The following is a 72,089-nucleotide window of genomic DNA, read 5'->3' on the forward strand; positions in this document are numbered from 1 at the left end:
TCTCCTCCCCCTTTCCCCCTCAGTCCCCTCCCCCTCTCCCCCTCAGTCCCCTCCCCCTCTCTCACTCGCTCCTCTCCCCCCCAGCCCCCACCCCCTCACTCCCCTCCCCCTCTCCCCCTCAGTCTCCTCCCCCTCGCTCCCCCCCTCCCCCTCTCCCCCTCAGTCTCCTCCCCCTCGCTCCCCCCCTCCCCCTCCCCTCTCTCCTTCCCGCCGCTGTCGCGAGAAGCGGTTGGCCCCGCCCCGCCCCCCGCGCTGTCCCGGATGTTGTGCGGGTGAAGCTGCGGAATGGAGAAGCCGCTGAAAAAAGTCAAACTCAACAACACCGGCCCGAGCGGCAACAGCGGCAACCCCAACTGGGTGAGAGGGAGAGGGAGGGGAGAGAGAGAGGGAGGGGAGAGTGAGGGTGAGGGTGAGGGAGGTGGATGGGGCTGGAGGAGGGGACAGGGGAAGGAGAGGTGGATAGCGGAGGGTAGTGTAGGGGCGGGAATAGAGGGAGGGTCAATGGAGGGGATTAGGGTAGAAGGTGGAGGGGATTAGGGTATAGAGAGGGGGCAAGGGAGGGGACTGGGACCGAGGGAGGGGGAAAGGGAGGAGGTTAGGGTAGAAAGAGAAGGGAAACGGAGGGGGCTTATGCTAGAGGAAGGGAGAATGGAGGGGGTTAGGGTAGAGGGGGGGGGGAAACGGAGAAGTAAGGTAGAGGGAGGGGGAAATGGGGCTTAGGGTGGGGGGAAGAGGAACAAAAGGTGTTAGGGTGGTGGGGGGAACGAAGGGGGTTAGGGTGGTGGGGGAAACGGAGGGGGTTAGTGTAGAGGGAGGGGAGATGGAAGAGTTAGGGTAGAGGGTAGGGGAAACGGAGGGGTTAGTGGAGAGGAAGGAGGAAACGGATGGGGTTAGAATAGAGCAGGGAATGGAGGGGCAATGTGAGAGGAGGGGGAATGGGGGATAGGGTAGAGGGTGGATCAGTGGAGAGGGTTAGGGTAGAGGGAGGAGGGAAATGGAGGAGACTAGGGTAGAGAGGGGGAAACGATGGCGCTAGGATAGAGGGAGGAGGAAACGGAGGGGGTTAGTAGAGGAAGGGGAAACTGGGCGGGAGGGCTGGACGGAGGGCGCGAGGGCGGCGGGAGGGCTGGACGGAGGGCGCGAGGGCGGCGGGAGGGCTGGACGGAGGGCGCGAGGGCGGCGGGAGGGCTGGACGGAGGGCGCGAGGGCGGCGGGAGGGCTGGACGGAGGGCGCGAGGGCGGCGGGAGGGCTGGACGGAGGGCGCGAGGGCGGCGGGAGGGCTGGACGGAGGGCGCGAGGGCGGCGGGAGGGCTGGACGGAGAGGAATGGAAGGGGGAATGATGGAGGGGGAGGCCAAAGGGGGGAGGATGGAAGGGAATTGGGGGGTAAGGTTAGAGAGAGAACAAAGTGGCTTGAGGGAATGGAAGACGTAGGGTAATGCAGGCTGCCTGTCCTTAGGGCCAATTGTCCTTGAATTTCTCAAAATCAGTCTTCTGACTCCTGTCCATTTGTTCGATTGGGTTGATTTTATTATCAGAGATATGTGTGTTTTCTATCCTGTTAATTTGACATGGTCAGCCTTTCCCTTGAAGACACTGATTGCGCAGTATCCTGCTAATTTTATATTACCTGTCATAAAATCAAAGATATCTATTGCAAGTAAACATAGGTCACCATTTCTTGGTGCAGGACCCATACTCAATGCCTGGATTTAAAATCTTTTAGTTCTGAAGTTAGCCACATTTCCCATCCGGTCATGGCAGTGTCCTTTCTTTGCTTAGCTATTTTTCATCAAGCCGTAGCTGACTGGCTACAAGGAGGTGCTGGAACAGAGGGGTCTTGGTGTATATATACATAAGTAATTGAAAATGGCAGTACAGATTGAGAGAACAGTTAAAGCAAATAGTATCCTAGATTTTATTTACAGGGGCATTGATTTAATTTATTATTGTCACGTATTAACATACAGTGAAAAGTATCGTTTGTTGCATGCTATACAGACAGAGCATACCATTCATAGAGAAGAAAACAAGAGTGTGCAGAAAGTAGTGTTACAGTTGTTGCTAGAGTGTAGAGAAGGAGGTCAAGTTGAACTTGTATAAGGCACAAGTTTGATCTCATATGGAAACTGCATCCAGTTTTGGGCACCATACTTGAGGAAGGATGTGAATGCATTGGAGAAAGCACAAAGGAGATTCACAAAATGATTCCAGGGATATGAGGAGAGATTAGAGAGGTTGGGACTATTTTCTTTGGAGAGGAGAAGATTGAGAGGAGTCTTGATAGAGATATTCAAAATCCTGAGGGGTATGGACAGGATAAACAGTGAGAAACTGTTCCCTCTCGAGTATATCAAGAACTAGGCGGTACGGATTCAGAATAATTGGCAAAAGAGGAAAAGAATTCATCCAGTGGGTGATTGGAGTCTGGAACAAACAGGGTGGTATGGTGGCACAGCGGTTAGCACTGCTGCCTCACAGTTCAATTCCGGTCTCGGCTGACCGTGGAGTTTGCACATTCTCTCTGTGTCAGCGTGGGTTTTCTCCAGGTGCTCTGGTTTCCTTCCCACACTCCAAAGATGTGCAGGCTAGGTTGATTGGCCGTGCTAAATTGTCCCTCAGGTTGATTAGCAGGGTAAATATATAGGATTAAGGAAATAGGACCCGAGTGGGATTGTTATCGGTGTAGGCTCGATTTGCTGAATGACTTCCTTCTGCATTGGAGTGAATCTATGAAACATCCTGAGAGGATGGTGGAGGCAAGTTCAATTGAACTATTCAAAAGGAAATTGGGTGGCTATCTGAAAAGAGAGACGTGCATTAAGAATGTGTATAAGGTTTTGATGGGTGTAGATAGAGTGAATGCAAGCAGGCTTTTTCCACTGAGGCTAGTGGAGAAAAAAACCAGACGGCATGGGTTAAGGGTGAAAAGAGAAAAGTTTAAAGGGAATATTTGGGGGGGGGTGGGCGCGTATTCTTCACGCAGAGAGTGGTGGGAGTGTGGAATGAGCTGCTGGATAAAGTGGTAAATGTGGGGTCACTTTTAACATTTAAGAAAAGCTTGGATGGGCTCGTGGATGAGAGACGTGTGGAGAGATGTGGTCCAAGTGCAGGTCGGTGAGACTAGGCAAAAAACGGTCTGCCACAGACAAGAATTTTCTGTAGTTCTATGGGAGGGGTTTGCTTTGTGTGAGATGTGATGATGGGCGCAGTATTGGGAGAGAGAGTGAGGACTGGCGGTGAGGTTGTAAAGAATGTGGGAGTGAGTTAGAGACCTGGTGGACTGGAGCAAAAAGAACAGATAGGTGAAAAAAGGCAGAGAGGATAGATTGAGAGAAAAGGGACAAGGAAGGATGGTGACAGAGTCAGGGAGCTAAACAAGAATGTGAAACTCAAGCTCGCAGAAGCAGCATTGTGAGGTGGAGACAGATGCCAGGAAAGATAGATGGAGAACAAGTGAATTGAGGAAGAAGGAGCAATTATCCAAAGACAGGGTGAGGGAGAGTGTGAAATGCCAACAGTCAAGAGATAACAGTGCAGGACATAGTGAAAACTAGTAGATCAGGAAGGGAAGGGAATGGGCAGATGTTTGATTGGTGATGTGGAAATGTTAATCATGTGTTTTGAGGATAGAAACCAGGATAGGTTTACAACATGGATTGCTTGGAGTTTTCATCGGTTTCCGCTAAGTTTTATGGACATCCATTTTGAAAGTATTAGAGAAAGAAGGACATGCCTTAGTTTTCTGAGCTGCAGCCAAAGTTTTCCAGCTTACGAATGTTCCTCACCGAGCTGTTAAACATTAATTGACCTCACAGCGAAGATGTGTCCTTTGAGGAATCGGGCAGGCAGGTAACTGAGCATTGCCTGGTTACTTTAGATTCCAGGGCACCTGTGGGGATCTGTTAGCTAAATATTTTTCAGGTATTATTTCTGTTATGTTACCAGGAGTGCTGTTTTTTTAAACTATGGATGAGCAGAATTAACTGCACATTGAGGTTTACCTGCAGTGTTAACTCTCCAGATGTCTGGAAGCAGGTTGGCTGCCTGCTAATTGTGGGGAGAGAGGGGACTTGGGATTTGAAAAATTTGACACACCTTTGTCAAAAATAACATCTTTGGTGTTTACCAAGTACTGTCAGGAGAGTTAAGGTTAGAATATAACACTGCCTGAAAATTAAGAAAGTGCTGTTCTCTGGATTGTTGTAGTGCAGCACGTGTGTCTATTAAAAGTCCAATAATGACCATGAAATTGTTGTTGATTGGCATGAAACCCATCAGGTTTGCTAAGGAAATCTGCATTCTTACCCAGTCTGACCTAGGTTTGACTCCAGGCCCTCAGCAATGTGTTTGACTCGTAAAGTAGTCTCTGAAATGGCCGTGCAAGCCACTTAGTTCAGGGACAATTACTCAACAAATACTGGCCCAACCAGTGATGCCCAGATCCCACAAAGGAATAAAAACAAAATCACATATGAAATCAGATAGTAAAAGTGGCCAAGTAACGTTTTAATGAGCTTCTTAAGGAAGCTGAGGTTTAGGAAGGGAATTCTGGAGCTTAGGGACCAGACAGGTGAAGACATGGCCAGCTGTGGTGGAGTGAGTAAGATGGGGGATGTTCAAGAGACCTGCATTCGAGGTTGGAGATATCTCGGAGTGTTGAGGTGGGAGGATAAGGTTGGAGGAGATTACAAAGAGGGAGTTGAAGGGATTTGAAAACGGGATGAGAATATTAAAATCAAGGCATCACCTGCATGGCAGGTCAGCAGCAAACAGGTGGTAGATTTCTGGAAAACCTCGAGTATAGGCAGTGTAGAATGTGGGATCCTGAGTAGGAATGTTTTAGATTAATCAAACCTAGAGGTTCTAAAAGCATGGGCGTGAGTCTCGGTAGCAAATTAGAGGAGGCTGTGGCTATGTTATGGATGTGGAAAGAGTCCATAGTGTTGGCAGCAGTTTGTGGTTGGAAGCTTATCTCAGGGTCAGAGAAAATGCCAAGGTTGTGAATAAATCTTAATGTAAACCTGAGTCTCAGTGTAAGTAGTGAGATTATAATATGTTAAAAGTGTGTGTAACTTGATGCGATTAAGAGGTGTTTATTTAAATTTCTCCTATGAATCTAATCAATTCAGTGCAGAAGGCCAATAACCTCATGTTCTTCCCAGAGTCTTCCGCCCACTTATGCAAAATGCTCCCTTCTGTTCAACTTGTGGGCCTGGCATATATTTGAATCCAGGATTCTGCAGCTTTTGATTATTCAGAGTGTATACTGATTGTACTGCTTTCCCTCTGTCATGGAGCAGGCAATCAGCATGCATGCAGTCTTATTAAAAGGGGAGATATTGATTCCTGTTCTGTCTAAACAGGAGCATCTGAAAGTCGTATTTGAAATTGTGGTGGCATTGGGTAATGCCTCATTGATTACTGCTAGAGTTGGTTTAATTAGTGGAGCTGTATAAATCAGTGAGTAATCAATGTGCAGAATGATCCACTGCTCTCACCCACCACCGTTGCATTATCATTGTTTTGTTCATGGTGGATCCTTGGATGTTTCACTGCATTAAAGGCACTAAATAAATGCATACTGTTGTCATCCGAGTGATCTAAGCAACATCTCGAACATGCCTGCAGAAAAGAGTAGAACAAAACCTGCTCATTAGAAATGTGCAGCAGGCAAGCTGACATCAGCAAAGAGAAAAGATCACTAAACCTGCCATCAGCATCTCAAACCAAAATCAACATTCGTGTGCTGTGATCCCACCATTTTCTGATTAGTCAGACTTCTAGTATTCAGTGAGCCCCTTTGTGTGTTATCTCTGGCAAAAAACGGTAAACCTGTTTGCTCTTGTGCATTTGCCCTTAATGTGGTGAGTCATCTTCTTGAATCACTGCAGTCCATGTGGTGTAGGTACACCATCAGGAGTGTTTTTATCTGCAGCACTGAATTTGGGCACCAGTGGTGACTCATCACTCATATCCAGTCTTTGAACTGCAATTTCCTCCAGTTGGACACAGGGCTTACTGAATGTAAGTAACAACAGGACTAAGTCATAAACCTAATCAAGCCTGCTCCTTCATTCAATAATATCTGCTGGGCAGAATTTGGCCATGGTGGGAGATATGGCAGCTGAGGCTACATAATTGTGGGAGAAGGCATATGTCACGACTCTCACCAACTTTTACAGATGCACCATAGAAAGCATTCCTTCTGGTTGTATCACAGTTTGGTTCAGCTCCTGCTCTGCCCAAGACCGCAAGGAGCTACAAAAGGTCGTCAGTGTAGCCCAATCCATCATGCAAACCAGCTTCCCATCCATTGACTCTGTCTACACTTCCCGCTACCTCAGCAAAACAGCCAGCATAATTAAGGACCGCATGCACCCCAGGCATTCTCTCTTCCTCTCTCTTCCACCCTCGTCCATAGGGAAAAAGATACAAACGTTTGAGGTCATGTACCAACTGACTCAAGAACAGCTTCTTCCCTGCTGATGTCAGACTTTTGAATGGACTTACCTTGCATTAAGTTGATCTTTCTCTACACCCTAGCTATGACTGTAACACTACATTCTGCACCCTCCCCTTTCCTTCTCTATGAACAGTATGCTTTGTATAGCATGTAAAATACATATTAATACATATGACAATAATAAAAGTTTCCTGGCGGTGAGAAAAGAACCCATGATTAAGTTAGAGGTGAGAACAGGCTAATTGTGGAAAATTACTCACTTATGGCAGGATGTCAGTTAGGCTCAGTATTGAGCAGGTTGAATCTAATTATCCCTGAGCCCAACAGCATTTAGTGCTGGCTCACGGATTAAAAGTGAGTGCCAATTAAGTGCCCAGTTGGCACTTTAGAAAGTGCCTAACAGGCTCATGACTCATTTGGGCTTATCGCCTCATCAAAGCACTAAATGACCGATTCTTAACCTGAGGTGAAGACCTCTCATTCTAGACAGGAGTGTGGCAAAGCAATTTCCTCGGCGTCTACAGAGTTAAATCCTCTCAATCTTATATTTCAATGAGACCACTTCTCATTCTTCTAAACCAAAAAGAATATGGGCCGTTCTGTTCAATTTCTCTTAACCTTCTCTGCTCACGTACCAGTGTAGAGATCCTTATCCAATTGTTTCATTGGTCTATGTTGCTTTGCAATTTTTTGGGTCCTACACACAGCTTGCCTTCCCACCTGTCTTTATATCATCAGAAAACTTGGATATGTTATGTTCAGTCTGCTTATCTCAATAATTACTGAAGGCTTTGCCCTCACCCCACAAACTTTCTTTTGCCGCTAATCTCTGACCCTCTTCAACCAAAAACCTGGTAAGCAATTCTTAGCACAAATATGTAGGACTGTGGTGAGAAATTTAATTGAACCAGTCTCTCTAAGCTATTTGACCTATCATAGTTGTTCTAACCTAATATCCTCTAGTGCAAAGGCTGCCTACCTCATGTTTGTTATAAAGCCTCAACCCATTGTCGCTAAAACCCTCATCCATTGTTTCATCACCTCTGCCTTGCCAATTCTAATGCTGTTCTGACCAGGCCTTCATTCTCTACCCATCAGCTCAACCAGCATTACACTGTCCTGTACCAGGCCCTGCTCGCCCACCACCCTGGTGTCACTGGCCTGCATTGGCAACCTGCCCCTCATCACTTCAAACTTAAGAATAGCCTTGTGTTCAGATCCCTTCATCACCTTTACCCCTCTTCACCATTTTGATAAACTGCCATGATGCTATAGATGTTTTGCGGTTGCACTCTTGAGTTTAATTTGGAAAGGGGTTGTTCAGTAATTGTTCAGGACCACCGCAAGGTAATTAAGACTACTTTAAAAAATATAATCTCATTGATTTTAAGTTTTCGTTGGCAATATTCAGAATCCTGAAGGAGCTAAGTCTGGATCCCTTGTTACAATAATGAGGGTTAAAAAATTACAGTTTCAGACTGTAGCTTTAAATTTAGGGTTATTGAAGGGTCATGTACCTGTCAGGTCTAGAACCTAGGATGGTTGGAATGTTAAGAGATCAAAGTAAGGCTGAGATTGTTTTACTTAGAAAAGTGTGCAAGGCGTTTACGCTTGGAGACAATGGCAGCAGTTTCTGAGGTTATACTGAGTAGACCCTGAATTACCCAACATTGCAGAAAGGTGTTGAAGGCACCTGGTTCTAAACAGTCATTCTGTAAGCCAGTGGTTCCCAACTCTTTAAATGTCACAGCACACCTCAATACTATATGAAAAAAATTGAGGTACACCATTCTTCTCTGAAAAGTTTATTTATTAGTCATAAGTAGACTAACATTAACACTCCAATGAAGTTACTGTGAAAATCTCCGAGTCGCCACACTCTGGCACCTGTTCAAGTACACTGAGGGAGAATTTAGTATGACCGATGCACCTAACTAGCACGTCTTTTCAGACTGTGGGAGGAAACTGAAGCACCCGGAGGAAACCCACGCAGACACTTGGAGAACATGCAAACTCCATACAGACAGTGACCCCAGCCGGGAATTGAACCCTATTCCCTGATGCTGTGAGGCTTACCACTGTGCCACCATGCTGCCCTAACTGCCCTTTAGCAGATGATGATTTTGGGGTGATTCTTAACCCATATGCCCCCAAGCCCATTTCACTTAAGGTTGTCTCCTTGCAACTGTTCCTTTTCTTAATTTGACTGGGCGGCACAATGGTTAGCACTGCTGTCTCACTGCCAGGGACCCGGGTTCAATTCTGGCCTTGGGTAACTTTGTGGAGTTTCTCCCCCCTGTCTGCGTGGGTTTCTTCCGGGTGCTCTGGATCCCCCTCTCAGTCCAAAGGTACGCAGGCCAGATGGATTAACCATACTGTATTGCCCCTTAGTATCTAAAAATGTGCAGGTTAGGTGGATTAACCATGGTAAAAGTGCAAGCCTGACCAATGTAAAATATCTAAACTGCATGTGCTACTGTTCCCAGCCACACGTGCACAGGGGGGCTGAGGTTCGCTGTGTCTCAGAGATTCCAATGACAGAGCTGTAGATGAAGGGTAGTTTTGGTTTAACTACATGAATTTTTAATAATTTTGTATCTTTTATCATGGCACACTTTGGCGGCTTCAAGGCACATCTATATGCCATGGCACGCCAATTGGGAACCACAATTGTAAACAACTATTAATTATAAGATAAGGGAACTTTGAGACTAAGGATAGCTAATTAATAGTTCTACCTGAATACAAGGTTAACAGGTTTCAGGTTGCCTTGAGCAAGGGGTCAAAGCTTTAGGTTACAGGATTCCCTACAAATCAGTTAATAATTCAGACAGAAGGTGGTTTCTGTGTGATCAGTCAAAAAGGCTGCTTGGTTTTGTAAGCTACTACAGTGGATGCAGGAGGGAGTCTGAGACGTTTGTCGTGGTGTGGCCAGGGAGAAGAATCATTGTCAGAGCAAGCTTTATTCATGATGGTGGATTTAGAAAAACTCTGAGAACTGAGAAACATGTGTGGAGAGGGTACTCAAAAGTACTACTTGGCAAAGCAAGAATATGAAACCCATTAGAAGCTGGAAGCAACTGTAAGCTGTTTGGTATCAGGACTATAATTCTATGGAGAATGCAGTGAGCGATGATTGATTATAAAAGGGGAACATTCCTCTCTGTGATTTAAAGTATAAGTTGCTTACAAAAAGAAAACAGTGTTTGGTTGATATTGTTTTTAATCATTTTTTACTTTAAAAGTTTCAAAATGTCAAACAAATCTTGTTGAGTCATTCTTTCAGCTATCAACTGGAAGTTTGAATCTTTTAAATTGGATTTCTACAGGGTTACATAAAGTGACAAGCTTCAGTGCATCTATACTGTTTCCTTCAATTATCCCATGTGGTAGTAAATTCCACATTCTATCGATAAAAGAAGATGGATTGGATTTATTAGTGACTATCTTATGTTAATGGTCCTTTTATGGAATTATAGAGTGGGTACTTGCAAAGCTGAGTGCAATGTTTTTCTGCTGTTTGAATGGTGTTGTTTATGCCCTGGATACTCTGTGTTTTTCAATGCTAAGATTATGTATCTCACAGGGTAAGCAGAGAGCAACCAATGTGACCTTCCAGGCACACCATGTCAGTAGAAACAAGCGTGGGCAAGTTGTAGGAACCAGAGGTGGTTTCCGAGGATGCACTGTCTGGCTTACAGGTAATGTTCACTTGTTCTTCCTTTGAATGTCTCCAGGACCCTGCACTCCAAACTTTGTAGCACTGAACACCTCTGCCCTACTTCACACACACTACAGTGGAAGCTTTAATCCATATCCTTTCCCTTCCAGGCTGATGCTCTCCCTCGTGTGCTGTACACTCCATTCACTCGAACTCACTTAAGATGTCGCCTCCTGTTTGATCTCAGTCTTGCTTGTTTTGTTATCTCTGATGATGCTGGATTATCTTTGTTCCTATTTCTTTCTCATTGCATTTATTTCAAAATCATTGCCCTCACTTACAGATCTTTGTCCTCGATCTGTGACCTCCTTTACCTTATGCCCAGTGTTCCGCTAACTTGGATTTACCTGTTTGCTCGTATAACTCGGGCACCTCGTACAGCTCACTCCCTCCTCAGTTCCACCATTAAGCTCTACCCACATCTGCAACTTCCTCCTTGAATGCCTTCTCCCTGCTTTTATCACCTTTCTTCAAACTTACCTATTTGCCCATACAGTTTCCAGAATTTCTTCACTTGATGTCCAGTTTTGCTTGTCTCTGAAGGCCCTTTCAGGAATCTAAATGGGTTTATTGTTGTCGTATGCCCTATTCATTTTTTCAAGATGAAGCTTCAGGCTTTGGTTATTTTGTTTAATTCAGTCAGGTTCTGGGCTTCACTGACAACGTGGCGTTTACAGCCTCATCCAGTTTTCTTGAGAAGGAGATGATGAGTCATCTTCTGAATCACGAGCTTGATACAGCCAATGCTTTGCTTGGCCATTTTGCCAAGCAATTAAGAGTTAACCTCGTGAACCTAACGTCACATATGTGTCAGACCACAAAGAAAAAAGGTTTCCTTCCCGAATTGTCATCAATTTTTATGGCAGCCTGCTAGATCTTTTACAGATACTACTTTTTATTCTAGATTTTAAAAGCTGGATTCATATTCATAAACTGCTGTGGTGGGATTTGAACTCAACAATCTTTAGATTATTAATTACTATTATTAAGAGTAATATAATCTCTACGGTACTGTACCCATGTTACATGCTATGATATAGCTTTGTTAGAGATTTGATATGTTGAGGTATCGGGTATGTACTCTGCTCAATTTCTGGAGTGTGTCTTAAGCCCATAACTTTGGTACTCAAGCTGACCTGTTTTAACTCTAAATAGGATGTTTACTGAAAATGGTTTCATTTAAGTATGCCCAATTTATTTTGATTTTGTTGTTGTATTTAACAGGCTTGTCTGGAGCTGGTAAGACAACAGTTAGCATGGCACTGGAGGAGTACTTAGTTTGCCACGGCATACCCTGCTACACATTGGATGGTGACAACATCCGACAAGGCCTGAACAAAAACTTGGGTTTTAGTCCAGGAGACCGCGAGGAAAACATTCGGCGTATTGCAGAAGTGGCCAGGCTGTTTGCAGACGCTGGGCTTGTGTGTCTGGCCAGTTTCATTTCTCCATATACAAAGGTACTCAGCTGTTCTCCAGCCATGTGAAATGCGTGGGGATGTTTTGTTAGTGCCATTCAAGTGCAAGTCATTTAACCTTTGAAATTTCATACTGTCTGCATTTCACTCAGTGTTATTCATCACCAACATTGTGGTCAGCACTTATCCCTGACCTTTCTCTACGTACTAAAATTCTTGTGAAGGAATACACTTTTTGCCATGATTTTGAGTTATGGTCACTTATCAACGTTGAACATGGAAGTACCAATGTGAATATTTGGAATTGAAACCCTGTATGTAACAATGCTCTGGCCAGTAGATGGAGCAGTCAGGGGAGTTTCTTGGGTCTTGCACGGTGGCACAGTGGTTAGCACTGCTGCCTCATAGCACCAGGAACCCCGGTTCGATTCCTGGCTTAGGTAACTGTTTGTGTGGAGTTTGCATGTCCTCGCCATGTCTGCATGGGTTTCCTCCGGGTGTACCGGTTTCCTCCCATATTCTGAAAGATGAGCTGGTTAGGTGCATAGACCCAAACAGGTGCCTGAGTGTGGTGACTAGGGTAACTTCATTGCAGTGTTAATGTAAGCTTTACTTGTGACGAATAAATAAAACTTAACTTGTGTCATCCTACAAATATATATAAAAACACTGTTGTTCATCAACCTAACATGGATATTTCACTGGTGATTAAATCAGATTATGTTTTAGGAATTGTTACGTTTTAGAGTAATGTATCACTGCACTGTGTTTGATGTAACTTAATATCCTCCTTGATATCAAGCTATTCATTAAGACTTTGCAAATAGTTTATTGATGTGTAATGAAGTATAATATAGAACACAGACCACAATTAAGGCTTCTTATGATCTCTTAATAGTACATGTGTAAACATGAGATGTAGACAGTAGTGTTGAATTGGAATTAGTTCATGGTGGTAGAGGTGTAACCTGCAATTTGATACAATGACCATTTGAATGTTGTAATGACACCTGAGATTGACTCAATGAGATTAATTTGACATCTGAATACAACCTCTGTATTTCCAATTTTAAGCAGACGTGCTACATAAGCTGCCCTAATTCTGTTCACACTAAATCTTGTTATCCTATCAGCACCTCCCAATACTCTCCTACGCTGACTTCCTGTTTCTCGAATGTCTGGTTCTCTTCAAATCCCACTCTGCCAAATTCTCCAAGCTTTGTATCTTTCAAGTGTTCTCAGCTGCCAACCAGCTCTCTTGCACTCATCACCTTTGGGTTTTCTGGCTCTAGTCTGGCATTCTCTCCCATTCCAAAAGCCAATTTGAGGGCAACCCCAATTCTATAAAATTTCTTATTAAACCCTTTCCACCCTTCTCTCTCCTCCAGGCTTTAAGGCACACCCTCCTGCTTTATTTTCCCTGCCTCATTTCTCCTTGTGAATTGTTATGGGACTTTGTTATTAATGCAAGATGTATTTGTGTAAAATCCAGACTTTTTAAAATCACTAGTGCCTGTGGGTTTACACTGTTGCCTTCAAACTTTGGTCAACTGACACCATGAACAAAAGCACTCAAACACCCGATTATATTATAAATGTACTTTACCAAGTTACTATAACATTATACCTGGTATCAAATTTTGTTACATACAAAGTAACTAACCTTTGACCAACTCTGTTACACACATAAGTATTCAAAAGGTATCAAAACACCACAAAATTTTCAAGTGTATGACTTTAGACTCAGACGCTACCCTTAGTAAGGTGAATTGATCAGATTCACTCTGCTGATGGTTTTGTTCCAATGTCTCCGAGTTCCAGACTTGGGCGTCTTGCTTCCACAGTGATTGGGCTCGGGTTACTGCTGCCGATATCTGTGTCTCTTTTCCTTATAGAGATCCTGTTAGCACTGATCATGATTCACCAGTCATGGGACAGGAACTAATCAATCACTGACTTTTTTTGGCACGAATACAGAGAGTTGTGCCTCTGTCAGGTTGTAATTCTCTCAGGAACACAACACACAATCATTGTCTGTTCAAGGCATAAGAATAGCCACTGTCCAATCAATTCCTATGTTTGTTCCATAGCTGCACATCTTGTTCTTTGCTACTCCCACAAGTGCTTAGCCTAATACAGAGTTAGCCCTTTTCACCGTCAGGCTTTGCTGGAGTCTTCACTAGTTCTTGATGAATACCCATCAATGACAACTACCCTAGAGAAGATAAATGCAGTTTGCGCAAACCGTCATGAGAGAGCTGTGTTCTGCACCTTAGAATATCAGGAAAGGGTCAAACTTTTCTTGATTGGAGCTAAACATCTCTATTTGCTTCGTGACTGGTTCTTGAGCAAGAACTTAGTTGGTTCTGTCAAAGTGCCACTCAGGAAGAGAAACTGAAACCAGAAACAGGGTGAAAAAATCGGTATAATTAATAAAACTCAACAAAATTATCTGAGGCCAGAGTTGCATTACTTTGTACTCTCCCTCTTACTGTTTTTTTTTATTTAAGTTGTAAAACTTTTGTCATGTTATCTCGTTGTTGGGCTGGACATCGCTGATGTTTGTCGTCTATTAAATGTAAGCTTTCACTGTTGGCAGGATCGGAAGAATGGCAGGAGTATTCACGAAGCTGCTGGTCTGCCGTTTTTCGAAATATTTGTTGATGCCCCTCTGCATGTCTGTGAGGAAAGAGATGTGAAGGGACTGTACAAAAAAGCCAGAGCTGGTGAAATAAAAGGTAAGTATTGTGATAGTACAGGGAGCATTTGGGAATATAGGACACACAAGATGGGGGGTAGGATGGTTTTAGCATCTAAACATGTGGAAGACACTTATTATACTTAATTTATTTCTTTCAGCTTTATTTTGGGGAAAAAAATCTTCACGCTAAGCACCTTGATTTTTCTGAATGGACCCACAGTAAATGGTCACCAGTGCAGAATTTCACCATTTCTTTTGTCCCTTCTGAATTTGGAACCTGGGCATTCAATATCTGGCCATTCCCTGGTCAGAACAGAAGACATTTGGCCCATCATGCCACTGCCAGCTCTTTAAAAGAGCTCTCCTAAGTAGTCCCACACCTCTGCTCTTTCCCCCTAACCCTGCAATCTTTTTTTCAATCATGTATCTAATTCCAGTTTGAAAGCTATCATTGAATCTCCTTGCACTTCCCTTTCACGCATTGTCTTCCAGACCGTCATGATTTGCTGTTCAAACAAAATTCTCATCCACTCTAGTTTTTGTACCAATTATATTAAATCTGTCATTCAATTGTTAACCCTCCTGCCAAAGGAAAGGGTTCATCCCTACCTTCTCCACCAAAATCCCTTGTAATTTTGACAGCCTCATTAAATTTCATGTTAACCTACATTAAAATTTGGTGTATGTTTTTAAATTCAAGGGATGAGACAGAAACGGAAGTTTAAGACCCATGCATAACGATCAAGTGACTTGTGACAATCAGCAAAGATTTGTTAGAAGTTAAAATATCAGAGACGAACAAAGGCACATGCCTTGATTAGAAACTTAACCATAGCCAGTTACCTAGTCATTCATCTCAATTGGTAGCTATTGCGTGTGTGCAAATTGTCTGTTGTGTTTGCGACAGGGAGGGCATTTCAAGATGTATTTGGTTATGTGGTGCCTTTAGTCCTCCTGAGGAATGAATGAGTCATCATTTAAATGCAGGTTGTGTTTTTTTATCTGGATGTATTTATATAATCTTAGAATGTACACACCCTTATTTTTGTCACAGAAGTCCCACTTCAGAATCAGATCTCAACTGCAGCCAAATTTTTGAAGTTATTGCACACAGCAAGAGTTTGAGTGTGGTTGCTCATTCCCTCCACAGGACTAAATGAATGGGTGGCTAGCTGTTGGGTTCTGAATTTACAAAATAGCGAACATCTTTGAGGGGCAGGGAAATTGCGAGTTATGCTGAACCTGGTGGCAATCTGCAAATCCTAAACTTTCATGTGCTCCTTAATTTAAAAGAAAGTCAAACAGCTCTCGTTGCTGTACACTTTGCTGTCTCATTTGTAGACCATTTACTTGTGGGATCGTATTAAATAAGTAATGCATTCTCATGGCAAATGTGAAATTTGAATTTGTTAAAGAAAAAACTGGAATTAAAAGTCTAATGATGACCATGCAGCCATTGTCGATTGTTGTAAAAACCTGTTTGGTCACTAATATTCTTTGGGGAAGGAAATCTGCCCAGTCTGCCCAAAATGTGTCTCCAGATCCAAAGCAATGTGATTGACTCTTAAATGCCCTCTGAAATAGCCACCCGGTTCAAGGACAGTTAGGGGCAATAAATGCTGGCCCAGTCAGCGACGCCCACATACTATGAGTGAATAAAAATAATCTCCCTTGTAGATGCAGAGTCTTGTTGGAGTAAAGTTCTGTTGCCACCAGACAGTCAGTGAGTGGTGGTCTTCTGCCACTGTCAGCTGGGCTACTTGTTCACTGGGTTAGTTGAGAAGCAACTCAGCAGAAGCAAATTCTGCATTCATTTGTTCACAACACATACATTCCACTTGGAAAACATTCAGAAATGGGAATGTTGTCTGATTTCCAGTATGGCCAATAGCTGCTATTGGCTGTACTGGAATCAGTTGACTCACCACTAAGAAGTTATCAAACTTTTAGTCAATGAATTCTACATTGGTAGCACTTTTGAACAAATATGCAATTAGGAAGGTGGCAAATATCTTTTGTTAAATTGCACAGTTAGTCACTGGCTAAGGAGCACAATATCTTTATTGTCTTTTAGGGTTCACCGGTATTGATTCAGAGTACGAGAAACCAGAAGCTCCTGAGCTAGTGTTGAAGACTGATGTCTGTTCCGTAAACGAATGTGTCCAGCAAGTGATTGAGTTGCTTCAAGAGAGGGTAAAGGTTCACCCGTGTCCTGAATTGTGTTGGCTTTACATAGCATCGAGTTTATTAGAGTTGCAGGAGATTAGTGGATATGCCAAAAGTCCAACATGGGCAGGCTAACCCTAGAGTAAATTTTCAGGTTTCACAAAAGCAGGCAGCCCTAGGAAACCTGACTGCACTGCAGCAGCCCCGGTGTAAGGCAGAAGCAAAATACTGCGGAAGTTGGAAGCCTGAAATAAAAAGAGAGAATGCTAGGAATACTCGCGAGGTCAGATAGCATCTGAGGGGAGATAAACAGGCTATCATTTCAAGCTGATGATCTTTCTGTTCAGATGAAAGGTCATTGACCTGAAACTTTAGCTCTTTATCTCTTTATATAGGTGCTGCCTGACCTGCTATCTAAGGCATTTTCAGTGAACTGTGTGTGTCACATGGGTTCTTGGAAATTGTGCACGTAAGTGGTAGGTACAGCACAGATCAACTCTATGAAACTGCAAACCTATTAATCTTGCTTCGGTACTGTGTAAAAACGTGAGGATAACCATTATGATTAACTTGCCAAGAGCCACCAACATGGACTCGGAGGGAGCAACTCTTTCGGGAGGAAATGACATCCAAATTAACTTTTTATTTAAAAATATATATATAATTCTTGGGATGTGAATTCACTGGCAAACCTGGCATTTATTGCTCATACTAACCCCAAACAGATGTAATGCAACCCTTTTCCATACTGTTAGCAGTTTTAAAACAATTTAAGAGGTCTCACAACACCAGGTTAAAGTCCAACAGGTTTATTTGGTATTGCGAGCTTTTGGAGCAGCGCTCCTTCATCAGGTGAGTCAATTGATAAAGGAGCAGCACTCTGAAAGCTGATGCTACCAAATAAACCTGTTGGACTTCAACCTGGTGTTGTGAGACTTCTTACTGTGGCCACCCCAGTCTAATGCCGTCTCCACATCATTAAAACAATTTATATCCTTATGCTTTTCATAATCTTGGAACATCCCTGTGTCTTCCATTGCCATTCCATAGATTTCAGCACATAATCTAGGTGGCCATTCCACTGCGATACAGAGGTGTGTTGTAGGCAAGTTGTTTGTCAAGCTTCCTACGTTGCAGCAGTGACTACACTCCCAAAAAAAAATCTGAAGTGCCCGTCAATCCCTTTGGGATGTCCGTGAAAGTGAATAGCGCTATATAAATGCAACCCTTTTTACTTCTGGGTAGGAAGGAAAGACTAATCATGTCAAAACAATCGAGTGACACTATTTACCAGAAATCCCATGCCAGCATCTTTTTCCAAATTGGCAACAAGGCTTAGGCAGGATCAAGAGTAGGCCATTCCGCCCTTTTGTCCAGTTTTACCATTGTATCTCATCCTGGTCCGTCTGTGCCTCAACTCTTAACTTTGGTCTAGATTGCTTGACACATGTGCCCCTTTAATTTTTTTTTCTTTGAGCATGCTGTTTATCTCAGTGGCAGTGCCTTTAAGTCTTTCTGAATACTGGTGGAAGGTAGTTATTTTAAAGGGGACAGCATGTGAGTAACCTATGCCATACCTTCCAGATTGCTGTGCAGCTGACAGGGAACTTACTGAATAACAACCCTGTTGACTTTTCTCTGAAGAAATTTCAATTGACTTGCCTTTTAAAGAGAGAGTTCCATATTTTCAATACCTTTCATGTGGAAAATGTGTTTCCTGATTTTTGCTCATGAAAGAACCGGCCCTAATTGTCAGATTGAGACCTCTTTTTCTGCCTTCCACGTCCCCCCAACAACCAGAGGAAACCATTTCTCTGTACTTTCAATCATAGTCTCAATTAAAATCACCCCTCAACCACCTGAACTCTCAGGAATAACTGGCCTACAGTGGTGTGTGTTTAAAGAGAGAAAGAACAAGCAGGATCTTGCAGCCTTGAGAATAGAGAACTTTTTGTCCACCTTTAGAGAAGCATTTCGGTCATCACTTCTCCAATCTGGCCACAGAGTCTACTTATATATATTGGGAGACAGGAACTTAAAAGCAAATCTTCCAGTCTGCTCGAGTATGATTTATAAAGTGGAGGGTTTTTTTTGTTAAAGGCAAGTGTTAAATTCTCTGCAGTCTGAACTACTATCTGACTGTCATCACTTTCTGGAGGTATTTATTTTGTTAACTAACAGCGCCAGAAAGGGGAAAACTCCTGTGTCTGCACCGACAGGATAACTAAGAGACGTGAGCTTGTGGTTTACCACCCAGCCCCCCAAAAATGAGCATTATTTTTTAATCGACGTTTAGACAGATGTTTTAAATAGAGCTCTTCATGGAGGTCTGCATGTTTGTGATTTTGTTTTATTTCCGTTGAGGTTGACCATGAATTTGGCTATGACTTTTGGAGTAATCATTTTTTGTGCATTCATAAAACAGAATCCATCCAGTACCTTAATTTTAGATTAAAGCACCTCCTTACGCAGACCTACTGTCACGTATTTCATAGATGAGAGATGCCCATATTTGTAATAAAATGGTTTAATTTTATTTTCCTTCTTTCTGACCACTTTGCTTTTACTGAATATGAACACAAGATGGCATTCCAGGATCAAGCATTTTAATTCTCCCCCCTCATCTGTTGTTCAACCACTCATGGCAATGTAAATTAGCTTAAATTTGACCACGTTTGACTGGTGGTCCAATGTTGTCACTAACTGGATTTTTTCTTGAGGGTTTTATCGGTTGTTTCAAACAGGACATTGTCCCAGTTGATGCGTATGCTGAAATAAAGGAACTGTTTGTCCCAGAGAACAAGCTTGATCTTGCCAGAGCCGATGCAGAGACTTTGCCAACCCTGGAAATTAATAAGGTATGACCTTTTTGTTTTCTCTTCTGCAACTGCTTTAAACTGTGGCGCTGCACAGGCTTGGCTCAGCTGATAATACTCACTTCGCAGTCCATGTGGAGTTTGCACATTCTCCCCATGTCTGTGTGGGTTTCCTCTGAGTGCTCCGGTTTTCTCCCACAGTCCGAAGATGTGTGGGTTAGGTGCATTGGCCATGCTAAGTTGCCCCTTAGAGTCAGGGGTGCTAGCTAGGATAAGTGCACGAGCTTATGGGGATAGGGTTTGGGTGAGATTGGGGTCGGTGTAGACTCGATGGGCCAAATGGCCCCCTTCTGCACTGTAGAGTTCTGTGATTGTACCAGTCAAACGGCAGTGGAGTTTGAGCCCCACATCTGTATTCAAGCTCTTAAGATCTAGGTTGATTCCAGTGTTGGAGATGTTATCCTTCAGCTGAGTTGCTAAATCAGGCCCCTGCTTGCCAGGAGCGATGGGTGTTAAAGATCCTAGTTTTGGTCTCTTATTGAGGGAGTCCAGCGAAGGTTCACTGAACTGATTCCTGGAATGGCAGGACTGACCTATGGAGAAAGACTGGACCAACTTGGCTTGTATTCACTCAAATTTAGAAGAATGAGAGAGGATCTCATAGAAACATGAAATCCTGATGAGACAGGACAGGTTAGATGCAGGAAGAACTTTCCCAATGTTGGGGAAATCCAAAACTAGGGGTCATGGTCTAAGAATAAGGGGTAAGCCATTCAGAACTGAGAAGAGGAAGAACTTCTTCACTCAGAGTTCTAAACCTGTGGAATTCTCTACCACAGAAAGCTGTTGGGGCCAGTTCGTTAGATATGCTCAAGAGGGAGCTGGACGTGGCCCTTGCGGCTAAAGAGATCAAGGGTTATGGAGACAAAATGGGAGTGGGATGCTGAAAGTGCATAATCAGCTATGATATTGAATGGTGATGCAAACACAAAGGGCCAAATGGCCAACTCCACCTATTTTCTATGTTTCTATCCCAGGGCAGTATTTGAAAAAAGCAAATTTACTGACCAACGTTCAACCCTTACCGAATGGTAACTCAAAACATCCTCTACTGCACCATATCAGTCTGTCATTTCACATTGAAGGGATTGCCGTTATTCGAATTACATGTAGTTACTAATTAGGTGTGTCCTCATTTACACTGTGCTGGTTCCAGAAGACTGCCTCATATTCCATTTTACTCGGTATCCTTAACTGAATGAAACCAATCTTGATTTTTGCACAACTTTTTCCAAATGTTCAGTTGCCAGCAACATGCTTCCTAAATTTCAGGAAATAATCCTGCGCACGAAGATGTTGCAGGTTAAACTGGATGCAGCAGTGTGATTGATCATTGTGGCAGGTTGCTGAGCGATATTGCACTGTATTGTGGGGTTTTGGACCAAATCCAGGCACTTGGGCACATAACCAAGACACTGCAGCATGAGGGAGTGCTGCATTGTCAGAAGAGCGGCCTCGGGTAAATGTAAGAGATCAGGTGGTGCTATTTGAAGAAGAGCAGGAAGTTCATACTGATCTGACACCTCAATGTGCAAGCTAACTGCTGCATTTCCCTGTTCAGCAATTGCAACTGCACTTCAAAGGTAGGTCATCAACTGTTAAGTGCATTGCGAAAGAAGGAATATAGATGTAGGCCTTTCTTTCTTTGAATCGGAAATGACTTCTCAATTCAAACGCTGTTTTTGAGGTGTTTTCATTGGGGAACTGTCAAGGCTCCTTATGGACTTGAAGCCGGATTTGCGCCATAATCACCAACATGCAGCAAGCCTAGAAGTTGCAGTCTGTGATATTTATTGTTTTATTAGAGACATTAACTTGCTTAAAATAGATTACCAGAGTAATATTGCAATGCAGTGAACATTCTCATGCAAATATCGTGAAAACGAATTCCTAGCTTTTTGTTCATACAATGACGGTAGAATCCAGTAACAAACAGTATTTATAATAGCCCTGAGAAAACTGCTTGCAAAAAGTTCAGGCTCAAATACACTAATGCTGCATTTTATCACCACCTCCACCGCCTTCCTTAATCAAACCCCAAAATCCCAGAAATTTGCTGCCTCCATGAAATTATGCACACTTCTTTATAGCAAACTCACCCATTCCAGTGATGCTGGTTGCAGTTGTAATGCATCTTTTGATGTAAAATAACAAAGACTTTGAATTCTGATTCTGTTAGTTGAGTTGTCCCCTCACACTGCCAGCTGAAATAAACCCAAGGAGAAAGGGGATACATTTTTCAGAATAAGAACAGTTTAAGGACTTGTATGTGTTTACACCACTGCACATGGCTGGATTGATGAGCTTTAAGTATGAGAAAGATGCTGATTACATATAATTTATATTTATTTCAGATAGTTACTGTTCCTTTTGTATACAATTGCTTTTTCAATAAATGCTCAATTCTTTCCCCCCCCATCCCAATCCTCCCTTCCCTGGCACCCCAGAGAAGGTGGCTAATTTTAAGTCCCCTCGGAGAATACGGGTCTGCAACTCATTTAAATTACAGTAAATAACAAGTGTGCTGGAGCCTGTCTCGCTGGCTCCCAGACTGAGCCGCAGTTGCTGCTGCCGTCAGTAGCTGCTCTGTCCCTGTACTTTGCCAATGATCGGAGTGGTGTTTCGAATTAGTAACGGTTAGGAGTGAATTCACTAACAGATGAATTAATGCACAGTATATACATCCCTTAAAAGCATAAGTAAGAAATGTTTATTTCAGTTACAAAGAAATCAGAAAACAACCAAAGATTGAATTGCAGAATTTGCTTTGGTTATCCCTTAAAGTTCATGGGAAAAGAATGAATGTTTCCAAATATGGGAAAAGTTATAAAATTAACTTAACGTTTACCAGACATCTTTCAGGAAACATTGCTGTCCCTGGAAATCCTTCATTTAAGGCCTGTGGCCTTCTAGGCTGGTGCAGCAATGTCAGGTACGGTCATTGTCGCTGGACCTGGAATGTTTGCCACTAGCGAGTGGCAAGGTTTTGAACTGTCTAACACACAAAGGGCAGGAATGGAATGGGTTCATCCAAGTACCATCAATGTTTCCTGCTGTCCTGACCAGTACTTATCTCTTAATCAAAGTCACCGAGCACAGATTACCTGGTTACTTATGCCATGTGAGAAGTTTCTCAACACCAGGCTACTTCTTACTGTGCTTATCCCAGTCCAACACCGGCATCTCCATGTCATAGTTATGGCGTTGCAGCTTGTGGATATTTACAATATGTAAATTGGCTGCCACACTTGTATACTGTGACTCTATTTAATAATAAATTGGTTTTGAAGTGCTTTGGGCATCCTGAGAATGTGAAAAGGCTTGATGTACACTGTACACATGTTTTGCTCTGTTGCAATTCCCAGAGAGACCATTAATGGGTAAAGAGAACTAGTTATTCTCTAGAGGAACTATATCTGAAGATTTCAAGTTTTAGACAAGAACTTTATGGCCCTAAACAAAGCAAACACTTCAAAATTAAACCTATTTTGTAATTAAGTTTTGAACTGTGTTCTACTTTTTACTTCCACCCAAGAATTCCCTTGTACATTACAGAATCTTGAGGGTTCATTCTCTTCTCCTGGGACCAAACCAAGGTGTGCCACAGCTCTCTGGTATTCACATTGATTCTCCTTAGTGTTCCAGCTATTCTGAGGTATAAGATTTCATGGGGATCCTTCCACCAGCATTTGGCTAGGCAATGCTTCAATTTTCCTTTAGGACGTCATGACTGTGGACTTCTTAACTCAAACTTGAAAGCTTACTGCTTTCCTGCTAAGTGGCTGCACTTCAGAAGCCTCCTTGAGTTTCTAATAGCCCTCTGCTCCTGGTTGTACAACTCCTGGCAGTCTCTTATCTCAGCCTTCCGCAAGCGGTAACCAAACTGACTGCCTGTTTCTGAGAGGAAAAACACATAGATAAAGCCCCGAACAAAAGTGTACCTCCCCACTGGTCCATTTCAATAGCAACGTGGCATACTTTGGGATGTTCCAAACTGAAATTTAAACTAATTATCTTCTATCTTTGATACTGCGATCCACATGAATCATATATACCTTTAATGGAGATAACAGCCCTTTGCTGATTCCACCAAGGAACCCACTTGTTTACAAGCAATTTTTAGATTCTTTGGATTGAGAATTACATGAATAATTTTAATTCCTTTTCTGAAATAACTAGATATCCTGCCCCCTACCTCTTGTACCAAGGGCTAAACCACGATGATTATGAAATTAGAGGTTTGTGAGTACCATGATTAAAAATGAAACCTATACCTCTGTTCATCTTTCTAGGTGGATTTGCAGTGGGTGCAGGTTCTGGCTGAGGGCTGGGCTACTCCACTCAATGGCTTCATGAGGGAACGTGAATTCTTGCAGTGCCTTCATTTTGGCTGCTTGTTGGATGGTAAGAACTCAAGTAATCACTGGGTGAGAGTGACAAAGCCTAAACTAAGGTCCAGATGATCATCCTTTTTACATGGGGCAAAAACAATTGTCCTTTTTCCGTGAGGGAAGAAAAGCCAAAGCTCTAACACCATTTTGTCAATCTGAATGTTTGCGCATTTGTATAGCGTACAAGAAACAGTACTTTTCACTGTATGCTAATACATGTGATAATAATAAATCAAATCATATGTAAAGAATTGGGTGTAAGGGCTGCAATGTCACAGACTGCAAGTGGAAATTTACAAGAGTTTGCACTTGGATGTAACATGCTGAACCAAAAATTTCACCTATGAATTGGCAGGTTTAAGGGTTAATAATAGTTAACGCCAATTGAAAATGTCACAACCATATTTCTGCATAGCCCTGTATCGAAAATGTATTTCATTTACAATGTAGCTGGAAGATTCTGACAGTAATGCTTTTGTACGTTGTTGACGGTAGCAAGGGCAAGCTCTTGGCCAGCAGTATCCTGGGCACCCTTTTTTTTCAAACAAGATGGAACTGCAGACAGAATCAAGACATAATTAGAAAATGAAAGGCAAAAAATGCTGGAAATGCAGCACCTGTGGAGAGAGGAATGAAGCTTAACATTTCAGGTCAGATTTCCACCATGTGTAATGTTTTGCTTTTCTGTTCAAGGTAAAGTTGTAATCCATAGAATCCCTACAGTACAGAAGGACACCATTTGGCCCATTGAGTCTGTACTAACCACAATCCCACCCAGTCCCTACTCCCATAACCCCCACGTATTTACCCTGCTAATCCACCTGACACTGGCCAGTCAACCTAACTTGCACATCTTTGGACTGTGGGAGGAAACAGGTGTAGCCGGGGGAAACTCACGCAGACATGCGGAGAAAGTGAAAACTCCACACAACTAAGGCTGGACACGAACACAGGACCCTGGCACTGAGAGGCAGCAGTGCTAACTACTGTTCTCTATAATGTTCAAGTTAAATGAAATAAGAGAATGGAGGGGATAATTGGACCAGTCAGTATAGGTGCAATTACGATCCCCTTTTGAAGGTTCTACTTCTTGTCCTTGTATTTTACACAAATTATCAGCTCCTCTGTTTATGTTTATAATGGGAAACTATCTGTGTGAATTTGTCATCCTTAACGGAACATTCTCACCAGCAGTGGAATACCACAGAGGGTGGCATGGTGTCACAGTGGTTAGCACTGCTGCTTCACAGCGCCAGGGACATGGCTTAGATTCCCAGCTTAGGCCACCATTTACGCAGTGTCTGCACATTCTCCACGTGCTCCGGTTTCGTCCCACTCTCTGAAAGACATGCTGGTTAGGTGCATTGGCTGTGCTAAATTCTCCCTCAGCGTACCGGAACAGGCGTCGGAGTGGGGCGATGGGGAGATTTTCACAGTAATTTAATCGCAGTGTTAATGTAAGCCTATTTGTGACACCAATTAAAATAAAAATAAATAAAATAACCTGCTCTAATATTGGCAGTTTACATTGAGAGTTTAGTTGTGGAGATGTGGAGTCAGAAATTTATAATGGAAAATGGTGACCGAAGATGTGGCATACAGATGTATACCACATTATGAATTGTTGGAGCCTCAGTTAACCTGAATGTTAACCCTTAGCGGGATCACACTTTCTGTCTGGTGCCTGAGTTCTTTGATTTTTCTTTTCCTGTAATGTTGGATGAAGCTTGATGTGTGGCTTTTTTTCCTTCCTTCCAAAGTTTAGGTTACTAGTAATCAAAGTATGGCACTTTGAATAAGAGTTAATATAAGTGTTAATTAAACCACATTGGAGGCAATTCACTATCACTTGTGTGGCGTGTTGGTGGAATATTCATAAGAGTTTTAAAGTAGCTGGGTAACAATTCCACAGTAAAAAGTCTGACAACACCAGGTTTTAGTCCAACCTATTTATTTGATAATATTCTCACTAGCTTTCGAGGGGACAGCGGCTGTCCCCTCGAAAGCTAGTGAGAATATTATCAAATAAATAGGTTGGACTAAAACCTGGTGTTGTCAGACTTTTTACTGTGTTTACGCCAGTCCAACGCCGGCATACCCACATCATAACAATTCCACAGCAGAGGGCTCAGATCTTCCGTCCTCTCACTCTCCAGGATCTGCCAGAATTATGAATATGGTACTTCAGCAACCTGTTTCCATTATTTAAGATGCACCTTGGCTTAGGTGGCCAAAAGTGTCTTGTTACTAATCTCACTTGAGTTGCCAATGAGCTCACTCACACAGAGACCTGATACTGTATAATGTCTCCTATTCAGGGATGGGGAAGGAATTTTTAAATGTAATTTATTTGATGCAGCTTGGTACAGGTATGTGGAGATGGTGGTGCACTCCATGTGGGAAGGCCTCAATGAAGTGTACTAACCACCTGAATTTTTTTATTTGTGTACTCAGCAATTCTGTATCATTTACTATTCATGCTTTTGTTTTACTGTGTTGTGTGCTGCAGGAGGCCTCATTAACCTGTCGGTGCCCATCATCCTGACAGCGACAAATGAAGACAAAGAGCGATTGGATGGCTACACTGCCTTTGCGCTGGTGTACAATGGGCAAAGGGTGGCTATCCTTCGCAATCCAGAATTCTACGAGCACCGGAAAGAGGAGCGTTGCGCACGTCAATGGGGAACAACCTGCAAAGAACATCCTTACATTAAGGTTTTGCTAAAAGCATTTATTCTCCCTCTAAGATCAGTGTGACATTTCGATAACTTTCCCAGTTCAGTACATATAGCACCATGAAACTAAAGGGCAGCACGATGGCACAGTGATTAGCACTGCTGCCTCACAGCGCCAGGAACTTGGGTTTAATTATGACCTCGTGTCACTGTCTGCGTGGAGATTACACACTCTCCTGTGTCTGTGTAGGTTCCCTCCAATGCTTCTGTTTCCTCCCACAGTCCAAAGATGTTCAGGTCAAATTGACTAGCCATGCTAAATGCTCCTTACTGACAGGGGATTATGAGGATAGGGCCTTCGTGGGATTGTTGTTGGTGCAGGCTCAATGGGCTGAATGGCCTCCTTTTGCACTTTAGGAATTCTATGATCCTATAAACAGGAGGCATGTAGGAGCTTTGTCCTATTTAGATCTGGTCAAATAAATTAGTGTCAACTAAAGAAGAGGTGTTTGGGAATGTTTGACTGCAAACATTCCCCACCCATCAGTAATTTCAGTAACGCAGCCTGTTGCTCAACTGAACTGCGTAATTTTAGTATGGAATATAAAGGATACCATTAATTCTCCCCAGTGGTCCTTTATGCTGACCATGTAGAGGAATATAAAGCTACTAGTATGGCACACCTTGTTTAAAATAAACTTTTAATCATCTTTATTTTTCAAATATGTCCAAAGATGTGGGGGTTAAGTTAATTGGCCACGCTAAATTGACCCCAGTGTCAGGGGAATTAGGGTAAATGTGTGGGGTTACGAGAATAGGGCCTGGGTGGGATTGTGGTTGGTACAGACTCGATGGGCTCAATGGTCACCACCTGTACTGTTGGGATTCCATGGAAATATTGAAAAATAATTTAAAAATATAACTAATTAATATGTTATTTTGGACATGTATTCAGTTACCTGCATTTTCTGTATCCTCGCATTAACACTGAAATTTTAATAAGGCGAGGCATCAATCTTTGGTTGGTGTTTTTGGACAGCTGGATCCCTATTTCCTGTAAAAGTGCTGGGAAAACTTCTTATTTAGTATCTGAAGAGAGATATACATAGGGTTTGCCCTTTCTGTCAGAAGTAGAGTTTATTTATTAGTCACGAGTAAAGCTTATGAATGAAGTTACTGTGAAATTCTCCTAGTCGCCACACTCCGGTGCCTATTTGGGTCAATGCACTTAACCAGCACATCTTTCAGAAAGTGGGAGGAAACCCACACAAACACGGGGAGAACATGCAAATTCCACACAGACAGTGACCCAAGCTGGGAATTGAACCTGGATCCCTGGTGCTGTGAAGCAGCAGTGCTACCCACTGTGCTACTGTGCCACCCTGAATTGGAGCATGCTGTGGATATGCCAGCGTTGGACTGGGGTAAACACAGTAAAAAGTCTGACAACACCAGGTTTTAGTCCAACCGATTTATTTGATAGTAAAGCTAGTGACTTTACTATCAAATAAATCGGTTGGACTAAAACCTGGTGTTGTCAGACTTTTTACTTGGAGCATGCCACAGACGAACAGTTCACAGGCAGGTATAGAACCAGGGGCAACGGGGAGGGTGGCGGTGGGGGATTGTGACTCAATGGTGGAAAGAAGACAATTGACAGAAGTAGTGATAAAAGGCAAAAAGGTGATGCTAATGAGAGAAATAAAAGATATATCTGGAGGATGTGTCAGCATCGACCTGAAATATTAATTCTTCTTTTATCTTCACAGCGATAGCCTACACTGTGGAGAGTTTCAAACATTTTGGGTGGGATTTTCTGGCTGCACTCGCCCCAAAACCGGAAAATCCTGCCAGAGGTCAATGGACCTTTTCACGATGCACTCCCTGCCTGCTTCGATTTCTATGGTGGACTGAGTGGGAATATTTCCCCCTTTGTGTTTTAGATGTTTTGAGCATTTTGTTTAAATTTTAGATTCTCAACATTTAGAGTGACAGCTTTTATGTCTGTTATTCTCTGTTGCTTCATTGAAATGTAAAGGTTTTGTTCAATTATGTACTCTTATAAATTAACAGATGGTAATGCAGAGTGGCAACTGGCTGGTGGGTGGAGACCTGCAAGTTCTTGATCGTATCTATTGGAATGATGGCCTCGATCATTATCGTCTTACCCCACGGGAACTAAAGCAAAAATTTAAGGCAATGAATGCCGGTGAGTAACATCAACCATTTACAGTTTTACTGCAGGACTAAAGTCCAAATTCCTTGTGATATTTCACATTTATTTTATGGTCGTGCAATTATTTAGTGTGGATGCTCGGGACTAAATACCAAACCAGTCTTTCTTTCATTCCTGTTGTTAGTGAAGATTGTGAATCCCAAGAAATGAACATGTCCTAATGCTGGCTCTTCAGTTGCAGTAGCTGTGGTCCTCTTGTTAAGTTTTTGGCACAACTTCCTGCATTATTAAGACCTGTGCCAGGTCGCCTTATGGTTTCCTGTTTCTCCTGAACTCGTTGGGTAGCGCTTTCGGCCTGTGGGTTTAAGACCCGTTCCTGAGACTTAGGGCGACACCGCAATGCAGCACTGAGGGAGTGCTGCAGTATCAGAAGAACCGTCTTTCAGATGAGATCCTAGATTGAAGCCCTGCCTTTCCTGGTCGGGAAAAGTCGTTTTTCTGATTATTGTTCATGAATCTATCTACACATACGTTATACTTGTAACAAAGAACAGTACAGCACAAGAACAGGTCCTTTGGCCCTCCGAGCCTGTGCTGATCACGTTGTCCTATCTAGACCAACCACCTGTATCCTTCTATTCCCCATCTGTTCATGTGACTATCCAGATAAGTCTTCAATGTCACTAATGTATCTACCTCAACCACCTCACTTGGCAGTGCATTCCAGGCCCCCACCACTCTGCGTTTAAAAAAAAAACTTCCTCCACACACTTCCAATTAACTTTCCCCCCTTATCTTGAACTTGTGCCCTCTTGTAATTGTCATTTCTGCCCTGGGAAAAAGCTTCCAGCTTCCAACTTCTTATGTCCCTCATAATTTTATAAACTTCTATTAGGTCGCCCCTTAGCCTCCATCTGTCCAGAGAGAACAATCCCAGTTTATTCAATCTCTCATAGCTAATACCAGGCAACGTCCTGGTAAGCCGTCTCTGTACACGCTCCAAAATCTTCACGTCCTTCTAGTAGCGTGCTGACCAGAATTGGAAACAGTATTCCAAATGTGGCCTAACCAATGTTTTAAAACTTGACATAATTTGCCAACTTTTATACTCGATGCCCCATCCGATGAAGGCAAGCATACCATATACTTTCTTCACTACCTTTTCCACCTGTGCTGCCACTTTTAAGAACATAAGAAATAGGAGCAGGAGTTGGCCATCTAGCCTTTCGAGCCTGCCCCGCCATTCAATAAGATCATGGCTGATCTGTCGTAGCTCAGTTCCACTTTCCCGCTTTCTCCCCATAACCCTTAATCCCCTTGCCTACCAAAAACCTATCTACCCGCGTCTTAAATATATTTAGCGAGGTAGCCTCCACCACTTCAACGGGCAGAGAATTCCAGAGATTCACCACCCTTTGAGTGAAGAAGTTCTTCCTCAACTCCGTTCTAAACTGCTCCCCCTTATCTTGAGGCTGTGCCCTCTAGTCCTGCTGTCCTTTCTGAGCGGGAAGAACCTCTCTACCTCTACCCTATCCATCCCTTTCACATTCTTATACGTCTCAATGGGATCCCCCCTCATCCTTCTAAACTCCAACGAGTACAAGCCCAGTCTATTCAGCCTCTCCTCATAGCTCAATCCACTCAACTCCAGTATCAGCCTAGTGAGCCTCCTCTGCACTCCCTCCAACGCCAAAATATCCTTGCGCAAGTGAAGCGACCAAAACTGCACACAGTACTCCAGCTGCGGCCTCACCTGTGCCCTGTACAATTGCAGCAAGACCTCCCTACTTTTATATTCAATCCCCCTCGCTATGAAGGCCAGCATCCCATTTGCCTTCCTGACCACCTGCTGCATCTGTCGGCTGGGTTTTGCGACTCATGCACAAGGACCCCCAGGTCCCTCTGCACCATAGCATGCTGCAGCTTTTCGCCCTGTAAGTAGTAGTCCTTCCTACTATTATTCCTACCAAAGTGGATAACCTCACATTTGCCAACATTTGTATTCCATCTGCCAGGTCCTCGCCCACTCGCTCAGCCTGTCTAGATCCTTCGGCAGACTTTCCACACCCTCCACACAAATTGCTGTTCCACTTCTCTTTGTGTCACCGGCAAATTTTGACACCTTACACTCGGCTCCCTCCTCCAGATCATCTGTATAAATGGTAAATAGCTGAGGCCCCAGCACCAATCCCTGGGGCACTCCACTAGTCACCAACCGCCAATCCGAATAGCACCCATTGACACCCACTCTCTGCCTCCTATTTGACAGCCAATCCCCTATCCACACTAACACCTTACCCCCAACTCCATGCCCTCTAACCTTTTGTAACAACCTTTTGTGCGGCACCTTATCAAACGCCTTCTGAAAATCGAGAAACACCACATCCACTGGTTCCCCTCTATCCACCGCCCTAGACACATCCTCATTAAATTCCAATAAATTTGTCAGACACGACTTCCCCTTAACGAATCCGTGCTGCGTCTGCTCTATCAAACAATTCTTCTCAAGATGCCTCGCTATTTTCTCTTTGATTACGGATTCAAGCATTTTTCCTACAACAGACGTTAAACTAACCGGCCTATAATTCCCTGCCTTTTGCCTGCTACCCTTTCTAAACAGCGGCGTAACATCAGCCGTTTTCCAATCTTCCGGCACTTCCCTGGAATCCAGCGAGGTTTGGAAAATAATCACCGAGGCATCCACTATCACCTCTGCCATTTCCTTCAGAACCCTTGGATGCATTCCACCCGGTCCTGGGGACTTGTCCACCATCAGTCCCTCTAGTCTGTTGAGCCCTGCCTCTCTAGTAACAATGATCTCATTCAGGCCCTCCACTCCTACCATCTTTCCATTGTTAACACCCGGCAAACTATTCGCGTCCTCCTCCGTGAAGACCGAAGCAAAAAAGTTATTCAAGGCCTCAGCCATTTCCTCATCCCCCACCATTAAATCCCCCCTCTCATCCTCTAAGGGTCCAACGTTCACCCTAGCCAGCCTCTTCCTTTTTATATGTTTATAAAAACTCTTACTATCCTTTTTTATATTTAGCGCTAGCCTAGATTCATAGTCTATCTTTCCTTTCTTTATCAACTTCTTCGTCATTCTTTGTTGATATTTAAACCTCTCCCAATCCTTTTCTCGCCCACTACTTTTAGCCACTCTGAACACATCAGCTTTTAATTTAATACTCTCCTTTAGCTCCTTCGTTATCCACGACTGATTATCTCTTCTCCTACGATCCTTCTTTACCATCGGAATAAATTTCTGCTGAGCACCAAGAAAGATGTCCTTAAAGATCCTCCACTGTTCCTCAGCAGACCTACCGACCAATCTGCGCCCCCAGTCTACATTTGCCAATTCCTCTCTCACCCTATCGGACTCCCCTCTGTTCAAACAAAGGACACAGGTCCGGGATCCTACTTTCTCCTCCTCCATCTGCATCAGAAACTCCACCGTACAACGATCACTCTTCCCAAGAGGATCCTTCACAACAAGGCCCCTAATTCTACCTGCCTCATTACATAACACCAGATCTAAGATAGCTCACTCCCCTGTCGGCTCCAACACACACTGTTCAAGGAAACTATCCCGGCAGCGTTCCAAGAACTCTTCCTCAAGCCCACTGCGTCCAACATAGGTCGTCCAATCAATATGTACATTGAAATCCCCCATAATTATCGCTGCTCCACTCCTGGACGCAGCATTTATTTGCGTGTTTATAGCCTGCCCCACCTCCAGGTCATTATTTGGGGGCCTATAGACGACACCCACCAGCATCTTCCCCCCCTTGCTGTTCCTAATCTCCACCCACAACGATTCCAAGTTCTGCTCTTTGGCGCCTATATCTTCCCTTACTACCACCCTGATACTATCCTTAATCACAGTAAAAAAAAACACCAGGTTTTAGTCCAACCGATTTATTTGATAGTAAACTCACAAGCTTTCGAGGGGACTCCCTCTTCGTCAGGAGAATGAAGAGGGAGTCCCCTCAAAAGCTTGTGAGTTTACTATCAAATAAATCGGTTGGACTAAAACCTGGTGTTGTCAGAGTTTTTACTGTGTTTACCCCAGTCCAACGCCGGCACATTCACATCATGACTATCCTTAATCAGCAGAGCTACACCGCCCCGACTTTTTCCTCCCGTCTATCCTTCCTAAACACTTGATACTCCTGTACACTCAGCTCCCAGTTCCTGTCATCTTGCAACCACATCTCTGTAATGGCCACCAGATCATATCCATTTGTGCTGATCTGCGCCACCAGCTCGTTACCTTGTTCCGAATCTTCGTGCATTCAGATAGTGTCTTCATCCCAGCCTTCACCTGGACCCTATTTGAAGGAACGCTACCAACCTTACTCATGCCCCCCTACTCCCTTTATTATTGGGACATCCTTGGCCTCTTCCCGTACCTGTCCCTCTCCTTTACTTTAGACCCTGTAATTTCACCTACCCTCACATGCGCGCGCACACATGCACGCACGCACACGCGCACGCGCACACACACACACACACACACACACACACACCCCACCACCACCACCCAATTAGTTTAAAGCCCTATCCACAGTCCTATTTATACGATTCGCCAGGACTCTGGTCCCAGCACGGTTCAGACCAACACCATCCCACCTGCCCCAATACTGGTGCCAATGCCCCATAAATTCAAACCCATTCCTCCCACACCAATCCCTGAGCCACCCATTCATCTCTTTAATCCTATCTACCCTACGCCCATCTGCACGCGGTTCAGGTAGTAATGCAGAGATAACCACCTTGCCGGCTCTGCTTTTTAATTCCATTCCCAGCTTTTCATACTCCCTCTCCAGATCCTCAGTTCGCATTTTGCCTATGTCGTTGGCACCGACATGCACCACAACGACTGGATTCTCACCCTTCCACTCCAGGTTCCTCTGTAGCCCAGATGTGACATCCTGGACCTGAGCACCAGGCAGACAACACACCCTTCTGTGCTCTTTATCATTGTGACAAAAGACAGTGTCTATACCCTTAACCACACTATCCCCAATTACCACTACATTCCTTTTTACCTTCTCTTTGTCTATGTCCTGTGTCTGCATCACTATACCGTGTGCAGTTTGCTCATCAACCTCACAGCCCTCATTCTTGTCCACACTGGAAGCAAGAACCTCAAACTTGTTATGCAGATTTTAAAGCCCTGTGGACTTGCATGCCCAGATCTCTCTATGTCTATGCTTCTGATGGTTCTGCCATTTGTTTTATAACTCCCACCTGAACTGGATCTGCCAAAATGCATCACCTCGCATTTGTCGGGATGAAATTCTATCTGCCATTTTTCTGACCAATTTTCTAGCTTATCTATATCCTGCTGTATTCTCTGACAATCTTCATCACTATCTGCAACTCCGACAATCTTAGTATTTTCGCAATGTTAGAATTTACATAATATCAGTAACTATACTTCAAAAAGCATTTGATTGGTTGCAGAACACTTTGGTGATGTCCTGAGAATGTGCAAAGTGCCATTAAATGCAAGTTCATCTGTTTGCTCTCTAATCTGAAATTGGGTACAGCTGGTGTTTGTGAATTATGGTACAATTCAGTAAATAAGCTTTTGCAATAAATATTCTGTGTATTCTCCCCAAGCACCTTGAAGCTCAAAACACTGATGCTTTGCAGAATGGCTTGGTTGCTGTAAGGCCTGCCACTTGTATTCTGACTGACTTGAACTTTTACATCTGTAATGGATCAAAAAAGTTGATACCTGGAAAATCTTGACGTGGCCCAAGAAAGTGTTCAGGAGATGGTCAAATGCAAATTATCCATACTGGTCATCAGGTCACTATGAAGGCAGTCAAACAGCCATGACATTACTTTGAGCCAATGGGATTTTCTCTGTCTCTCCTCCACTCCCACCGCTTTTTCTCTATTAACAATGTCATAAGAGGCTAACTGTGTGTTCAGTATACGTTCCCAATCATCATGCTAAATGGTAACACTTGCGCATTGGCATAGGAGGGAGTAATGAATTAAATATAGCCATCCTTAAACAGCTGCTATTGTTGTGACCCATTCTTTGTACTCCACTTAATGCCACCTGGTGTTTCTCACACTGGGGGCTTGCAGTGGGAAACTTATCACCTTATGTATTCAGAAACTTATCAATTACTTGGTTCTTGGCGTTCATAATTTAGCAGCACTTCTCAATACTGTGATAGGAGGGCTAAAGTTATGTACGTATAACTTCAGAAGGGTTGAACTTTCGTATGTATAACCTTCATGTCGCTCAGCACCCTTATTTGGGCATATATCAATATTTCTTCATTATCAGTGGATCAGTATTCTAGAATTCCCTGCCTAACATTGATGGAAAAGCAACAATTCGAGTGGACGATCAACCATCACTACTTTGGGGCAACCAGTGGTCAGCATTATGGTGCTTTGCCAGCGTTATCCTTGATTTGAGAATAAGTAGAGGCTAAATATTCTAAAACGTCCAAGCTGCGCATTCTGTTCTTATTCATTGCACAGTGAGCTGCCAATGTCAAAAGATGTTATGCTCACAGTGGAGATCATTGAGTTCTCCACAAGGTGGAAGCAAAAACTCAGTTACTTCCTAAATGCTGGCCAAAGAATGACAGTGGTTGGAGACAAGAGAATCTCCAAACCATCTACACAGCTGGAGGAAAAATAAGATGGGGGATTAAAAGAAATTGAAAAGGAAAATACTGGCACTATATTTCCCCATAATTCTGTTCTCTTTTATCAGTCTTTGACTTTCTGTCTCCATGGGCCCGTATTTTCTAATTTCCCCCTTTCTCTTGGTGTTCTCCTAGGTGTTGAGTTTTTCAAAATTCCATTTCTTCAGTTCAGCATCACTTGAGCCAGAGTTTGGTGTCATTTATTATGTATTCAATTAGAGGTTATTCCAAAAACGTACACAGTTACAGTTAGCATTATTACAGTATACAAACAGAAATGCTGGAAACACTAACCATTATGAAAGATTAAGTCAGATTAGGCTGGAAATGTCCAGAAGGTCTGGCAGAATCTCCAGAGAGAGACAGGTAACATTTCAGGTCTGTGACCTTTTATCAGAAGTTGATGCTGAGCTGAGATCCTCCACAGATTTCAGATTTTGCACTGCTTCTAGTGTCTCGGGCAGATGAGTGTGCTTGGCAATGAGTTATTTTCTATTGACTTTATTCCTTAGTGCTGCACACCTTCTGGCGCATCAAGTTTTCACCAGCATTATCAGATTAATTCATCTTTATGGCACTGACTTTGTAGGAGCAGATTGCACATTATATTAATTCCATCTGATGTGAGATGACTCCAGAGTTTCCAGGGACCCAACTCTGTCAATGATATTGCACTGAACATTACCTAGCTTGATTCTGCTGGTCTTGCTCCTCTCTTTGGACACTGAGGGCATGTCATGCAAAGATTCCTAATCATGGCTCACGCATAGGGCAAGGTGAGGAGGCAAGCCCTAAGAACTACCTTAGCCAGTATGGAAATTGAATCCAAATCATCATTTTCTTCCATAAAAACTGAACACCTTATGTATAATGGAAGGGGTAAGCAGCTGAATTTTCAGCATTGTTCCAGTCTCACTTTGTTGCGTCCAGCTACTTTGATTTTGTAGCAGCATTGAGCCCTCCCAGGTCTGGGGTAGCATAATAACTGCAGAGTAAAGCCGACACAATATTTTGGGAGAATTCTGGCTGATGAGTGCAAGATGAAAAGCTTTGACAGCATGTCTCCTTTTTCAGCAGTACTCAAGTTCTGTCATGTTCTACCAAAATACAAATTAATGTATAAAGAGCATCTCTTCATGTTGTTGTACATAGAGTCCTGTGTACTGCAATTACTATGTCAGCTTCACTTCAAACTTCTGGCAGGTAACCATAATAGGGATTTTGCATGATTTTTTGCTATTGAGAAAGCTAGGATAAATTCCTAGTATGACTAAGAGGAATGCAAAGTTAAGATGACTCCACATGATTGTTGGAGACAAGTATCTTAATCTAGTTAGATCTAGCAATTGTGTAAACCTTTGAATCCAGTCTTTAAGGAAAACTGACCATTTGGCTTTGTTTGTTTCCTTTTCTGCACGAACTCACATCACTCTGATTGTTCACATTGATTCCATTGTCTCTTCATGGAAATTTAGCATTTACTGCTAAAGGAATTGAATATAAAAGTAGTGATGTGTTGCTGCTCCTGTGCAATGTTTGACACCACACTTAAAACATCGTGTGCTGATTTGGTCCCTTTGAGGGATGTCGTTGCATTGGAGGTGGTTTGGAGGAGATTTACCAGATTGATTCCAGAGATGAGAGGTTTGTTTTATGAAGAGAGATTGGGCAGTTTAGGCCTATACTCCCTGGAGTTTAAAAAAATGAGAGGAGATCTAGTTGGGCCTTACAAGATGATAAAAGGGATTGTCAAAGTAGATGTAGAGAGGATGCTTCCTCTTGTGGGGCAATCTAGAACAAGAGGTCATCGTTTTGGGGTAAGGGGAGGCAGATTTAAAACAGATAAGGAGAAATTACTTCTCTGAAAGGGTCACGAATCTGGAATTCACTACCCCAGAGCGTGATGGATGCCAGGACTTTGAGTAAGTTTAAGGGAGAGGTGGACAGATTTTTAATTAATGGGTTGGAAGGGCTATGGTGAACAAGCAAGTAAGTGGAGTTGAGGTCAACATGAGATCAACCATGATCATACTAAATGGTGGAGCAGGTTCGAGGGACTGAATTGCCTACTCCTGCTCTTAGTTATGATCTGTAGTGCAGGGACACCATACGACATTACTCGGCTGAAATTTCACAGTGACTATGACACAAACATTCTATCAGAATGTTGATGTGACCATATACATCCTGAAAAATTTGGAGCTGTTGTCCAGGTGCCAGCCTTCCTGTCAGAGCATATTGTTCTTGTAACTGAGAATTTGTTCCTGGGCAAATCAGGTTACATAGTTAATGTTGATATGGTCTTGAGTTTAATCAGATCACCTACTTGATGACCATTATCAGGTCTGTAATAATTCTTATTCTGGGCAGCATGGTGGAACAGTGTGTTTAGCACTGCTGCCTCACAGCACCAGGGACCCGGTTCAGTTCTCGGCTTGGGTCGTTGTGCGGAGTTTGCACGTTTCCCTGTGTCTGCGTGAGTTTCCTCCAGGTGCTCTGGTTTCCTTCCATGGTCCTAAAATGTGCTGGTTAGGCTGTGCTAAAGTGCCCCTTCATGTCAGGCTGATTAGCTCAGGTAAATGCATGTGGTTATGAGGATAGGGCCTGGGTGGGATTGTGGAAGTTGCAGACTTGATGGGCCAAATGGCCACCTTTTGCATTGTAGGATTCTATGGAGACTATTATAGGAGTTTTAATACATCAGAAGTGCAATTGATGTCATAAGCTATTTGTTGACATTTCTGATGTATTGTTGTCTTGTAACTTCCCAGAATCATGTTGTTTTTCTTTTCTATGTCCTAGTTTATAGTTTATCATTTGCTTTTTGGTCAGCAGCTGTCATAATGAACAGCAACATATGGCCATTGCTCACAACCAGGTGGAGATGTTGGCTCAATTTGTGATTGGGTCAATAGTGATATCAAGGTTTATATAACTTCCTGTTGCTAAGATTTATGCCATTGACTGACATAGGAGCGTAGAACAAAGAGATCTAGAGGTACTGGTTCATAGCTCCTTGGAAGTGGAGTAACAGGTGGACAGAGTAGTGAAGAAGGCTTTCGGTGCGCTTCGTTTATAAAATAATGAGGGGTATAGTTAAGGTAAATAGTCAATATTTTTTCCCCAAAGGTAGGGGAGTCTAAAACTAGAGGGCATTGGTTTAACGTGAGAGGGGAGAGATACAAAAGGGTCCAGAGGGGCAATTTTTTTACACAAGGGTGGCAAGTGCCTGGAACAAGTTGCCAGAGGAGGCAGTAGAGGCAGGTACAATTTTGCCTTTTAAAAAGCATTTAGACAGTTACATGGGTAAGATTTGGTATTGAGGGATGTGGACCAAACACAGGCAATTTAGAGAGTTACGTGGCTAAGATTTGGTATCGAGGGATATTGGCCAAACTTATGCAATTGGTACCAGCTTAATGGTAAAACTGGGCAGCATGGACAAGTTGGGCTGAAGGGCTCGTTTCCATGCTGTAAACCTCTATGGCTCTAAGAAAATGAAAAAACATTTTCACCAAAATATTAATTAAGTTGTACAGGATGTTACCAGAGGAGATCTATGAAGCAGACAAAATGACTTGATAGTTGCATTTTTAAAGAGAGAACTCAGTTAAAGAATACAAGTGTTAGGAATCATATGAAAGTGAATGTTACCTTTAAAACTTAGTGTACCTTTAAGAGATTTTTTTATTTAAATCTTGTTCTCTGCAGCTCTGTGTTGCTGAGTTGTCTGTGTGAGACCTTTTATTGCTACTTAAATGGGGTTTGTTTATTTTTACTCTGGGATCTTTTATGACCTTGTATTGTTAGAAGGAAGATCATGTGTTTTGGACAGTTTCTTTTCTTTCCTAGTGAATTTAAGGTTTCGTTTTCTGTTTGGCTGGCGGCAGTTTAGTTTTAGAAGAGACATTGAGCTGAAAAGAAGTGTTGCTCTCTCTCCCTGGTTTTTTGGAAATTCCGCTGGTTAGCTGAAAGCAAATCTTCTTGTCTTCCTGGAGTAGAGAATATGCTGTCCGTGGCTCGACCAGAGTCTCTCCCTGGTGTTCTAGAAAGCTGTTCTGACTTCAAGCTTGCCTGTGTGTGCCTTGAGGGTTGCAGCATTCATCCAAAGGACTCAGTCCCAGTATCATGTGAGCATTAGTCTTTGCCATGTTAAACCTGTGGAAAGGGTTTTTTGTCAATGGAAAGTTTTGCTTGATTGGAACACTTTAGATATATTAGTTAAGACTTGTACATTATTGTGGTTGTTTTGTTTTTGTTTGATTGATAAAAATTATTGCCAATTTCCTTTCCATACATGTCAACTATATTCCAAAATAAACTTTATTTGATAAAAGCTCCCCAATGGGACAGTTGAATCATATAAGAACATAAGAACATAAGAACATAAGAAATAGGAGCAGGAGTAGGCCATCTAGCCCTTCGAGCCTGCCCCGCCATTCAATAAGATCATGGCTGATCTGTCGTGGCTCAGTTCCACATTCCCGCCCTCTCCCCATAACCCTTAATCCCCTCTCTTATCAAAAACCCATCAACCCACGTCTTAAAAATATTTAGCGAGGTAGCCTCCACCACTTCAACGGGCAGAGAATTCGAGATTCACCACCCTTTGAGTGAAGAAGTTCTTCCTCAACTCCATTCTAAACCGTGCCCCCTAGTCCTACTGTCCTTTCTGAGCGGGAAGAGTCTCTCCACCTCTATCCTATCCATCCCATTCATCATCTTATATGTCTCAATGAGATCTCCCCTCATTCTTCTAAACTCTAACGAGTACAAGCCTAGTTTATTCAGCCTCTCCTCATAGCTCAACCCCTTCAACTCCGGCATCAGCCTAGTAAACCTCCTCTGCACTCCCTCCAAGGCCAAAATATCCTTGTGTAAGTACGGCGCCCAAAACTGCACACAGTACTCCAGCTGCGGCCTCACCAATGCCCTATACAGCCGCAGCAAGACCTCCCTACTTTCATATTCAATCCCCCTCGCTATGAAGGCCAGCATCCCATTTGCCTTCCTGACCACCTGCTGCACCTGCAGGCTGGGTTTTTGCGACTCATGCACAAGGACCCTGAGGTCCCTCTGCACCGTCGCCTGCTGCAGTTTTTCGCCACATGAGTAATAATCCTTCCTACCATTATTCCTACCAAAGTGGACCACCTCGCACTTGCCAACATTAAATTCCATTTGCCAGTTCCTGGCCCATTCGTCCAGCCTATCTAGATCCTTCTGTAGACTCTCCACACCCTCCGCGCAATTTGCCGTTCCACCAATCTTGGTGTCATCAGCAAATTTCGACACCACACACTTGGTTCCCTCCTCCAGATCATCTATATAAATAGTAAATAGCTGAGGCTCCAGCACCGACCCCTGGGGCACTCCACTAGTCACCATCCGCCAATCCGAATAGCACCCATTGACCCCCACTCTCTGCCTCCTATTTGAGGTGAAACATCTCATGCTTATCCTAGCCAAATTCAAAGTGCAAAACTTATGACCCAGGCGGGCTTCATAAAACACTTTGTTAAAATTCAGGTCAGAAACTCCAAAGTGGGGCTAATGGTGTTCGGAACTTAGGAAAAGGATGAACCCGTTCACCTGCTGATTTCTTGTAAGCCGTTCATTCGATTAAGCTGACTTTTTGGTGCTCTTCATTGTCATCTTCTTACAAACCTTTAGGTCTTAGGTGCTTGATATGATCTTCTTGATGAGTAAACTTGACATGAGAAAGAAACATGTGTAGTGCTGGTTCTCACAAACAATCATACTAGGGCAGAACTCGACCTCTCGATACCAGAAGCAGAATAGGAACTTTAGTTTCCCAGTTGAGTGCTCAGACTCTAAACGGTCTCAATTTCAGGGTTTTGTCTCAAATTGGATAGCATTTTGCACTCGCTCACCAATGGACTACATTAGAGAAGCAAGAAGTTTCATCTGAAGAAAAGGACTGGCTTGGGAACTAAGACCACTGCTTTTTGTCACACTGCAAAGTTATGAAACCTGACGGACAGGGAAAGACCAACTGTCCGATCAAGACTGCCCCACATCATGAGGATCAGACCATGAAAATTCCAAGTAATAGAATCAGGCTAAATCTTCAGAGTAATTGAAAAATTGACTGGAGGATAGAACAAAGTTTTCATCATGTTGGGTGAGGGAAGGGGAGAGCTGAGTGGCACCTCCAGGGTTAAATTTGGAACTGCTATCTTCATTTCATTGACTTGTATTCAGAAATTCAAGTTGGACAAAGGTTTCTGGTGATATCTCAGAAGGTGCAAAATGAGTTGGCCAAAATATGCCAGTAAAACCATTGTGAGCAAAACTTAATACAGACAAGGGGAAGTCACTATAAATAGAAGGGGAAACTTGGCAAAGTGTAAACCCACAAATGATGCAAGAGTAGCAAAGGAAGTTGAAATAAAAGAACTTGCATTATATGACATTCATCATGTCCCTGGGGCATCCTGAAGTGAGTCACAGCCACTGAATTAATATTGAAGTGCTGTCACTGTTTACTAGGCAAGCATGGCATTTATACGCAACAAACTCCCATAAACAGCAACATGCTAAATTACCACCACCCCTTCACTGCGTTGTCACACTTTAATTTTTGCAGTGGGGCAGAAAACTTCATCCTTCCATTGAGGCAGGGTGACACTTAAAAGCGTTAGTGCATTTGCCCAAATAGTGCGGATCAGCAATCACCAAAGCCTATAAAAGGTCGAACAGTATAGCCAGAAAGTGGAAGAAGTCATGTTCAAATCGCAGTGGCTGCACATCAACTGGGACAAATGAGGCTTTCAGATTATGGAAGATCGTCAGGTGTGGTTAGTCTGTAGTGTTACAGACTACAGACACCGCCGCCACCCCCTGCCACGCGCGTGTGCACATACACACAATTGTTTTATGTTTGGAGTACCTTAGAGTCATAGAGCATCCTGTCTGATCCGGCTATCAAGCACCTACCTATCTGTTCTAATCCCATTTTCCAGTACTTGGTCCATAATCTTGTGTGTTATGGTGTTCAAAGTGCTCATCTGAATACTAAAATGTTGTGAGGATTCCTGCTTTACAGGCAGATTCCCACCACCCACTGGGTGAAGAAGTTTTTCCTTAAAATTCCTGCCCATTGCTTTAAGTCAATGAACTCCTAGTTATTGACTCCTCTGCTAAGGAGAAAAGTTTCTTCCTATTTATCCATTTATGTCCTAATTGCCCATGAACTGAGTGGCTTGCCACACCATTTCCTAATTAAGGATGGGCAACAATTGCCGGCCTCGTCAGTATGCCCATATCCCCTGGATGTGCTATAGCAAGGAGCTTTACTGGCTTCTACTGTAGACCATTCTGGTGACTGTTTGCAGGGAGTGGTAATGATGTATATTTTTTTAAATATAAAATAAATCTTTCTGGTGAGGTAAATATGTCCTAATTGTTTTTAATCCTCTAGATGCCGTCTTCGCATTTCAGCTACGCAATCCAGTGCACAACGGGCATGCTCTTTTGATGCAAGACACGTTTCAGCAACTGGTTGAACGTGGCTATAGGCGTCCCGTTCTTCTTCTTCACCCACTGGGAGGTTGGACAAAAGATGATGACGTACCTTTAATATGGAGAATGAAGCAGCATGCTGCCGTGTTGGAAGAGAGGATACTTAAACAAGAGTCCACTGTCGTGGCCATCTTCCCATCTCCCATGATGTATGCTGGACCAACTGAGGTGACTTTTTTTCCTCTCTATCATTACAAATTGGGGGCAGGAAAGGAAATTATCTTTTGAAGCAGTTGTCTGCAGCAGCAAGCCTAAGATCATATGGTATTGTGCTATTTGATGTGTTACGGTTAATATTTTCTTCAAAGCTTTTGGTTAGTCTTGTAATGTAGACTTGCGCTTTCAGCCCAATGGGAGGCCATTGCTTTTATTTGTAGTAATCGTAGAATGTTACAACACAGACTGAGACCCATTGTTGACTCTTTGGGCTTGTCCATCATTGGGTTTGTGTAAAGCTGAACATTTCGCAAACTTGTTTCCTGTATGCTTCAATTCAGCAGTCTTCTAAATTCCAAAGCCCATGCATTTGCATCAAATATTGTATAAATTGTACGTTTTCGCAACTCGGCAGGAATTGAGTAGGTTGAGTTCTTATTTGAAAAATGAATATTTGGGAAGTGTTCTGCGATGTTTAAGATGTATTATATAAGACCAATGCTTCAGTATCTTTTCTCCCCTAAAACATCTCCAGATTAATTTGCATGTAAGAGGCACCAGCAATTAATTTTAAAAGCTTCTAGAAAGAGGGCACATTACATTCCCAAGATTTGACTGACTCACCCTCACTTCAGTGTTGACCTCAGTGTTGCATGAGGGCATGATACTGACCAGATGTGGTGTTCCAATGAAGTTTAGCAATTTACATTTGCCACTGCTTATTGAAAGCTCAATGTAAAACCCTCTGCCAAAATGTGTCGACTTTTTTTGGGAATATGCTGTGCTTCACCTGCCAAGGCAGCCAAGTTTCCAAGACCCCTAGATAACTTTATTTGATACTCTTCTGAGCAATAAACTTAAGATGCACTTAAGTGGTTCCCAGAGGAAAAGGCCACAAAAGAAGCTAAATGGGCAATTTAAACTGCAAACAGTAGTGTTAGTGTTTACTTCTTTAAAAACCCTTATTTTTTTTGCAGTCCTTAAGCAGCTGGAAGGCATAAATGTTATTGGAGACAGTCTACTTGATTTATGTTATTATTACAGATGCATGCTTGGTAAATGTGTGGTGTTCTGCATCTAATGTCTTGTTAAATATGTTTTTTATAATATTTTAGGTTAGCTTATTACTCATAGCCCTCGCAGGGACCCACGGGAATATTACAAGACATGACTTTATTTCAAAAGTGTTAGGAAAGTGTAGCAGGGTAACAAGCTGGGATTAATTGGATACCTCTCAAAGTGATGATAGGTTGCATGACACTAGTTGACCTCCCACAGTGTTACTGGTAGTTAAGACCAAGTAAGGCAGGGTTAGAGAACAGGAGATAATTGGCCCAGGGTTGATCGGACATATCTCAATCTCCATTTTAAAGTCCTATATCTTGAATATAAATTCCCACATTAGCATTTCTAGTGGGATCTTCCTAAATGAACATTTTACCACATAATGCATATATGTTGAGGTTGTGACACAGATTAATAATGATGCAATTACTGAAAGATCGTCAGTTAATCTGAAGATTGCGTTATAAACTGAAGGAAATCACTTTCTAAGCAAATGGGAGAGTTGAAAATTGTAGTTTAGGTCCCGAGAAAATAATTACTTACCCTACTTGCACCATTGTGGCGAATAATACTGCAAAAGAGTTCAAGCTTCGACGAATGGGTCTGGGTATTTTGTACTGATACTGAGCAGTTTTCCATAGCTCCTCAGAGTCTGCTGCTGCTGTTTGAACATTGAAATGGAGCTAAAAATGAGTTGGAGTGACAAACAGCCTTTGCCTGGTAGCACCTTCATAACCATGGAGCTGTGAAGCAATCCCCTAATTGCAGTCCTTTAGTGTCATCCTTGACACTTTCGTAGCGATATCTTAATAGTTTTACATAAGTGCCTCTCAAGTATAGAAGAACCAGTTCTTGGACTTCTCTTAAACAATTACCTCCAGATAACTAGTGGAGAGATCCATATGTAGCCATCTTGGGCTGGGATGAGTTGATGTTTTTCTGATGTGTTCTCTGTTAGATAATGTGATTGGTCTTTTCCTGTTCACCTCCTAAACATTAAGTGTTATGTTGGGTAATCTAAGAAACAGGGAATACATTTAGAGTGATTACAGCATGCTTGACTAGATCACATGTGCAATTCCTTGTAGTTTCTCAAAGCTTTATCATGTCTCACTTAGGTACTTTTCCTATGAGAAGGAACAAACACTAGCATTAAGAGCACAGATACTAAATTCTAGAATAACTTCCAAGGCTGCCAGCCCACAAGTGACTGGTTACATGTGTGAATTGCTGTTTGATTGGGCTTGCAATCTCTCTGCCGCTATAGAACATGGCCTAATTCAAGCATAGATTTTGATTAATCAAAGCCGTCTGCTGCCTGTTTTTTTTTGTTGTTGAATTTGTGGTAAAGTCCCATTTCCAGAATAGTTTGTGGTAGAACTTTCTTGACGCCGCCAAATTTGTGGGTTTGGCGGTCTTCACATCCTGTGCTGGTAGTCTGTACAGATGGCAGATGGGTCTGAAGGGCCTGAACAACAAAACAGCATCTTAAACAGGACATTTCACACCTACAGTGCAAAATGGTAGAAAATTCACTTTCTGATTGGTTCAAAGGCCATGGGCAAATGCATCCTATCAATGTCTCTGCATTATTGGTGGAGGTAGGGTAGGAAATTAGCAAAGCTCATGTAGTCATGGTTGTGGTGTAAAAAATGTGGCAGCCAATTTACAAACAGGAAGACCCCACAAACAATGATGATGCGCGTGGCTCAGGACGTAAGTGCTAATGAAAGGTTATCAAATTGAAATATTAACAGGCTTCTGCTGCTTGAATTGTTGAGTGTTCACTTTTCGTTGTTTTATTTAATCAGTTTTGAGTATTATTTAAGGAACAAATGTTAGCCAGGTCACTAGGTGAATGTGCTCTTCAAATAGTTTCGTGAAATCTGTTACATCCACCCAACAGGACAGAACGGACTTCAGTGTTATGTCTCATCCCAAAGAAGTGACAATTTTGACAGTACAGCACAAGTCCTCAGTACTGCACCAAAGTATCAGCCTGGATTATTTGCTGAGGTCGCTGGAGTTTGATCCATGGGGCATGAGCTATGACCATCTAAATGATGAGAGTTTTACCACTGAGCCAAGGCTGACAAAAGCTGAATAAATATCAGCTCCTCTGCTGTGATGCTAGATTTTGCAGCATATATAGTATTGCAGTTAACAACCTGTGCATAAGGTTCAATTCACTGCCAGGTATGAGTAAGTTAGCTTTGCAGATCTATGAAGCAAATCGCTATTTGAAGAAGATGGAGCTGTCTTGTGTTTCAAAAGTTGTATTAACACATTCAACATGGATGGTTATGAATTGATTGCAGTGAGATTTTACCTTTAAACCAGGCTTCAAGCCTGCTTCCTCCTCATTGCATTCTCTATTCTTGGATATCAAGATACCCAAGGATGACCATTTAGCTTATAATTCCAGCATATCATTTGCCTTCCAGCTATAACTGCATGCTTGCTTTCAGTGACTGCTGTACCAGGGCACTGGGTTCCTTTGTATGTCAACATTTCCCCATCTATCGCCATTGAAATAGTTCTCTGCCATTCTGTTTCTCCGTCCGAAGTGGATCAGTAATCAGCAGACCTAATTGAGTGGGATTGGCTCAGATGTCCCTGAGAGAGCTGGTATATACAATTGACCATTTCCTGTAGCTTCCATGGAAAGAAAATTGGGCAATGTATAAAAGATATTTCCAATGAAGTATTTTATAAAATCCTCATCTTGCTGCATAGACACTGAGCTGCTCTAGATCTTTCTTTTGTTGAATTGTGACCAGGAATGATTTTGTGTTAGATATCTGAATTTTTATCAGTGATGCTTGGCTCAGGGACCACCTGAGTCAAGGTAATGCTGAACCATACAGGCAGAACTGTAGAGTACAAGCCAGAGGAAGCCAAGAGAAAGCTGCAGCTCTCTGGCCAGACTACACCTCAAATGTTGGATTGTCAGTCGTGGTTGGTTAAGACTAATTTCACCCATATGCTCCATTTCCATTGGGGGCAAATGGGCAACTAGAGAAACTAATGCTGAAGTTTATTTATTAGTCACAAGTAGGCTTATGTTAACACTGCAATGAAGTTACTGTGAAAAGCCCCTAGTCGCCACACTCTGGTGCCTCTTAGATACACTGAGGGAGAATTTAGCACGGCCAATACACCTAACCAGCATGTCTTTGGATTGTGAGAGGAAACCCACACAGACTTGGGGAGAATGTGCAAACTCCACACAAACAGTGACCCAAGTCAGGAATCAAACCTTGGTCCCTGACACTGAGAGGCAGCAGTGCTAACCATTGCGCCACCGTGCTGCCCCACTAGCTGGTGGATTGAGAATATTTTCTCGTCTTATGCTTTGTGGAGCATGCTAGCTTTATACTCAGCATTTGTTTCCTCGTCCTGTGAGAAGCATTACTGGTTAGGTTTCCAGTCATACATTGGAGAGACTTTGGTACAATGGTATTGTCACTGGACTAGTAATCCAGATACCAGAGTAATGCTCTTGGGACCTGGGTTCAAATTCCACCAGGGCATATGGTGAAATTAGAATTCAATAAAAAATATCTAGAATTAAGAATCTACTGATGACCATGAAACCATTGTCGATTGTCAGAAAAAACCCATCTGGTTCATTATGTCCTTTAAGGGAAGGAAATCTGCCATCCTTGCCCAGTCTGGCCTACACATGACTCCAGACTCTCAGCAACGTGTTTGATTCTGTAATGGCCTAGCAAGCCAGTCAGTTCACGGGCACTTAGGGATGGGCAGTATATGCTGGCCCAGCCAGTGATGGCCACATCCCATCAATTAATTTTTTTAAAAAAGTTTCACATCTTAAGACTCAGGAAGGATTGCATTCATATTTAAGAACAGATTATTTCAAATAAATGTTCCCTTTATGCAGTGTGACCAAGTTCAGCAGCTACATAACAGCATTTCAGGCCACGACCTCCTTATGGAACATTGAAGAAATCAGTAGGAAGTTGAAGTCATGAATGTGATGGTAATTGAGTTAGATCCTTTGCACATTATCTGTGGCCAGTGAGCAGCCCTGCAGCCAGATCACAAAGAAAAAGTTACACCACAAAGGCTTGAAGTTTCAAAATTTGGGCTGCCACTTCTTTTAGTTTTTTTTTCTCAAGGTACAAAAATGAAAGAAAAACAAGTTTGTGTTGTCTAATTCACACCTCGCATGTTTATGGTCACAGGTCCAGTGGCACTGCAGGGCCCGCATGATTGCAGGTGCTAATTTCTACATTGTGGGCCGCGACCCTGCAGGCATGCCTCATCCAGAAACTAAGAAGGACCTGTATGAACCAACACACGGGGCAAAGGTCTTGACCATGGCTCCAGGCTTGCTGTCACTGGAAATCATCCCATTCCGCGTCGCGGCCTATAACAAGGTGAAGAAATGCATGGACTATTATGACCCTGAACAGTAAGTATAGCTATGGGATTCAGTGCATGACATATGCAATTTCAGAAGTTGCGCGTTCCTCCCCTTGGACTGGTGCAGGCAGAAATAATTAAGGACAAATGCGATAACTTTAATAGCTGAAATATTCTAAAGCAGTTCAACCTCCTGGGCCAGCTGAAAGCAACTGTTACTTCAAGACAAAATTGGAGGGCTATGTTTGTGCTTTATTACACATTTCAAACTGATTTTACAACCAGATCATTGTTCAGTGCTTCTTCCTCATTGTCATATTGTACTCAAATAGTTGGGTTACTGGATCCAGTGCAACATAATATTATGGTAGATTCTGAAGCATCATCTTCCTGCTTACTGATGCATGTCCTGGACCTTCGGAGCGGTAGATGCCTGCAGTGAAATGGATACAGAGTCAGGCGAATGTTTTAAGATGGAGGTGGATATTTTTTTTTGTAAGGAATCAAGGGATGGAGATTAAAGGTGAGCAGTTGAGAGCCGATGGCCTAGTGTTATTATTGTTAGACTATTAATCCAGAAACTCAACTAATGTTTTGGAGACCTGGGTTGAATCCTGCCACGACAGATGGTGGAATTTGAATTCAATAAAAAAAGTCTGGAATTAAGAATATACTGATGACCATGAAACCATTGTCGACTGTCGGAAAAAGCCATCTGGTTCACTCATGTCTTTTCGGGGGATGGCAGGGTGGCACAGTGGTTAGCACTGCTGCGGCACAGTGCCAGGGACCAGGGTTCGATTCCTGGCTTGGGACACTCTGTGGAGTTTGTGTCCTCCTCGTTCTGTGCAGTTTCCTCCGGGTGCTCCAGTTTCCTTCCACAGTCCAACGATGCACGGATTAGGCAGATCTGTCATGCTAAATTGCCCCTTAGTGTCAGGGGGATTAGCTAAGGTAAATGGGGTTATGGGAGTAGAGCCTGGGTGGGATTGTGGTTGGTGCAGACTTGATGGGCTGAATGACCTCTTTCTGCACTGTAGGGATTCTATGATTTTATGAAATGGACTTGAGGTTTGCATAAGCCGGATAAGGTTTGGATGATCTAAGTGAATGGTCAGACAGCCCCAAGGGCCTCTACAGCCTTCTCTCATTCCCATGTCCCTAAGTGACTATACTGGGAGTTAAGGTACTGCAGGCGCAGTTCCAATTTCTGTGTACAGTGACATTCTAAGCTACACAGATATTAGTTGGAGTTCTATAATCAGTGGCCCCCTGGTTAGCAGGAAAGATGGCACCATTCATGCAAGAGCGATTTGCTTGAAAGCTCTTGTGACCATGGATCATTTAAAAATAATTGTGCGTCGTATTTAATGGCACCACTGTATCAGCCAGTGTTTTGGAGGTGGAAAGGACTTGCCATCAAGCAATATTCTAACACCTACGGAAGCACCAAAGCAAGCAAAGTCTATTTACAGAATCTATTTAAAAAGTACAATCTCCAACAAACGGAACTAGTGGATAAAATCAATCTCAGACAGTCGCTTAGAGCAATGCCTGGTTTGAGGCATGAATCGTTAAGGGAATTAGCCAGTTTCATGTCACCACTCTCTTGTCAGGAGTAAACATACAAGATAGGAGGAGGCCATTTGGCCCTTCAAGCCTGCTCCACCATTCATCACGATCATGGTTGATCGTCCAACTCAATAGCCTAATTCTGCTTTCTCCCCATAACCTTTGATCCCATTTGCCCCAAGTGCTGTATCTAGCCATCTCTTAAATAGTGCGCAATTGTAAAAATGTCCCCTTTTATGATCTTACAACATGAGCTACATTTTACTGTTTATATACAATATTGGAAACATACTTAGAAAAGGAAAATTTTGCAAGACTATGGTAAAAGAACAGGGAAGTTTAAATTAATTAAAAAGCCTTCAAAATCTAGCACAAGTACGATGAATCAAATGACCCCCACCCCCTCCCTCAGATTCTGTAAGACTGTTATGGAATGCAAATAGTGTGTTGTAATCCAAAACATTTTCTACATTTAATGACTGGCTACATGAATAATTGGTGTGAAAACTTTTGAGGTTTGTGACAGACAAATGCACATCTTAAGGTTCTCAAGTCGTCTGCTTTTTTTAAAAAAACAAAATCTCACAAAAGGTTCATAGAATCCCTACAGGGCAGGAGGAGGCCATTCGGCCCATTGTGTCTGCACTGACCACAATCCCAGCCAGACCCTATCCTCGTAACCCCATATAATTATCCTGCTAATCCCCTGGCACTAGGGTCAATTAAGCATGGTCAATCAATCTAACCCGCACATCTTTGGACTGTTGGAGGAAACTGGAGCACCCGGACGAAATGCACGCAGACGCAGGGAGAATGTGCCAACACCCCACAAACAGTGACCCAAGCCGGGAATGGAACCCTGGCACTGAGGCAGTAGTACTAACCACTGTGCCATCCTGCTGAATAAAGTGGTAAATTTGGAGCAGGGAAGTGTGTGATGGTGAAGAATGCAAATAGTAGTTTTCAATCTCTGCTATGTTATTTTATTCAGACAGGGGCTGCATGTCTGGCACTTTCATTTAGGAAGGGCCCTTATCGGACTGCTCTTGCATGCCTCCTAGCAGGCGATCTTAGAGTCAGACTGGCAGAGCTCGAGGAGCAGATTGCCCACCCACCATTTCAGCTGTAAACCAGGGTTTACCACAACGAGAGAAAGAGGAGAAGAAATTAGAGGCTAACAAAGCCTCAAAAAAATAAAGTCTTTAGAAAGATGTTTCAGGAGGGAAATGATCTCATCAGAGATGATTTAGAAAGGGCTGCAGTGAATTAACTGTAAAGACATTACTATTTTCACTGCATACTATGGAAGCTTATGGTCTCACCCAGCCCATTATATAAATTGGTTACTGCCTTTTTTGATTTGAAAATAAAGTAAATAAATATGCCAGAGCTAAAAATAAAGGATTTGGTGTGAATGCATTTTTTACTGAGTGAGTTAGTTCCTTTTTCTCTCTTTAACTCCTGCATTTTGTTTTCTCATTTAAAGCCACACAGATTTTGACTTTATCTCTGGAACACGCATGCGCAAGCTAGCGCAGGAAGGAGTGAATCCGCCAGAAGGCTTCATGGCACCAAAAGCGTGGGCAGTCCTAACCGAATATTACAAATCCATGGAGAAGGCCTAACTGGGAGCAGCAATGAGACGCACAAGTTCTTTTAATTGATAGCAGGGGACCACACACACACGCACGCACGCACACAGCAGGTGTTCCAACAACTTCACTGGTGTTAGTTAGGAATCTGAGTTCTTTCTTAAGCTACATCACTGTCTGCACAAGTCTTATAAGCTTTATTATGTATCAGGACCTGGAGAGTTTTGACTTCTCTTTGCATTGTCTTGTTTTTATTCCTTTATTTAAAAGGTGGCATTTCCAGTCCATGCCAGCCGAGAAAATTTCATACATTTCATAAGGGCATTTGACGGGTTGCATTTGCAACAGGAACAATTTTACGGATGTCGCTTGATTAACATTAAATCGCTTAGCTTTCGTTTATAACTGTTCTGAAATTTTAACTGCAATTCTATATTTGGTCACTGGGTGTACATTATTGATAGGTTTGGATTTCTTTGAACCCCCAATCCTCTCTGCTTCAAATCTTGTATTTGGGAATTTATTTAATCTTTTGTTCTGGTGACTTTGGGAGGGTGGGAGAGCTCTCCGACATGCACTCCTCATGCATCTGATTACACGAAGGCCTGAAGAAGAGGCGAATGAAAAGTGTACTTTTTGTTCTTCATTTATGACTGCCAGCTGTTGAGTGGTCGTACTGAGTGGCTCGACCTATACCTGTCATTAGCACTTCAAATCAGGTAGCTGCTGTGCCCTCTACCTGCAGAGATTGCCTCGGTCATTGAGTTAATATGATCTGCAGGTGGTGAAAGTTGGATTTAGAGTTTGGTACGATTTGAAATTTACAGGTGGTTTTGTCTCTGTGCCAACTGCTTGGGTTGACTTTCCATGAAGCTCAATGAACAGAGGCATTCACAGTGAAGTTTAGAGATCTCCCATTCTTAGTGGGTGAGTGGGAGTGCAGTGGGAAAACTCTTGAGACTTCCAAACCTATAAAATGTTGGATTATGATTGTAGTAAAGTCAAGTGGTATGCTTGTGGCATGATTGGTAATGTAATTTGTAGATTTACTAGTTACAGTTGCCTTGTTGCATCCGTTGGCATCAGAAAGTGCACTTGATGTCTGTTTATGCCTGCATAATAAAGATTTTGTTCCATTCAGTTTAAGGATCTTTGATTCATTTGGACCTGTTTTAGTATTCAGTTTTAATTTTAAAATTTATCTTTAAATTTTGACAGTGAAATGATTAAAGGTTTCCTAACAATTTTCCTTCTGTTTGTTTGGAGACCATTGCAACCAAGCCGATCCCTGTCCTCTCTCAACTTCTCTTTCCTCTCCTCTCCTGCCACCCCTTCACACCCCCCTCACCCCTTCACACCCCCCTCGCCCCTCCCCTTTTCTGTGTCTCTGACTCGATAACTCTTGCTATAAGCAATGGGGATTTTGTTCATAATTGTCTGTAATAAATAACTACAACAAATGCACTAAACTATGATATTCTGGCACATCGGTTTCTTCTTCCTCCTGAATGCGGAAGCTCTGCAGCTTGACTGTTTCCTCCTGGTGAGGTGGTGGCACAGTGCTATTGTCACTGGACTTGTAATCCGGGGAACATGGGCTAAAACTGGGGAGCCAGGTTCAAATCTCTCCATGACTGAATTGAATTTGTTAAAAAATCTGGAATTAAAAGTTGAATGATAGAATGAAACCATTGTCAATTGTCACATTAAAAAAAAAATTCTGGTTCACTAATAGCCTTTTGAGAAAGGAAATCTGCAGGCCTTACCTGGTCTGGCCTACATGCGCCTCCAGAGCCACAGCAATGTGGTTGATACTCAAATGCCCTCTGAAATGGAGGACAGTTAGGGATGGGCCACAAATGCTGGCCCAACCTATGACACCCACATCCTGTAAAAGAAATTTAAAAAGCTGCTGACAGACAATGTGAGCAACCTAGACTGAGAAGTATTTAACTGAAAGCAACTATTAAATTGAAAAATTAAATGCATGTTTAAACAAACCCAAACCTAGTTGAATGGAATAGGGCGATGCAGTTTACCTGACAGAAAAGCGAAACACTTGTTAGATAGTTTTAACCATCAGATAGATGATTAATTTCTGTGATGTGTCCACTCACAGGTATGACTCCATCAAAAACCCCATGAAAGATTTCAAACTTGCTTCCACCAGGGAACTTCTCCACGTGTAAGTGCCTTCTCCATTTCCAAGACCCCAAGCAAATTAAGACTGAAGGTGGTGGTGATTATTGGCTCAGGTCAGCAAGGTTAAAGTTTATTTATTAGTGTCACGAGTAGGTTTACATTAACATTGCAATGAAGTTACGTTGGAAATGCCCTAGTTGCCACACTGTTGTGCTTGTTCAGGTACACTGAGGGGGAATTTAGCATAGCCAATGTACCCAAACAGCACATTTTTCAGACTGTGGGAGCAAACCCATGTAGACACGGAGAATGTTCGGACTCTGCACAGACCAAGCCGGGAGTCGAACCCACATCCATGGCGGTGCTAATCGCTGTGCCACAGTGGTTATCACTATTTCTTGTTAAGCCTCAATGTGGAGTTGGCGGCATTGGACTGGGGTAGGCACAGTAAGTCTCACAACACCAGGTTAAAGTCCAACAGGTTTATTTGGTAGCATGAGCTTCTGGAGCGTTGCCCCAGTACATTAGTGACACCATGCAGATGCCATGGCAATCGATGAATGGACACCACTCGACAATCACCAGGCAGGAGTGCCCACCTATCCCCTCTCAGCCTGGGAACACCCCAGAGCCAAGGGCACTCAGCCTCTAAGCCTCATTCAGTTAAATATGAGTTCCCCCATACAAAGCCCAGATACTTGACTGAGGTGACTCATTGAGTCTGCAACACAACACTGAATTGGTATCTACTATGAGCCCTTCTGCTCGCCATCACTTTGGGAAGACTTAGAATCTTTTCCGAAACTGACTTGGAGTCTTCCGAAACTGACTTGGAGTCTTCCGAAACTGACTTGGAGTCTTCCGAAACTGACTTGGAGTCTTCCGAAACTGACTTGGAGTCTTCCGAAACTGACTTGGAGTCTTCCGAAACTGACTTGGAGTCTTCCGAAACTGACTTGGAGTCTTCCGAAACTGACTTGGAGTCTTCCGAAACTGACTTGGAGTCTTCCGAAACTGACTTGGAGTCTTCCGAAACTGACTTGGAGTCTTCCGAAACTGACTTGGAGTCTTCCGAAACTGACTTGGAGTCTTCCGAAACTGACTTGGAGTCTTCCGAAACTGACTTGGAGTCTTCCGAAACTGACTTGGAGTCTTCCGAAACTGACTTGGAGTCTTCCGAAACTGACTTGGAGTCTTCCGAAACTGACTTGGAGTCTTCCGAAACTGACTTGGAGTCTTCCGAAACTGACTTGGAGTCTTCCGAAACTGACTTGGAGTCTTCCGAAACTGACTTGGAGTCTTCCGAAACTGACTTGGAGTCTTCCGAAACTGACTTCTTAACCTTGCACTGTCTGAAGTTTAGCTTCTTACAATGTTTACATGTCTCTCCTGCCTCCATGTTGCATGGATAGATATTCTTCTCTCAAAACATTTCTCATGAGCGTCTGCAATCATCTTGTACTTTTATCTCTCAATCGTGATCAAGGGCTAACAGAGATTTTGATATGCAGGCCCAGCTACTTATGTAGTCCAAATATTGATCGGGCTTAATCTAAACAAAGAATAAAGAAAATTACAGCACAGGAACAATCCCTTTGGCCCTCCAAGCCTGCACTGATCATGCTGTTCATGTGAACTATCCTTCTGATGACCGTATGCCTCTATTCCTGTCCCATTAATGCCCTATTCCAGATGCCCCTTTAAAGTCACCATTGTATTTGCTTCCACTACCTCCCCCAGCAATGAGTTCCGGGCACCCACAACCTTCTGTATAAAAAAAAACTTGTGGGTCGCAGTAGGATGTGTTGAGTTGCATTGACGTTTTAAATTTTCCCTGGTCGTCAAGGTTGCCAATGTTCCGCCTGCCAGGTGACTACTATGAAATTCAACTTCATTGCAATGAACTCTTGGTATAATTGAGTAACACTCTTGGGCAGCAATGCAAGGCTCAAACAAAGCATTAAAGGGTTTTTTTTTACAGCTGTACAGTAATTGATTTTGAAGGATTTTGCTATAAAGTAATTTCTTCCAATTTTGGAAGTGGTAGACAAAACGTGGAAGTATTTTACTCCCATTAACCTAGATGATTGTATTGTGATCGCCTTGTCACTGCAGAGCAGCTGTGGTGTACTCCGAGTAGAACTGTGCTCAGACTGGGGTTTGACAGGATATTTTACTTGTAGTCTAGAATTGAAGCCTTTGGTTTTCAGATTTCATTAGTGCTATAGCCTCTCGAACATTACCATCTGTTTTCCATTCCATTCCAAGAGAAAGTTTAAATATCCCAGATAAAAGAAATGTTGATGTGTAATGCAGATAAATTGCCATCTTTCTGAGAGTAAGGAAAGTGATGGTCTGCAGAGATAATAAGCAACATCAGAAAGTGGGGACGTTATTAATAAATTGAAACCAGCACTCCCTTGTAAAATCAGCATTAAGTAATCAAATGCAATGCATAGGCAAAGGCGGCACAGTGGTTATCATTGCTACCTTATAGTGCCAGGAACTTGGGTTTGATTCCCAGCTTGGGTCACTGTCTTTGCAACATCTCCTGTGTCTGTGGGTTTCCTCCCACAGTCCAAAAGACATGCTGATTGGGTGCATTGGCCATGCTAAATTCTCCCTCAGTGTCCCTGAACAGGTGCCAGAGTGTGATGACTAGGGGATTTTCCCTGAAGTGTTAATTAAGCCTGCTTGTGACACTAATAAACTTTAAAAAAAAACTTAAACTATGAGATACAGTTTGGTATAAGCTCTCAGATTGAACCAGTATCTGCAATGGAAATTCTTCCTAATTAATAGGAAATTAGTGTAGAAGGTGCTAGTGTTAAGTCCATGTGGACTGCATACTGTAGTGAAGCCTGCATTCATTCACTGTGGAAAGGGGGGCTTATACATGTTTCAAGATAAACATCGGAGATCTAACTACTTCTGCAATTTAGATAGAAAATAATTTTGCATTATTCATAATCCATCGCATCTTGGGAATTCTGTAATCTTAATTACTCCAAAATAATGCATTTATCCTAATGTCACTGGAACCATTCTCACATGAACCCTTATTGTGTCTGTAAGAGCATAACAGTTTACTCCATACCTCACACCAAAGTAGGCCAACTGTGCGGTGTTGCATAACTCTGCTCAAAACCAATCTATTTCCTGTGGAGGAGGAGCTGAGATCTTGCAGGTATTGTGGTGTAATGATGTGCATGTACCTTTAAGGGAGCATATCTGAAACTGCTGTGACTCTTTACCCTGCAAAACAGGATGTGATGCGTCCATGCCAAGACTCTGAACTCAAATTGCCTAGCAGCAGAGGCCAGACGTGCCTCGCACATCTGATTTTCCGATGAATATTGTCCAGGCTAGGTCAGTGCAGGTTGGTTTCATCCCTATAGCAATAGCTGAACACATTAGGAGATCAGACTTCAGACCTGGGGATTGAGTAGAGCGATGTTTTTAAAAGGCATGGTTCAACTTGTACTTCAGAACCAAATTGAAGGCCCATTGTGAGGAATCCCCACACCCAACTCAGGAAAGATTTATACAATCATATTCCCCAAGTAAGCATATCTTAGTGTCTTTGCTGCAACAGTGTCAGCTGTTACACAGTTGGTAGATCTCTTGCCTCTGATTCAAAAAGTTCCATGTTCAAATCTCATTCCAGGACTTGAACACTAATCAAGGCTGATATTCCAGTAGGGTACTGAAGGAGTGTAGCCTGTCTGAGGTGCCTCTCTTTTCGCTGAGACATTAAACTGAGGCTCCATCTGCCTGTTTACTTGGCTGATAAATAGGACAATGGTGTTTTTTTTGGCAGATATGCTGGGGAGATGGTGATATAGTGGCTTAGTAACCCAGAGACCCAGGGCACTGATCTGGGGACCCTGGGTTCGAATCCCACCATGGTAGACGGTGAAATTTCAATTCAATAAAAATCTGGAATTGAATGTCTAATGGTAACCAGGAAACCATTGTTAATTGTTGTAAAAACCCATCTGGTTCTTTAATGCCTTTTAGGGAAGGAAATCTGCTTTCCTTACCTGGTCTGGCCTACAAGTGATTCCAGAATCACAGCAATGTGGTTGATTCTTAACTGCCCTCAGTTCAAGGGCAATTAGGAATGGGCAAGTGATACCTACATCTTAGAAAGAATAAAAAACATGTTATGTTTTTAAACATAACATGAATGGAGTGGAGCATTCCAAATAGTGTATACTTATATTGATTTGATTTGATTTATTGTCACATGTATTAACGTACAGTGAAAAGTATTGTTTCTTGTGCACTATACAGTCAAAACATACACAGACTACAGGCAAATGCTTTGAAAATGTCTTTTTACTTTCAGTTTAGTTTCTCAGTCACTACACCCAGACTTAACTAATCATATACAGGAGACAGAACAGTCCACACAAGCAAACCTTGAAGAATTAAAAATGACAGATCCTAAAATCACATTGTTTTATAAAACTTCTAAAGAAGTTGTTTCTCCCACAGTCTAGTTAAAATGAACTGAGAGAATGGGGTGATCATTCAGTTTCTAGATGTTCAGATCAACAACAACCTGTCCTGATCACCCTATGCCAATGCTGTAGTTAAGGAAGCCCACCAACACCTCTACTTTCTCAGGAGGCTAATGAAATTTGACATGTCTGCCACAACTCTCACCAACGTTTGCAGATGCACCATAGAAAGCATCCTTTCTGGTTGTATCACAGCTTGGTATGGCTCATGCTGTGTCCAAGACCGCAAGAAACTACAAAAGGTCGTAAACGAAGCCCAATCCCTCACTCAAACCAGCCTCCCATCTGCTGACTCTGTCTACGCTTTCTGCTGTCTCAGAAAAGCAGCCAGCATTATCAAGGATGCCATGCACCCCAGATATACTCTCTTCCGCCGCCTACCATTGGGAAAAAGATACAAAAGTCTGAGATCACGTACCAACAAACTTAAGAACCAGTTCTTCCCTGTTGCCATCAGACACTTGAATGGATCTATGATATTGATCTTCCTCTACACCCTCACTATGACTGTAACACTACATTCTGCGCCCTCTCCTTTATTTCTCTATGAACAGTATGCTTTGTCTGTATAATACACAAGAAACAGTACTTTTCATTGTATATAATACACGTGACAATAATAAATCAAGCCAAAGCTCTGGGATCTTTACACGGGACAGGAATGATAGGTCACATGGGAAACCTCCTTATGAGACAAAGGGTGCTGTTATTGGTGGAGCAATAACTCTACAAAATGGGTAACCTGGCTGCATTTCCAATAATATAAATTGAACAGTGGAATTCTCATTACATAACACAGACAGATAATTAGTGAAGGACAATCCTGAAGGTGACACACCCTTCCCATTCTGGAACAAGATACAAGATGTCTGATTAATAAATAACCATGTTAGTAGTTAGCTGATACTGATCGCCTTTCACCTGTTGGATTCTGTAAGAAGTCTCACAACATCAGGTTAAAGTCCAACAGGGTTTATTTGGTAGCACAAGTTTTCGAAGCACCGATCCTTCATCAGGTGAGAGAAGATTTGGGTTCACAAACAGCGCATCTATAGACACAAACTCAATTTACAAGATAATAGTTGGAATGCATGTCTTTACAGGTAATCAAGTCTTTACAGTTACAAACATTGTGAGTGGAGAGAGGGTTAAGCACAGGTTAAAGACATGTGAATTGTCTCAAGCCAGGACAGTTAATGAGAATTTGCAAGCCTGGGCAAGTCGTGGGGGTTACAGATAGTGTGGCATGAACCCAAGATCCCGGTTGAGGCCGTCCTCGTGTGCGGAACTTGGCTATCAGTTTCTTCTTAGTGATTCTGCATTGTCGCGTGTCTTGAAGGCTGCTTGGAGACCACTTACCCGAAGATCAGAGACTGAATGCCCATGACTGCTGAAGTGTGCCCCGATAGGAAGGGAATACTCCTGCTTGGTGATTGTCGAACTTTGTTGGATTCTTAACTGCCCAATTCCTGTGAATGATTTCTGGGTCTTGTCATTTCACTGATGAAATCATGATCTGTAATGCTGCACTTTTTTTAAACAATGTACAGATAAGGGGAAGGCTTGGATGCCAAGCCATCTTTTCCTTAAACCCAAATATCAGAACACCTTAATTTCCATTTCCTACACCAGCCACCCTCTTGGTCTTTGGCACTAACGCCATTAGCGCTGAATTATGAGCAGTCTCATATTAAGCATGGGGTGGCATGGTAGCACAGTGGTTTGTACTGCTGCCTCATGTTGCCAGGAACCTGGGTTCAATTCCTGGTTTGGGTCCCTGTCTGTGTGGAGTTTTGCACTTTCTCCCCGTGTCTGCGTGGGTTTCCTCCGGGTGCTCCGGTTTCCTCCCACAGTCCAAAGATGTGTGGGTTAGGTGGATTGGCCATGCTAAATTGACCCTTAGTGTCAGGGGGATGAGTTAGGATAAATACATGGGATTATGGGGATACGGCCTGGGTGGCATTGCCTCCTTCTGCACTGTAAGATTTTATAATTAGGAATGGATTTGAGACTATCCAAATTCAATTCCGTTATTACTTGTGACAGAAAATCCTTCAGTCTGGGCTGGATTAACAAAGGACAAAAAATAACCTGGGCTAGGTTCAAATTTAAGTCTCAACGGTGACTAATTGCATCATTGGCCGCCTTCTGTAGAAACAAATGTGTTTTCTGTTTCAACAATGAAAAATACCTGAGGGTAGGTTAATTTTTTATCCATTATGAATCATTCCCAGGTCTGGCTTTCCTCAATTTCCAGTTCATCATCTGGAATGGGAAGAGAAGAGATTGAGGCTGTCAGCTCCGTGTCCCAATCCACATTTGAATATAATAAATAGCACTGCTGCCTCACAGCACCAAGAACACGGGTTCAGTTCCCAGCTTGGGTCTGTGTAGAGTCTGCACGTTCTCCCCGTGTCTGCCTGGGTTTTCTCTGGGAACCCTGGTTTCCTCCCACAGTCGGAAAGATGTGCTGGTATGGTGCATTGGCCATGCTAAACTCTCCTTTGGTGTACCCGAACAGGCGAGAAACTCAGTCAAAAGGCAACACCTCTGACGTTGCAGCACTCCTTCAGTACTATATGGTAGTATCAGCCTACACTAAGTGCTGCTTTAGCACAATGGCAAAGTGGTTAGCACTGCTACCTCACAGCTCCAAAGACCTGGGTTTGATTCTCAGCTTGGGTCACTGTCTGTGTGGAGTGTGCACATTTGCTGAGTGTCTGCGTGCTTTTCCTTTGGGTGCTCCAGTTTCCTTCCACAGTCCAAAGGACGTGCTGGTTAGATGCACTGGGCCATGCTAAATTCTCCCTCAGTGTATCTGAACAGGCGCCAGTGTTTGGCAACTAGGGGATTTTCATAGTAACTTCATTGCAATGTTAATGTAAGCCGACTTGTGATACTAATAAATAAGCTTCAGGGTGCTTAATGAGCTTTCAAGAATGCAAAGATTAACCAGTCAAAATGGGGCTCTTTCAAGCAACAATCAAATGAAGGCTGGATCATCACCAACAGAATGGCACTGATGCAAAATTCGGGCTAATTTATCTGTTTGTGCCTGGAAGTGAGGGAAGTAGGATGATTTGTACAGTGATTGCTGAGAACATCCAGCCTTTAGCTGATCTGGGGGAAGCAGTGTTCTTTGGGTGGGCAGTCTTTTTTAAAAAAATAAATCTTTTCTCAGGTTGCGCAGAATGATTAGAAAAGCCATACCCCACAAACATTGGAAAATCAAGCAGCCATGGTTTAACCGGATTTGCTTTGGTGGCTTGTGAGACTCGGTTTCAGAGTACTGGATTCCATCACCTACTTGCCTCCAGCAACCTGCTAAATATCCAAAAAGAATCAAATAGTAGGGACACATCGCAGAAGTATTTGACTATGTCCAGTTCTGTTGCATCCTCGGAGGCAAAGGTGATAGGATTTAAAATTGAACATTTCAGGCAAGACCAGAAATGAGAAGACCAGCCCAGGAGAGGAGTGGATGTGTGTGACAGCTTCCATTTCATCCTATGCCAACTAACACCTTCCAGCTGGATAGGTATTTGCTGGAGTCATAGAATCCCTATAGTGCAGAGAGTGGCCATTTGGCCCATCAAGCCTGCACCAACAACAATCCCACCCAGGCTCTATCCCTGTAAACCCACGTATTTACCCAGCTAATTCCCTGACACTAAGGGGCAATTTAGCACGGCTAATCCATCTAATCTGCCCATCTTTGGACTGTAGGAGGAAACCGGAGCACCCGAGGACAGGGGGAGAATGTGCAAACCCCACACTCAGTCACTCGAGGCTGGAGTCGAACCCGGGTCTCCTGGCACTGTTGAGGCAGCAGTGCTAACCACTCTGCCACCGTGCCAGAAACATCTTCAAGATAATTAATGCTCCAATCTTGAGGGTTATTATTTTTAAAACTCTGTTCTCCAAATATGTGCAAAGTATGATCCATTTATCCGTCTGCCTCTCAGAATTTAAGAGATCTGGTTATAACCAAATGTCCATGAGGTGGGTCCTGTTGGATTAGTTTTGGACATCTAACAAAGGCAACTAAAGATTGCAATTTGGTGATGGGATATAATAAAGTATTTTGTCGTTTTCAGAGATATGAAGGGAGGAAAGCCAGTTCTTCCTTTCAATTAGATATCTCTGTCTACACTTCCCGCTGCCTTGGAAAAGCAGCCAGCATAATCAGGGACCCCAAGCACCTCAGACATACTACCTTCCACCTTCTTCCATTGGGAAAATGATACAAGTTTGAAGTTACATACCAACCAACTCAAGAACAGCTTCTTCCCTGCTACCATCAGACTTTTAAAGGATCCTATCCCACATTGAGCTGACCTTCCTCTACACCCAGTTGGTAATTGTAACATTATATTCTGCACTCTCTCCTTTCCTTCTCCCCTGTGTGTTGTATAGCTTTGTCTCTATAGCGTGCAAGAAACAATGATTTTCACTGTATCTCAATACACGTGACAATAATAAATCAATCGATCTGTATTTTCAGCTTCAATCTTCCTGCCTTGGTTCTGTAACCCTTAATACCTTTGCCTAACATATATCTGTCTACAGGGCAGCTAATGGCCTCCTGGTCTTATCACTCGACTCTTAATCCAGAAAGACAGTTAATTCTTGGGGACCTGGGCTCAAATCCCATCACGGCAGCTGGTAGATTTTGAATTCAATTAAAAAATATATCTGGAATTAAGAATCTACTGATGATCAGGAAACCATTGTCGATTGTCAGAAAAACCCATCTGGTTCAGTAATGTCCTTTAGGGAAGGAAATTTGCCATCCTTACCTGGTCTGGCCTTCATGTGACTCCAGAGCCACAGCAACGTGGTTGACTCTCAACTGCCCTTAGGCAACTAGGGATGGGCAATAAATGCTGGCCAGCCAGCATCACCCAGGTCCCCATGAATAGAAAGAATCTCAGTTTAGAAATTTCCAACTGGGCTCCAGCCTCAGCAGTTTCTTGGAGGAAGAGAGTTCCAAGTTTCCAGTATGGAAAGGTACGTCTTGACATCATTCCTGAATGACCAAATTCTGATTTTAAAATGATGACCAGATGGTTCTTCCCACCAGAGAAAATTATTTCTACCTATCAAATCCTCTCAAGCAATTAGATCACTGCTTGATATTTCATTTTCAAGAAAAAAGTGTAAGTCTACCTGTCCTCATAACCTAATCTCTTTAGAAACAAAAACATCCTGATGAATCTGTACTGCCCTCTCTCTAAAACCCAGACCTGGGCACAGTAGATGAAGTATAGCCAGGTCTCTGTTCAGCAATAATAAAACGTACATCACCTTACATTTTAGCCCATTTGAGATATTGGCTAACATTCCATTAGTCTTTTCAATTTGTTTTTGTACCTGTGAGTTCAGATCAATAAAAGCATTAGCACAGCAGAAAGTTTGGTTTTGACAACTGAAGTGAATTGTTGATGTTGCCTGATTGACATCTTTAAGTGGTTATATTAAGTTCTTTTTGTGATCTCTTTTTGTCAATGTTTCAATGTTTATTTGAGCAAGGTTAAGAAGTGTGAAATGTTTGAGGCAGCTGTTATTGATACTTTAATGGTCTGTCTGATTGACACTTTTATGGGGTGAGGTGAACAGCATTTTTTTAACAGATTTGTGAATGGGTATTTTTTTCTGTCTCAAGCTCACACCTGCCACTGGTATATGGTTCATTTATTATGTGCATATGGCATACTGGGTAAATAGTCACAGAGGGGCATGAGTTGGGATAGGGTTGGAATGAACAGTATGAGAGACCATTAGAGTGGCTGGGGAGTATGTGTTGGCATGAAGAGGACATGGGGGGGGGCATGATGGTACAGTGGTTAGCACTTCTTCAGAAGGAACTCTTCAAAATGCAGCTAATGAAAATACAACAAAACTTAGTCCAACTTATAAACCAAAGAAAGGGTTTAATAAAGAAACATCATTAGTCCAAACTTGAAGCCTCGCCCTGGGCCATTCCAAGCTCCCCACAATTCTACATAGTTCCTTATTTTTAGTGAATCAGCTAGTCAGCTGACTGTTATATCACTCTGTAATTGTTTCCATGGTTTACTGGGTCAGCTGACCCTTACATCTTATTCCCATTGGTCACATTACATCCAATACAAAGTTGTCACCGGTTACATTCTAGCAGTTGGCACTGGTGCCTTACAGCACCAGGGACCCAGGTTCAATTCCTGGCTTGGGTCACTGTCTGTGTGTGTTCCTCCGGGTGCTCTGGCTTCCTTCCACAAGCCAAAAAATGTGCGGTTAGGTGCGTTGGCCATGCTAACTTCTCCCTCAGTGTACCCAAACAAGCGCTGGAGTGTCACAAACAGGGGATTTTCACAGAAACTTCATTGCAGTGTTAATGTAAGCCTACTTGTGACTAATAAATAAATAAACTTTACTTTAGAATCATAGAATCCATACAGTCAGAAGGAGGCCATTCGGTTCATCAAGCCTACACCAGCAAAAATCCCATCCAGGCTGTAACTTCCTGCATTCCCATGTATTTACCATGCTAATTCCCCCTGAAACTAAGGGGCACTTTGCACAGCCAATCCACCTAACCCACACATCTTTGGACCGTGGGAGGAAACCAGAGCACCCAGAGGAAACCCATGCAGACATAGGGAGAACATGCAAACTCCACACAGACAGTGACCCGAGGCTGGAATCGAACCCAGGTCCCTGGTGCTGTGAGGCAGCATTGCTAACCATTGTGTCACCATGCCATCCAGAAGTTTTTGATTCCTTTTTCCAATGAGATCAGCGAACTTTGTGTGTTTAACAAAACCCACTGGGAATTGTGATTTTTTTTTCCAAGTCAGTGGTTTCCCTGGACAGCCAAGTAAACAGCTTCAATCACACTGTCTGCAAGCACTGGACCGTTGGAACCCTTAGAGGATGAGAAGGGGGACTTAGTGGTAGGGGATGGGGAAATGGCTGAGGTCTTGAATAACTTTTTTGTTTCGGTCTTCACGGAGGAGGACGTGAATAATTTGCCGGGTGTTAGAGATGGAAAGGTGGTAGGACTGGAGGGTCTCAATGACATTACTGTTACTAGAGAGGCGGTGCTCGACAGACTGGAGGGGGCTGATTGTGGACAAGTCCCCAGGACTGGATGGAATGCATCCGAGGGTCCTGAAAGAAATGGCGGAGGTGATAGTGGATGCCTTGGTGGTTATTTTCCAAACGTCGCTGGATTCCGGGGAAGTGCCGGAAGATTGGAAAACGGCTAATGTTACGCCATTGTTTAAGAAGGGTGCCAGGCAAAAGGCAGGGAATTATAGGCCGGTTAGTTTAACGTCTGTTGTAGGTAAAATGTTAGAATCCGTCATCAAGGAGGAAATAGCGAGGCATCTTGAGGGGAATTGCTTGATAGAGCAGACGCAGCACGGTTTCGTTAAGGGGAAGTCGTGTCTGACAAATTTACTGGAGTTCTATGAGGATGTGTCTAGGGCGGTGGATAGAGGAGAGCCGGTGGATGTGGTCTTTCTTGATTTTCAGAAGGCGTTTGACAAGGTGCCTCACAAGAGGTTATTGCAGAAGGTCAGGGAACATGGAGTTGGGGGTAGGGTGTTAGCGTGGATAGAGGATTGGTTGTCAAATAGGAGGCAGAGAGTAGGGGTCAATGGGTGCTATTCGGATCGGCGGTTGGTGACTAGTGGAGTGCCCCAGGGATCGGTGCTGGGGCCTCAGCTATTTACCATTTATATAGATGATCTGGAGGAGGGAACCGAGTGTATGGTGTCGAAATTTGCTGATGACACCAAGATTGGTGGAACGGCAAATTACGTGGAGGGTGTGGAGAGTCTACAGAAGGATCTAGATAGGCTGGGCGAATGGGCCAGGAACTGGCAAATGGAATTTAATGTTGGCAAGTGCGAGGTGGTCCACTTTGGTAGGAATAATGGTAGGAAGGATTATTACTTATGTGGTGAAAAACTGCAGCAGGCGACGGTGCAGAGGGACCTCGGGGTCCTTGTGCATGAGTCGCAAAAACCCAGCTTGTAGGTGCAGCAGGTGGTCAGGAAGGCGAATGGGATGCTGGCCTTCATAGCAAGGGGGATTGAATATAAAAGTAGGGAGGTCTTGCTGCGGCTGTATAGGGCATTGGTGAGGCCGCAGCTGGAGTACTGTGTGCAGTTTTGGGCGCCGTACTTACGCAAGGATATTTTGGCCTTGGAGGGAGTGCAGAGGAGGTTTACTAGGCTGATGCCGGAGTTGAGGGGGTTGAGCTATGAGGAGAGGCTGAATAAACTAGGCTTGTACTCGTTAGAGTTTAGAAGAATGAGGGGAGATCTCATTGAGACATATAAGATGATGAATGGGATGGGTAGGATAGAGGTGGAGAGACTGTTCCCGCTCAGAAAGGACAGTAGGACTAGGGGGCACAGCCTCAAGATAAAGGGGGGGCGGTTTAGAACGGAGTTGAGGAAGAACTTCTTCACTCAAAGGGTGGTGAATCTCTGGAATTCTCTGCCCGTTGAAGTGGTGGAGGCTACCTCGCTAAATATTTTTAAGACGCGGGTTGATGGGTTTTTGATAAGCGAGGGGATTAAGGGTTATGGGGAGAGGGCGGGAATGTGGAACTGAGCCACGACAGATCAGCCATGATCTTATTGAATGGCGGGGCAGGCTCGAAGGGCTAGATGGCCTACTCCTGCTCCTAGTTCTTATGTTCTTATGTTCTAAGCAGGGTTTGAACCTGCGTGAGAAACCCATTGGACTTGAAGTCCAATGTCTCAACCCTCAGTGATCACAGCTCCACATAAGGGTAAGACCTTTTGAATTCAATTGCACAAATCCAGATTATGGCTCATGATTCCGCTGAGGGACCAGTGAACTCCAAGTCATGCCCAATTCCATGAACATTGAGGCAGGACGGGGGCCTAGGAAGTGCGTCTGTGGAGCTGAGCCAGCTGGGAGTGCCAGGTGTGCACTCACACCCTGATCCCACTCCAGCAAAATACTGGGGGACCAGGAATGGAGGAGGGAATCCCAGGATTGGGTCCCACCCACCACCTGGAGTCAGTCCGGCTCTGCGAAAGTCCCTGCTTAAGTACATGCTAAGTATAAATAGCTCCAACACTAGCCAAAGCACTATGTCATGTGTTAGCCCTTCTCTGAGATGTTTAAGCAAGGGAAGAATACTCTCCTGTGAGGAGATCTCACCTCTGATTATCCTTGACGAAGAGCTAACGTCATTCGCAATTCTGGGTTGTAAGAGCAAACAATTTTTTGATCCCTGTCGGTAGGAGCTGGGGCCTGGATTAGAAACAGATTCTGCAATGAGCACAATCTTGTTGATAACATTGAAGGTGATGGCTCCACTCAGCCGTTTCATTTGCAACCCATTTGCAATCCCTGAAGGTGTTACTGTAAAGCTCGGACGGTTCTCTAGATTAGATTTGACAAAGCAGGTGACAGATGTTTTGACTAGGCCGGAAGGCCGCCATATGTACTTTCCCCAAACAAGAGATCAGCAACAGAACTTTGGGTCTTATTTGGTTCCCCTCTGTCCTCGGAATGCTGTGTTGCACGCACGTCAAACTGCACAAACCTCCACAGAGAGCTGATCCTTTCTTGGAGTTCAAGGGGGATCATGCACTTTGGCGCTTTTGTCAACTTTTGCACAACTTGAGAGTGTCTTGTCAAGTTGCCATCATTCTGTCACCAATCAGAACTTCCCCTGTGTGAAAACGGACAAATTGCAGACCTTATGTTTTTTAGTTTTCTTAACATACATACCGTGAAGGAGGTGAAATGGCGGTCTTTTCAGATTTACTTCGCCAGCTTGCTATTTTCAATTGAATCCAATGCCTCACCGCCGTCTGCCACAAATGCCATGAAAAAAACACGAGGGAAACCATTGCAGAACAGACTGAAGTTGCAGTAAAGGTTAGGCATTGCTCTATAATTGAGAAGGTCTATAATGCTGACATTCACTGTGAAAATCCCCCACCCCAATCTCAAAAGGATTAAAACAAAGAAGCATCCACAGTTCAGACCTCTTGCAGTTCAGAAATACTATGGGCTTGCCTAACTTAACCACATCAGACTGGTGGATTTTAGAATAATTTACATTTTTTTTTAACGCATTTACGTTTAAAGCACGGTATTCAGAGAGTGGAAATGTCAATGGGGAAGGTGCAATATCAGAAAACTTTTTTGCCCGTGATAGCACTGCCGCCTCACAGCGCCAGGGACCTGGGTTCGATTCCCGACTTGGGTCACTGTCTGTGCAGAGCCTGCACATTCTCCCTGTGTCTGTATGGGTTTCCTCCGGATTCCTCCCACAGTCCAAAGATGTGTAGGTTAGTTGGATTGGCCATGCCAAATTGCCCCTTAGCATCTCAAGATGTGTAGGTTGGGGGATTGGCAATGATAAATTGCCCCTTAATGTCCCAAGATGTTTAGATTAGGTAGATTGCTATGGTAAATTGTCCCTTAGTGTCCCAAAATGTGTAGGTTAGGAGGATTGCTATGGTAAATTGTCCCTTAGTGTCCCAAGATGTGTAGGTTAGAAGGATTGGTCATGCTAAATTACCTTTTAGTGCCCCAAGATGTGTAGGTTAGGAGGATTGGTCATGCTAAATTGTCTTTTAGTGCCCCAAGATGTGTAGATTAGGAGGATTGGCCATGGCAAATTGCCTTTTAGTGTCCCAAGATGTGTAGATTAGGAGGATTGGCCGTGCTAAATTGCCTTTTAGAGTCCCAAGATGTGTAGGTTAGGAGGAGTGGCCATACTAAATTACCTTTTGGTGTTCCAAGATGTGTGGGTTAGGAGGATTGGCCATACTAAATTGCCTTTTGGTGTTCCAAGATGTGTAGGTTAGGAGGATTGGCCATACTAAATTACCTTTTGGTGTTCCAAGATGTGTAGGTTAGGAGGATTGGCCATACTAAATTACCTTTCGGTGTCCCAAGATGTGTTGGTTAGGAGGATTGGTCATGCTAAATTGCCTCTTAGTGTCCCAAGATGTGTAGGTTAGGGGAATTGGTGGGGTAAACATGTGGAGTTGCAGGGCCAGGATCTGTGTCAGATGCTCTTGTGGAGAGTCAGTGCAGACACAATGGGTCGAATGGCCTCCTTCCATCCTGTAGGGATTCCATGTCAGAAGTCTCTGAAGTATAACGGGATTAAACAGAATAGGATGAAGAGAAACTATTTCCTCAGATGGGAGATTACAAAACAAAGAAGCATAACATCAGCGTTGGAATAGGGTCATTTTGTGGTGATTTCACAAAGCACTTTTCTCACACACAGAACAGCGGAAATCTGGAACTCTCATCAAATGGCTACGGTTGCTGAAACAATTGAAGATTTAAAGATGTATATCAATAGATTTTTTGGTAGGTATAAGAACCTGTTCCTTATCAGATATATGATGTGGTGATGATGGTGTAGTACTGGGGTGGGCAGGGTAAAACGTCTCACCACACCAGGTTAAAGTCCAACAGGTTTATTTGGAATCATGAGCTTTCGGAGCGCTGCTCCTTCATCAGCTGAGTGTTGGATACAGATTTGCTTTTGGCTGTTTCTTTAAGAATATTTATCATATTGACCGTCGTGATTAGTCAGCCATATCTGCATCAGACATTTATGTTAAAATAAAAAGCAAAATACCGCAGATGCTGGGAATGTGAAATAAAAACAGAGATGCTGGAAAAGCTCAGCAGATCTGGCAGCAGGAGAGAGAAACAGAAGAACCCACTGCGAGGAAAAGTCACTATGGACTCAAAACATTAATCCTGTTTCTCCATGGAGCTCTGACGAAGGGGCATCCAGATTCGAAACGTTGGCTCCATTCTCTCTCCACAGATCTGTCAGACCTGCTGAGATTTTCCAGCATTTTCTGGACCTTGAGTGTCATTTGGAGTTCTCCTCTGATTGCCAGTTTTTGAGACCCACTTGTTTAAGGTGAGAAGTTTGTAGTTGAACCTCGTCCACATTATATGCAGATTGAAAATAAATAGACTAAAAAATCTAAAGTAATCCACTGTCTGACCATAAGAGAGTAAGATATTGGAGCAGAAGTATGCCATATGCATCCTCCTGCCTTCTCCACTATTCAAACAATTGCACACAATTATCTGCCTCAAATTTCCCTGCCTTATCTTCATATGTCTTCATTCCCTTAGTGTCCAAAATAATTACCTAATTCAGCCTTGAATATATATCCTTATTGACTGAGCTTCCACAACTACCTGAGTTAGAGAATTTCAAAGGTTCACATCCCCGTGAGTGAAGCGGTTTCTCCTTATTTCACTCCTTTACTCTGGGACTGTTGAAATATTAGAGTATTTGGGACCATAAGGATTCACATTGGGCTGGGTAGACAATACTGCCCACAATATGATGCAAAAAGTCATTGAATCCATAGACTACCTGCAGAGCAGAAAGAGGCCATTTGGCCCTTCAAGCCTGCACCATTTACAATCCCACCCAGGTCCAATCCCTGTAATCCCATCTATTTTTACTGCTATCACAACCCCGCCCCCCCCACCCCACCCCGGACATTAAGGGCAATTTATCATGGCCAATCAACCTAACCTGCACACCTTTGGATGGTGGGAAAAAATCGGAGCACCCGGAGGAAACCCATGAAGACACAGAGAGAATGTGCAGACTCTACACAAAGGGTTTGCTGCCCTTGTTACAGGTTTGGAAGGTGTTGTCGAAGGAGTACAGCCAGGTGATTCATCATAGATCAAACTTGGGACCTGCAACTCAGAGATAATGATCTTTGCGCCATCAACAGTTGTTGCAACATAATTTCTGATCATTGCTGCTGAATGTTAACTACTTCAGGGTGGCAGATTTCAAGATGTTCATTCTGAGTCATTTACACAATAATTATTGAAAGCTCAAATGTCTTAATGGTTGGTTGCTTAAGTTAATTAGCTAATTTAGTAAAGTTGATTAGGAGCCTAGTTTAGGGTGTCATATTCCTGACCATGTGTGGCAAATCGGCTTTACATAAAGTCAAGGCAACAACATAATTCACACGAAAACATTTCTTGTCTCTTCCAAATAAAAAGTCATAGCTCAATTTGGCAAGTGAAGAAAGTAGATTTTTCTATCAAATGTTCTCTTTTCCATTTTTCTTTTTTGATTCTTCCCCATGCAGGTGGGATTGGTGTGATTCTGGGTGAAATGTTGTTGCAATGACTGTCACATTTTGTACAGGAGCCCCACTCTCCACAATGGCATCTTGTATGCTGTACACAATTCATGTCATCAATTATATCAACAGTTTTAAAGAGACAATTATACAAGAGAAAATATAAGAGAGTGGGAGTGTAGTAATTGCAGAACCAACAATGACTGTGGCACAGGCCTTACCTTTTGATGAGGGATAACTGGCATGGGAGAGTCCATACGAAGAGTTGCTGTGGGCACTGGGCCTGGGCGTTTTGATCTGAAAGGACAAAGTAATTTTTTCTTAGAATATTTTGAAAACTGCGAACAGTTCCTTCTGCTGTAGCTAGATAGGCTTGGGATGAACCATCTCATTGAGACGTATAAGATGATGAATGGGATGGATAGGATAGAGGTGGAGAGGCTTTTCCCACTCAGAAAGGACAGTAGGACTAGGGGGCACAGCCTCAAGATAAAGGGGGGGCGGTTTAGAACGGAGTTGAGGAAGAACTTCTTCACTCAAAGGGTGGTGAATCTCTGGATTTCTCTGCCCTTTGAAGTGGTGGAGGCTGCCTCGCTAAATATTTTTAAGATGCGGGTTGATGGGTTTTTGATAAGAGAGGGGATTAAGGGTTATGGGGAGAGGGCGGGAATGTGGAACTGAGCCACGACA

At 43.1% G+C, this 72,089-nt stretch overlaps 1 protein-coding gene across 1 annotated transcript; it reads left to right on the top strand.

The window, feature by feature from the left end:
- Positions 1-240: 240 nt before the first annotated feature.
- Positions 241-52,732, top strand: papss1 (3'-phosphoadenosine 5'-phosphosulfate synthase 1). Its single transcript, XM_080195305.1, has 12 exons — positions 241-357; positions 10,053-10,167; positions 11,412-11,647; positions 14,205-14,343; positions 16,381-16,499; positions 19,217-19,330; positions 23,641-23,752; positions 26,249-26,454; positions 28,488-28,623; positions 42,718-42,986; positions 48,248-48,477; positions 51,487-52,732. Exons 1-12 carry the CDS (start codon positions 286-288, stop codon positions 51,623-51,625), a joined length of 1,887 nt encoding a protein of 628 aa, XP_080051431.1. The 5' UTR covers positions 241-285; the 3' UTR covers positions 51,626-52,732.
- Positions 52,733-72,089: the final 19,357 nt, after the last annotated feature.

The sequence above is a fragment of the Carcharhinus amblyrhynchos genome, chromosome 1 (assembly GCF_965287045.1).
Source record: "Carcharhinus amblyrhynchos chromosome 1, sCarAmb.v2.hapA, whole genome shotgun sequence".
NCBI lineage: Eukaryota > Metazoa > Chordata > Chondrichthyes > Carcharhiniformes > Carcharhinidae > Carcharhinus > Carcharhinus amblyrhynchos.

What these genes read in the sequence shown, in the direction of transcription:
- papss1 (XM_080195305.1), top strand. Translation starts at nt 286, where the DNA reads ATGGAGAAGCCGCTGAAAAAAGTCAAACTCAACAACACCGGCCCGAGC. An exon ending in ATGCACTGTCTGGCTTACAG is followed by an intron (nt 10,168 to 11,411) that starts GTAATGTTCACT and finishes TGTATTTAACAG; the next exon opens with GCTTGTCTGGAGCTGGTAAG. An exon ending in AAGAACATCCTTACATTAAG is followed by an intron (nt 26,455 to 28,487) that starts GTTTTGCTAAAA and finishes ATAAATTAACAG; the next exon opens with ATGGTAATGCAGAGTGGCAA.